Here is a 72,089-nt window from a genome sequence, read left to right as displayed (position 1 = left end):
TAGATTCTCAATCATAGTATCATTCTAAGGGAAAATCAATTCAACAAGCATTCAATGTTGAAACTCAATTAAAATATCAATTAAAGAAACATACTAAAAGTCATTGAACCTAAATCATCCTAGGCTTTACAAGCCCAAGCACCCACTAAGGGTTTAGCTCTCAATGGAGCAATATAAAACCAGATATGAAATCAAAAGTAAATGAAAACAATCCATAGATAAAACCCCTTGTAGTCCATATCGATGGTCTTGTGGAGCCGCCTCATCTTGTCCAAAGGTTCCGTTGTTAAACCTAGGGCACACCTCACCTTATTGATGCTTACGAAAGCTTCCCCAATAGTTCTCCTCCAAAGAAACTTGATGTTGAATGCCATAGGACTACTCCAAAAATCTAGCAAAAGTCTTTCGAAACCCTAGCCATGAGCACCTCCAAAGATGCACAAAAGACAGGAAAAAGATCCCCAAAAGAACCTCTCAAAGCGGTATTTATAGGGCTGGAATAGGGCATCCACATGGGCGTGTGGAATTTGGAAATTCCACACGCCCATGTGAATTTCCAGGTCTTCATTCCTACTTCGCTAAAATGCTCCCAAATCCATTCTTTCATCGAGGCCACATGAATCGGCACACATCCATGAGATAGATCGCGATGCATTTTCAATGAAACCATATTGATGAAGCTTTTACTAATGTTGCACAAGTTGGAACACATGAGTATGACTGCCTTTGTGCCCATCCACTTTGTCTATTCACTTAAGCACAATGAAGGTTGGCATATACCCACATGTCCTTGAGCACAACTTGTGTCTTCACCTTTGTTCGATCGAAGAACTTCATCAAAAACCATGTCCACGATCTACTTTTGCTTCCTTTCATCCAAACTTATCTCCACTACCCTAAATGCACAAAATAACACAAATACACATGAATGAGCGATAAAATCTGATAAAAGTAATGGTTAATGTAAGAAAAGTATACTTCATATTACTTATACACAAGCACTTATCAAACTCTCCCACACTTAAGCTTTTGCTTGTCCTCAAGCAAAAATAAAACATTCAAGCATAAAAGAAGGAAAATTGGAAGTGCTTGGCCTTAAGTTCACCAATAGCATGCAAAAGAAGCATTCTACAAGTAAGGAAAAATTCTAACACCAAATAAGAAGCATTATTGCTCTAGCTAAAAACTTGTATTAAAAAGGATAACAATCTGATATTGTGTAAGTGTGTGTAAACTCACTCAAGTCAACCTAACATGTACTTCTCAAAGTTCTTGTTAAGAGTGACTTATTTATATACAAAACAAGAAAAGGTAGTAACTTCACAAATCATCTAAGGTAGCTCTTTCCTAGGCGGCCGTTAAGGTGGTTTTCACACTTTTTATGTGGTAGCTCTTTCTACCGTGGTGGTAGCTTTCACTCATCTCATGAGATATCTCTTTTTCTCATTAGGGCATAACTAGTATCTGACTTATGAGAGTAGCTTCATACTTCATAGGTGGTAGCTATAACGCCCCATCCCGTGGGTCCTACATGTGACATATCGCCATGACAACCTAACGGAGGTCAAACACCTGCCTCAACCCCAGATCATCGTAAGGCTAACCTATTCCTTAAACAAAACTACTATAACAACAAAAAATAATTTAATCATGAACATATATAATAACATTATTATACAAGATCATCAATTTAACACAAGGTGTGAATTATAAACAAACCTCATCAGAAAACTCTGAAGTCAAGCAAACATTTACAATTACATCCCCAAATACAAAGCTGTAACCTGAAATATATATAAGCATCACATCATCCCAAAATATGGGTATGGTTTCTCAGACAACAATGGACAATAGCATCATACATGAATAATCAAGAAGGCGAATCATATAAGTCAGACGACACTATAACATTAGGGATCCCATGCGCTATATGCCAAGTACATGAATATATATGAACAACCTAAAAGAAATAAATGCACTGCAATAGACTCTTGCCAAGCACTTCCGTCTGCATTGCTTTGCTGAACTAACAGCTGGGGAGAAGGAAAAGGGGTTGAGTAACTTGGTTACTTAGTGAGGGGATTAGCATGGAACTATAAAACCATACATGTCAAAAATAAATATAACCAATTTAACTATAAACTGCTTTAAGAGTTTACCAACACCCAAAATAAAGAAATTAGCAACCGTAAAGTAACACTACTTTCCCATCAACTAAAGAGATAAATGTCTACGGAAAATGAATAGCTAAAAAAAAAAAAACTTTCTTTCCACAATTTCAAACCCAGGTATTTGCATAACGCAAGGTTCAATAGTTGTAACATGTTAAATAATTCAAAAGTGCGACCACAACCAAGATAATATAAGTAACGAGTACAAAACAAGAATTCAAGTTTGCATAAATGATATACACTATTAATAACCATTTTAAAACATAAAATAATTTAAAACCAATTATAATTCCAAAAATGTCTGTTCTTTCAAATAATTTAATAATATAAGGATTTAAGAAATCTCAATCAATGAACAGATCTTAATAAATAGCCTCTAAAAAATTAGTTTTTCAAGTGAGGGACTAAAATGGGAACTATATCTCATATAAGAAAAAAAATCAAAAATACAAAATAAGAATGTGCTTTAAAATTCAACAATGATAAAATATTGTAGAAATCAAGTATAAAAACATGAATGTGAGCTTTTCATCAAGAAATGCAAGTCAACAATATTCTTCATTAATCAAGGAACTCAAAACAAGTTTAAAATCTGAAAAATCATACATTTTCTTTCTATAACTCAACAATTCAAAATGTTTAGAAAATTAAATAAGTAAATAAATAAGTCAAAAGTTGGTAGTATCACAAATAGCCACAAAAACCCTCCATCACTAATTGTGGCCTCGGTTAGGTCAAGAGCCACCAAGATGCACATATCTTGGTGTTTACCACTAGGAAGTTCATATGGTGACTCCAAACAACCCAAGTATATCAAAGTCAGGGCTCTACGCGCCCACCTTAAATGGCATAACTTGTTTGACGGTACTCCACGCCACCTTCAAACAGGTTGGCCCGTGGAAACCATCCACTTCTTACTGCATTAAGTACTAAAGCTCGGTTCCCGTGTCAGCATCAAAACATTTAAATAATAATCCAGCCCATAGGCTCAGTATATACATCAACATGATAGCGAAATCCTAATCGAGAGATTACAAGTGTTCATAATTGCAATTCTCACTCCAAGAGTGAATAACTTGATTATAACATCTTCAATGAAACCATCTTTATCAAGAACATCATACTAGAGTATACTTTGAAAACATACTTCAAATATAGTATCCATTTCATCAAATTGTCACAAGCTTTATCATATAAAATTTTCACTCCAAGTGTGAGTAATTCGCACATATTAAATCAAATAAATGCTATGCTAATCATGAAACAAATCTTTTCATATGGGAAGACACCAATTTCAATAATTCCTTGAAGATGCATTTCAAAAACTAAGTTTTTAAACACAAAAAACATCATAGAAAATATTCTAAATATATCATTAAAAATTCAACCATAATTTCAGAGGACTAAGTCAATTGATCATACGCCTCCAAAGAAGTCCTTTTTCATAAAGAAAAAAATTGTGTAAGAGGAACCTTTGAAAGTATAATATAAGTATAACATCAGCACAATGAAATTCAACTTAGTTTGCACAACTCATTAACCAAGACACCAAGTTTTCTTGAAAATAGACACTTCGAAACATATGACCCAAAACATAGAGTTTCCAATCACAAATAACATATATTTTTCAAATATTCTTCAAATAAGTAAAATAATAAATCATCATAGTTTCTAAATGCCTTATAAAATATTTCCAAGAGTATTAGCAACAATAAATTATCATTGAAGGCCAAGGCAACTTAAACATTTGAAGACATGCATGACTTATACTCCATAATTTAATAAATCCCACGAACAAACTTGGCGAACTAAAAACCTCTAGTGTTACTTCTCCACCGGCTCTTTCCATTTGCTTGAAGTTTTTCTTGCTAGAAGCAATTAAACAAACCAAGAAATTAACTGAACAATATCAACAACTAGATCAATTGAAATGAAGGAAAATGTGGTAATTCGACTTTTTTCCATATATATATGTATATTTTTCTTTTTCCCTAATGTTTCAATTTGTTTTCTTGAGTAATTTTCATGTGGGAGTGTGCTTAAGAGTGCCCCAAGTCATTAGAAACAAAAATTAGGTCAATCGGACACCAATTGAGTCGTTTAGAGCCATTTTCGTATAAGTTGAATGGGCATACTGATGTCCATACTGGCTGGATAGACCCTGTATGAAAATTCCAGAAACTTTGAACTAGTTCAGACAAGTCATATGGAGCCCGTATGGGGGTTAGTATGGGGCCTAGATTCAGGGTTTTAAAGCCCTTTCTCTCATCTTTTTCTCAATCTTTTTGCACCATTCCTTGAGACCTTTTCTCTTCCACTTTCCTCCTCCTCTAGAACCTTCATCCCCACTTCTCAAACCCATCATCCGTTGTCTTGAATCATGAAGAAACTCAAAGATCTCTTCTTCCTTTCTTGAGAAGTGCTTTTCCTTAGGGTTTTGTGAAGCTTTGAGGTAAGGATATGTTTCATTAGATCTTTTTCTTCTCCCTTTCTCTTATTTTGATTTTCTTTGAAGTTATTGATTGATAAAAGGAAATATTGTAAGTGCTTGGCCTTAGGTTACCAAAGCATGCAAAGAGAGCATTCTACATGTAAGGGAGATTTCAACACTAAATATGAAAAATCAATGCTTTGGCTAAAAACTTGAATGAAAAAGGGCAACAAACCCGAAATCATGTAAGTGTGAACTCACTCAAGTCAACCCAACGTATACTCCTCAAATTTCAACATATAAGGGACTTATTTATCTAGAGAAGGTAACAAAAATTCAAAGAGGGTAGTAGCTTCACACATCCTCTAAGGTAGCCTTTCCAAAGAGGCTGCTAAGGTGGCTTTCACACTTTCGAGGTGGTAGCTCTTTCTACTGGGGTGGTAGCTTTCATACATCCTATGGGATAGCTCTTTCTCTCATTAGGGTATAACTAGTATCCGACTTATGAGAGTAGCTTCAAACATCATAGGTGGTAGCTCTTTCCACCCAACAAGCACAACAAAACTATTTTGTTCTTTCTTTTCATTTTTCCATTTTTTTCACAAATAACAAAAGAAATAATAATAATTAGACCCTTTAACATCGAACATGAGTTTCCAAAAGAGTTTAAAGAGTGAGTAGTGCAACAAGTGTCAATCTGGCAAAAATTCCTACAAATTCGATCAAAAACTAGATCATAAAGACATTCAATATTAAAAATTCTCCTCCTAAACCCAAGAATACAATCATTGCAGCTAAGGTGAACCGCCATTGGCTATGTGAGCATGTATAATGATTAAAACTAATATAACAGAGATGTGTGCACTATGAAACTCCCCCCCCCCAAACACTTAAGTTGTACATTGTCCCCAATGTACACATGTAAGCTTACTCATGATTTATATAAATCAAGAATAAATGTGGGAGAAGCAATCAAAAAAATACTCCCCTGACTCCTAGTGTTACATTTGATGGAGCTAATTCGTTGGGAGTGGTGTTTCAACGGGTTATGAACCGCACACGGCCAAGTGTCGAAGCACCTTGGCCGTGTCAATGACAAGTTGATAAGTGCTTGTGCGATATGAATGCAAAGCATTCTTTCCTTATGTTAAACATTATCTTTCTCGGGTTTTTACACTAATATGTGTGTTTTTATGTTACCTTTATGCAGGTAGGATTGTGAGGCCGATTATGAAGGAAAGAAGCCAATGTGGATCAGAATGCACCGATTTTGGAGGAAATCTTGTTAAGGTTCAAGCGCGAAGACATAGGCCGGGTGTGAGATGCTAGAGTGTGTGCCAACCTCCTCATATTTGAGTTAGCACAACCATTTGGAGGGGAACAAGGGCAGTCATACTGACACGTCCGAATATGCGTGTAAACCGCAAGTGCATAGGTGTCGAAGTAATAATTACCCCGGTGAGTGGGTAGTCGAATCCACAGGGAACAGGGCTACTAGTACTAACTTCTTCTCTGCTTTCTAACCTAATGATAAATGGAAAGATGGGGTGATCTAATGTGCGAAGAAATGAATACCAGAGACAAATATGCAAGGGTAAAATGGATGGAGATCTCAATCAGTAAAAGTGGGGTATTCGGGCAATGCTCCCCCTAGGATTCAGGTATTAGGTACCGAATAAGCAAAGTGTTTCTATGATGAGTAAGTTAAGTCGTGGAAATCCAAAAATAATCGGATCCGGCCTCCCGATCACCGATACTAGTCCCCTACGAGGTCCCGGTGGAGAAATCGCTCAATCTCAACACCTCACACCACATATGACTGCAAAGCACTCTAGGGATTCCAAGAGGTGTATCCGATTCCTAAAGATTGATCCAACCCTAATTCCCGGCGAAGGATCCTAACCCCCTACAAGGTCCCGGCGGAGAAATCTCTCAATCTCACGCCTCACACCAAATATGGTTGCATAGAGCTTAGGGAACGGAGATAGAATACACTCAATCAGAAGGGAGAGGGGACACTCCACTATCTCATGACTCACCCTCTCAACCCTCTTTAACCTTGAAGTTCTAACTCTAATGGAGACCTCTCTCACATCAAAGTAATAAATCATGCAAATCCAATCAACCACAAGGATTAATTAAACAAGCAAGAAATGAGAATACAAGATTAAAACTTAATCAAACTCGGATTAAATAGAAACACTAAGCAATTCCACAAAAGATGAGAATCCTAGGGTTCACAAGCCCAAATACCCTCTAGGGTTTAAGCTATCCATGGAGCAACATACAAAACACACCATCAATGAATGAAAGTACATTAAAACCATAGAAATAAACCCCCTTATATATGAACTGATGGCCTTGATGGAGAGCTTCGACGTCTTGAAGGACCCACTCCGAAGCTAGGTTCACCGGTGGCTTCCTTGATGCTATGACGGAGGAGGAATCGATCAAAGTTGGTGACGAAGCGCCTCCAAAGCCGCAAAGACCTCCTCTCCAAACCCTAGCCGTCTCACCCCTCAAGAGCCGCACAAAAGATGAGAAAAAATAGGGCAAAATGGCTATTTATAGGCCTTAGATCGCGTCTGTCACGTGCCCTCACGCGCCCGTGTGGATTTTCCACGCGGCCGCGTGGGCTGCAGAAATTTCCACCCGGCCGCGTGAACAGTAATTTCGCTACAGTATTACTACAGTGAAATCGCTACAGTACTTTCACAAAACGCGATCCGAACACTCTTCTCTTAAGGCCTCATGTCCGGGCACACGTCCATGTGGTAGGCTATAAAACTTTTCTTCATCGACGTATGTTTGAGAGGTCTTGCAATCTTCACAAAGAGAAGGAATATGAAGATGTGGCTGTCTTTGTGCCCTTCCAAATAGTGAATTGACTTGAATCTTCTTGGAAGTTGGCACACATCTCCACGTTTATGAACTGCTCTCGTGTCTTGATCCTTGAATTGAATAAGAACTCCCAACATTGTGTCTTTATAACCTATCTTTGCTTCCTTTTTACTCTTCAAGGCATTCACAACCTATATGCATAAAAGAACACCAAATACACAATATGAGACATAAACCACAGTAAAAATGATGCTCAATGCATGTAAAACATATATAAAAATATGTCTGCTCAAGCACTTATCACATACTCAAGCATTCCGACTTATGCATATAGAACAAGAACTCGGCTAACTTTTCCAACATTGAAGAAGCAAAGCGATCAACGACGTGAACGTGTGCCCGTTTGCGTTACCTCAATGAAATATGGATTCGGGAAGTATTTCAGGCCGGATACTGTAGCAAAGTACTATAGAAGCACTGTTCACAATCGCCCGAGAAACCTGCAGAACAGAGAATCCACACGGGCAAAGGAGAAGGTAAGGCAATCGATAAAGATGGGGTACTCGGATAATGCTCCGCCTAGGACGATCGCTTCAAGTGCAAGAACCCTCTATTATGCTTCCTAATCAATGCAATAGTGAGTCGTGGAAATCCTTCATTACATAGTCCCAAATCTAAGGTCAACTATACCTAACTCCATACATGTCTTGGAGGAGAAATCGAACAATCTCAACACCTCGCACTCGCATAGAGTTGCAATGAGCTCTAGGGATTCCAAGTGATAAATCTCTTCCTAATTAAATACCTAACCCTTCGATCCAGGTGGAAGGTCCCTAACCATGATTAAGCCCTAGATACTAAGATCACCTAAACGCTTCACTCCGTTGCACGTGCAACTAAGCCCCAGCGGAAGTTCATCCCTTAGACCATTCACTCTATTGTGGCCGCAAAGAACTCGAGGAACGGAGGTAGAATCTATCACGTCGGAGGGGAAAAGGGACGCTCCTGTATCTCTCGACTCACCCTCTCAACATTCTCCAACCTAGCTTTGTCTAACGCTCATGGTGTGTCACTCACTCACAAGGTTACCAACGAGAACTCTCAACCCTAGTGTCACTCTACGGGAAATGTTCATACAATCAAGCATTCAAGGTTAGAACTCACAATAAACATCAATTAATTGAAAGCATATTAAAGAGATTTAATGAAACAAATACATCATAGGGTTCACAAATACCCAAGTACCCACTAGGGGTTTAGCTCTCCATGGAGCTAAGTACAATCAAAGAAATAGAATGTAAAAGCAATGAATCCATAGAAAAACCCCCTCGATGGTCGTGTCGATGGTTTTTTGGAGAGTCCTCTACTTGTCGTCCAAAGATTCCCTCATCCGGTATAGGATATGCCTCGTCCGAAGCTCCCCTACCAACCTTCTTCCTAGTCAATACCCCTCAAAACCCCAGCCGAAGCCCTCTTTCAAGTTGGGGAAAAGATGGAGAAAAGAATACTAAAATCGGGGCTGAATCGGCTTTTAATAGGGCTGGAATCTGCCGATTACACGGGCCTGTGGATCTTTCACATGCCCATGTGGAATTTCCACACGGGCGTGTATATTTCCACACGCCCGTGTGGATTCTTTGAATTCCTGTGGATAGTGCTGCTACAGTACTTTGCTACATTATTGCTGTAGTGCTCTACTACAGTATCCGCCCTGAATAGCTTCCCGAATCCATACTTTCATCGGGGTAATGCAAACGGGCACATGTTCACGTCGTGGATCACTTGCTTCTTCAATGATAGGCAAGTTGGTGGAGCTCTTGTTCTATGTGCATAAGTCAGAATGCTCGAGTGTGACTGCCTTTGTGCCTCTCCAAATGGATGTGCCAACTAGAATACAAGAAGGTTGGCACACACTCTAGCATCTCACACCCGACCTATGTCTTCGCGTTTGAACCTTAGCAAGATTTCCTCCAAAATCAGTGCATTGTGCTCCACATTGGCTTTTTTCCTTCATACTCGGCGTCACAACCTTGCCTGCACGAAAGTAACATAAAAACACACATATTAGTGTAAAAAACCTGAGAAAAGTAATGCTCAACATAAGGAATGAACGCTTCGCATTCATATCGCACAAGCACTTATCAAACTCCCCCACACTTAAGCCTTTGCTTGTCCTCAAGCTAAAATTAAAACGTTATGCACATGGATGAAGGAAATATTGGAAGTGCTTGGCCTTAGGTTCACCAAAGCATACAAAGAGAGCATTCTACAAGAAATGGAAATTTCAACACTAAATACGGAAAATCAATATTCCAGCTAAAAACTTGAATCAAAAAGGACAACAAACCCGAAATCGTGTACGTGTGTGAACTCACTCAAAACAACCCAAGGTATACTCCTCAAAGTTCTAAGTACAAGGGACTTATTTATCTACAAAAGTGACAATAATTTCAAAGATGGTAGTAGCTTCACACATCCTCTAAGGTAGCCCTTTCCAAAGCGGCCGCTAAGGTGGCTTTCACACTTTTGAGGTGGTAGCTCTTTCTACCGGAGTGGTAGCTCTTTCTACCGGAGTGGTAGCTTTCACTCATCCTATGAGATTGCTCTTTCTCTCATTAGGGCACAGCTAGTATCCGACTTATGAGAGTAGCTTCATACTACATAGGTGGCAGCTCTTTCCACCCAACAAGCACAAATAAACAATAAAACCATTTTTTTTTCAGAATTCAACACAAGAAACAACTATAACTAGTCCCTTTAACATCAAACTTGAGTTTCCAAAAGAGTCTAATAAGTGAGTAGTGTAACAAGTATAAATCGGGCAAAAATTCCTTGACATTCAAGAAAAATTAGAGCATGAAAACATTCAATGTTAAAAATTCTCCTAAACTCATGAATACAATCCTTGCACTAAGGTGAACCGCCATTGGCTATGTGAGCATATATCAATCAAGAACAATAGAAATGATGTGCGCACTATGAGACTCCCCCCCCCCAACACTTAAGATATACATTGTCCCCAATGTACACATGCAAGCTCACTCAAAATATATAAATGAAGTGCAAATGTGGGAGAATCAATCAAAACAATACTCCCCTGACTCCTAGTGTCTTGTTTGATGGAGCTATGTCCTTGGGTGTAATGTTTCGACGGGTTGTGAAGCTCACACGGCCAAGTGCCTAAGCACCTTGGCCATGCCCATGACTAAGTCTCAATTCCCATGATGACAAGACCATCTACACGCATACACGAGGGGGTTCAGTGAAGCTCAATAAAAAAAAAATAACTCAAGTATATATAAAAGATAGACAATGAATACAACTCGAGATGCAACATGAAAATAAACTAAGAAGGAAAATCCTTTCTGAGTGAACAAGTCTAAAATAAAATGCAAAAAAGTAAAATGAAGTAGAGTAAAGTGTCGGTGTCACCCTCGGGCTCTGGTGCTGTTGCTGCTGAAGATGCACATGGTGGGTCCACTGGTGCCGGGGTGGAGGATGGGGGTGTAGTAGATGCCGAGGGTCTGGATTTCAATAGATCTCGTAGAAAGTCGAAACGGGCCATAAGATCTGTATACTGATGTGACTGTATAGCGCGGAGCTCCGCTACCTCGGTCCGAATCTCTCTCACAACGCTCTCAAGCCTCTCAATACGGTCATAAGCTCGAGGACCCTGTGTTGCGGGGGGTCTGGGACTCTGCCGGGAATCCTCCGCAGTATCTCCTCCGTTCCTGGCGGTCTCTGGGGTAGCTGTAGCAAGAATATAGACCCCTAGCCTACATCTCCGTACCAATCCCATCATCTTGATCATCTCAAACGCAAGAGGGGTAGGCACAACTGTCCTCTCAGCACCATGTAAAGCATCCCCCAAACCCATTCCCAAGATGAGCTTGGTGATGTAAGGGCCAGCAAATAATAAACCCACTGTCACAGACTGACCCTGGTGTCTCAGAATATCCGCTAATATGCACCCCAAGTGAATCGGCACATTGCGGGCCATGGAGTATAAAAAGAACAAATCCTGCCTGGTCAGAGCAGCTGTGTTATCGGCTCGACCTGACACAGACCTGCTGATAACTGCGTGCAAATACCTATAGCTCGACCGGGATATGCTAGTAGCCTTTGACATCCCCGGTTCATACTCCCCATGTCCACACAGAATCCTATATGCATGATGTGGAGTCACTGATATCGAAAAATCCGCAGGTAAACGTCCATACTGCACTGTACATGTATATGCGACATCGTACAGGCCCATCTGAATCGAAAACTCAGTGACACTCATGGAAAATGGATGTCTGAATGCCCTAAACTATATAGCCTCCATAGTGTCAAATCTCCCATGCATCAATTGAAACTCAAACGAAGCTAAAACCTCAAGCGTCAAAGCGCAGTAAGCTGGCTCACTGATCGTCAGTAGCCTCCTCCAGCTTCCTACTGCTAGCATCTCATCAATCTCATTAGCTAGCTCATCACCCCACTGAATTTCTCCCAGCACTTACAAATTCGCGAAACAAGTTTGACAATAACCAAGTGCTGAAAGTCTCTCAAATCGAGCTTGATGCTCGGGATTTGAGAATTCCATGTGTATTGGCTCGAGTGGGGTGATTCTGAGATGCTTTACTTCATTCTTCTTCACGCGAGGTGCCATATCTGTAGTACAAAAAGAGGAAAATGATCAAATAAGCTCAAAAGCAGTATACTGCAGAATTCCACGCGGGCTTGTGGAAATTACCCACTCCCGTGTGGATCTGCAGGGCGTGAAAAACGCGCACGGGTGCACAACAACTCTCACGAATTCAATTTAAAACTGCGTCTAGACGCTTTCTAAACATACACCAAGCATTGTAAAAATAAAACTTTGCAATTAAAGACATTTAATCTGTGAAAAAAAAGAGTTGGCAAAGAAAAGAGAATAAAAAGGTTACCGAAGAAATAAATGTGAAAACTTTGAAAATCGGAACGATATGTGAAGCAAAATCCACCAAAACGACGATGAGCGGTCGAGAAGATAATCAGAAGTAGTTTTTAGGAGACTGGAGATGAAGAACGAGATGGATCACAAGGTTTTTTTAAAAAAAAATCGCGTCTCATGGAATTCTGTGCTTCCACACGGGTGTGCGGAAAATACCCACGCCCGTGCGCTTCATTACAAGACAGCCATAGGGATGCACGCACGCCCCTGTGCGCTCTCAGAAAAAAAACACTCCTTCGACTCTGACTTCTCTCGCACAGGCGTGTGGAAAATACCCACGCCCGTGCGTCTGACCCACAGGGGCAGCCGCACGCCCCTGTGGCTTCTCTGGATATCCGAGAAAAATACCAAGTGTTATACACGCCCATGCGGAAATTCTGCACGGGCGTGGACATTCACATGCCCAACTCACAGGGGTAGCCACACGCCCCTGTGTTTTCTCGGGATAGAGAGAACTCCTCTGCAGAGTTTCTCACAGGCGTGTGGAAATTACCCACGCCCGTGTGTAATTCACAAGGTCGCCCACAGGGCGAGTCCACGCCCCTGTGTGCTCTTGGGATAATCTGCCCAATTCTGCAGAAATTCACACGCTCGTGCGGAAATCACCCACGGCCGTGTGACAGTCGCATGGTCGTTCACAGGGGCCGCCGCACGCCCCTGTGCGTTCTCCGGATGAGCTCGCAATACAAATCCACGGGCGTGCTGAAATTCCACACACTCGTGTGTCTTCACTGGATGCCTTAGAAAAACCTGCAGGCTCTGCAGAAAATTTCTGAACATGTTTACACACTCAGAGCCTGCCTAATATGCAAGTTTTACCAATTAAAAACATTGAATAAAGCTCAAATGACATAACTTCGCCAATTCCACATGAAAACACACGATTAATATTCAAAGTTCAGAAGGAAATCTCAGCACAAGCATCTAAAAAATTAAGACACCAACACTTAACAATTTATTCATGCAAAACACTACATTATTCAACTAAGAAAAACAGTAACCACTTGGGTTGCCTCCCAAGAAGCGCTTGTTTAACGTCACTAAGGTTGACGTACCTTGTCATACCTCACGGGGGTTCATGAATGAAAGTTGCCCTCTTACCCATGGCTTAAAAGCATGATGTGCAAAGTCTCATGAGGGTAGAAGGTGAATTATCGGGCTTCGGACCACCTAACAATGGTTCGTCGAACTTCTTCGGTTCACGTACATCTCCAACAGCCTTGGAGTGTTTCCATACTTTCATCGGGGTAACGCAAATGGGCACACGTTCACATCGTGGATCACTTGCTTCTTCAATGATAGACAAGTTGGTGGAGCTCTTGTTCTATGTGCATACATCGGAATGCTCGAGTGTGACTGCCCTTGTGCCCCTCCAAATAGATGTGCTAACTAGAATATGAGGAGGTTGGCACACACTCTAGTATCTCACACCCGACCTATGTCTTCTGACAAGATCCCCTTGCGTATATCCAGCAAGTGCACAGGTTTATCGAAGTAATAATCCCGGGTGAGCGGGTATCGAATCCCAAGGAGTAGGGAGTAAAGACAATTAATTCGATTCTTAGCTATGTGGAATATCAAAAATGATAAGTGTGACAATGATTCAATTCTCAACAATTAAAGCAACAAGTAAGAGAGCAAAAGTAAGGAGGAGGTAAGGCAATCGATAAAGATGGGGTACTCGGATGATGCTTCACCTAGGATAATCGCTTCAAGTTCAAGAACTCTCTATTATGCTTCCTAATCATTGCAATGGTGAGTCGTGGAAATCCTTACATACATAGTCCCAAATCTAAGGTCAACTATGCCTAACTCTATTCATGTCGCGGAGGAGAAATCGAACAATCTCAACACCTCGCACTCGCATAGAGTTGCAATGAGCTCTAGGGATTCCAAGTGATAAATCTCTTCTTAGATTTAGACCTAACCCTTTGGTCCAGGTGGAAGGTCCCTAACCACAATTAAGCCCTTGATACTAAGATCCACTCAACGCTTCACTCCGTTGCACGCGCAACTAAGCCCCAGCGGAGATTCATCCCTTAGACCATTCACTCTATTATGGCCACAAAGAACTCGAGGAACGGAGGTAGAATCTATCACGTCGGAGGGGAAAGGGGATGCTCCTGTACCTCCCGACTCACCCTCTCAACCCTCTCCAACCTAGCTTTGTCTAACGCTCATGGTGTGTCACTCACTCACAAGGTTACCAACAAGAACTCTCAACCCTAGTGTCACTCTAGGGGAAATGTTCATACAATCAAGCATTCAAGGTTGAAACTTACAATAAACATCAATTTATTGAAAGCATAATAAAGAAGTTCAATGAAACGAATACATCCTAGGGTTCACAATCACCCAAGTACCCACTAGGGGTTTAGCTCTCCATGGAGCTAAGTACAATCAAAGAAATCGAATGTAAAAGCAATGAATCCATAAAGAAACCCCCTCGATGGTCGTGTCGATGGTGTTGTCGAGAGTCCTTTACTCGTCGCAAGGGATCCTTTGTCCGGCCTAGGATACACCTCGCCGGATCGATGCCGACGAAAGCTCTCCCAATAACCTTCTTCCAAACAACGCGCGATGTCGGAGCCGTAGAACCTCTCCAAAACCCTAGCCAATACCCATCAAAACCCTAGCCGAAGCCCTCTCTCAAGTTATGAAAAAGATGGAGAAAAGAATACCAAAATCTGGTCTGAATCGGCTTTAAATAGGGCTGGAATCGGGCGACTCCACGGGCGTGGACGGTACACGCGCCCGTGCGGAATTTCCACATGGCCGTCGATCATTTCCACACGCCCGTGTGGATTCTCTATTTCTCTGATTTCTCGGCCGGCTATGAACAGTGGTGCTACAGTACATGCTACATTGTTGCTGCAGTGCTCTGCTATAGTCTTTGACCTGAATAACTTCCCAATTCCATATTTTCATCGGGGTAATGCAAACAGGCACACGTTTACGTCGTGAATGACTTGCTTCTTCAATGATATACATGTTGGTGGAGCTCTCGTTCTTATGTGCATAAATCAGAATGCTCGAGGGTGACTGCCTTTGTGCCCCTCCAAATGGATGTGCTCACTCGAATGCGAGGAGGTTGGCACACACTCTAGCATCTCACACCTGACCTATGTCTTCGCGTTTGAACCTTAGCAAGATTTCCTCCAAAATAGGTACATTATAATCCACATTTGCCTATTTACTTCATACTCGGCCTCACAACCCTACCTGCATAAAAGTAACATAAAAACACACATATTAGTGTAAAAACCTAAGAAAAGTAATGCTTAACATAAGGAATGAACACTTCGCATTCATATCGCACAAGCACTTATCATCTTCGCGTTTGAACCTTAGCAAGATTTCCTCCAAAATCGGTGCATTGTGTTCCACATTGGCTTCTTTCCTTTATACTCGGCCTCACAACCCCACCTGCACGAAAGTAACATAAAAACACACATATTAGTGTAAAAACCCAAGAAAAGTAATGCTCAACAAAAGGAATGAACGCTTCGCATTCATATCGCACAAGCACTTATCAAACTCCCCCACACTTAAGCTTTTGCTTGTCCTCAAGAAAAAATTAGACATTCTGTGCATAGATGAAGGAAATATTGGAAGTGCTTGGTCTTAGGTTCACCAAAGTGTACAAAAGAGAGCATTCTACAAGTAAGGGGAATTTCAACACTAAATATGAAAGATCAAATCTCTAACTAAAAACTTGAATCAAAAAGGACAACAAACCCGAAATCGTGTACATGTGTGAACTCACTCAAAACAACCCAAGGTATACTCGTCAAAGTTCTAAGTACAAGGGACTTATTTATCTACAAAAGTGACAACAATTTCAAAGATGGGAGTAGCTTCACACATCCTCTAAGGTAGGCCTTTCCAAAGCGGCCGCTAAGGTGGCTTTCACACTTTCGAGGTGGTAGCTCTTTCTACCGCAGTGGTAGCTTTCACTCATCCTATGAGATAGCTCTTTCTCTCATTAGGGCATAGCTAGTATCCGACTTATGAGAGTAGCTTCATACTACATAGGTGGTAGCTCTTTCCACCCAACAAGCACAAATAAACAATAAAATTATTTTGTTCTTTCTTTTCATTTTCCATATATTTTTTTAGAATTTAACACAAGAAACAACTATATCTAGTCCCTTTAACATTGAACATGAGTTTCCAATAGAGTTTAAAGAGTGAGTAGTGCATTGAGTGTAAATCGGGTAAAATTACTAGAAATTCAAGCAAGAACTAGAGCATGAAAATATTCAATGTTAAAAATTCTCTTAAACATAAGAATACGATCATTGCAACTAGGGTGAACCGCCAATGGCTATGTGAGCATATATCAATCAAGAACAATAGTAAAGATGTGTGCACTATGAACCACCATTGACATGGTCCCCTTGCTTATATCCCGCAAGTGCACGGGTTTGTTGAAGTAATAATCCCGGGTGAGCGGGGTCGAATCCACAGGGAGTAGGGAGTAAAGACACTTAATTCGATTCTTAGCTATGTGGAGTATCAACAATGATAAGTGTGATAATGATTCCATTCTCAGGAATTAAAAGAAACAAGTAAGAGAGCAAAAGTAAGGAGGAGGCAAGGCAATCGATAAAGATGGGGTACTCAGATAATGCTTCACCTAGGATAATCATTTCAAGTGTAAGAACCCTCTATTATACTTCCTAATTGATGCAATGTTGAGTCGTGGAAATCCTTACATATATAATCCCAAATCTAAGGTCAACTATGCCTAACTCTATACATGTCCCAGAGGAGAAATCGAACAATCTCAACACCTCGCACTCGCATAGAGTTGCAATAAGCTCTAGGGATTCCAAGTGATAAATCTCTTCTTAGATTTATACCTAACCCTTTGGTCCAGGCGGAAGGTCCCTAGCCACAATTAAGCCCTAGATACTAAGATCACCTCAACGCTTCACTCCATGGCACGCGCAACTAGGCCCGAGGGAGGTTCATCCCTTAGACCATTCACTCTATTATGGCAGCAAAGAACTCGAGGAACCGAGGTAGAATCTATCACGTCGGAGGGGAAAGGGGACGCTCCTGTACCTCTCGACTCACCCTGTCCAACCTAACTTTGTCTAACGCTCGTGGTGTGTCACTCACTCACAAGGTTACCAACAAGAACTCTCAACCCTAGTGTCACTCTAGGGAAAATGTTCATACAATCAAGCATTCAAGGTTGGAACTCACAATAAACATCAATTTATTGAAAGCATAATAAAGAAGTTCAAAGAAACGAATACATCCTAGGGTTCACAATCACCCAAGTACCCACTAGGGGTTTAGCTCTCCATGGAGCTAAGTACAATCAAAGAAATCGAATGTAAAAGCAATGAATCCATAAAGAAACCCCCTCGATGGTCGTGTCGATGGTCTTGTGGAAAGTCCTCTACTCGTCGTCCAAGGATTCCTTTATCCGGTATAGGATACGCCTCGATTGAAGCTCCCCTACCAACCTTCTTCCTAATGGAATCATGATGTCAGAGCCGTAGAACCTCTCCAAAACCTTGGCCAATACCCCTCAAAACCGTAGCGAAAGCCCTCTTGCAAGTTGGGGAAAAGATGAAGAAAAGAATGCCAAAATCGGGGCTGAATCGGCTTTAAATAGGGCTGGAATTGGGCGACTACACGGGCGTGGACGGTACACGCGCCCGTGTAGAATTTCCACACGGCCGTGGATAACGCCCGTGTGGATTCTTAGTTTCTGCGATTTTCGGCCGGCTGTAAACAGTAACTGCTATAGTAATTTTCTACAGTGATTTACTACAGTAACCTGCTATAGTACTCTGCCAGAAATACTCCCGAATTTCATACTTTCATCGGGGTAACGCAAACGGACACACGTTCACATTGTGGATCACTTGCTTCTTCAATGGTGTACATGTTGGTGAAGCTCTTGTTCTATGTGCATAAGTCGGAATGCTCGAATGTGACTGCCTTTGTGCCCCTCCAAATGGATGTTCCCACTCGAATACGAGGAGGTTGGCACACACTCTAGCATCTCACACCTGACCTATGTCTTCGCGTTGGAACCTTAGCAAGATTTTCTCCAAAATTGGTGCATTATGATCCACATTAGTCTATTTCCTTCATACTCGGCCTCACAACCCTACCTGCATAAAAATAACATAAAAAACACACATATTAGTGTAAAAACCCGAGGAAAGTAATGCTCAACATAAGAAAATAATGCTTCGCATTCATATCGCACAAGCACTTATCACTATGGTTTCTTAAGAGACCATCTCTCAACTATTCTATCCTTTTTTCTCTCTATCTTCATATTAGGGTTAGACCACCTATTTATATTGGAAACCCAAAATCCTAATTTATGAAAAAACCATTTGCTCCAAGTCAACTTAGGAATCTCTTCTTTACTTGATTAGTTAAACCATTTTAATTAAACAAGTCAATTAGATTGGATCAACACTTATTTAGACCCAACCGGAATAAGCTATTAGCTCCACCTAATTTAGGTTTTACACCAAAACTCTAACTAGGTGGTCCAATTAGTAACAAATACTGAACTTTGATCCAGGTATTATTAGTGTACGATCCTATAGGTCCATTTAATATTGGCAATGAGCTTAAACAATTTTAATGCTAATAAATCATAGTTATTCTCTAGCAAAATAATACGATTACCTAATAGTAAATGATGGTCAATTTCAAGAATTAACGAATTTATTTCAACCTCATACAATCCTTTACCATGAATATCTTAATTAGCATAAGGCATAGAGTGAGTAATCCATATTTTAATTCTAATTAATTTCTTGATCTTTTAGTGAACTGACTCTGTCAAGTAAATGACAACTTTAATCATTTCCCTTATGTGTGGTCACACACTACTCAGTCTCGCCAATCAAGTGGCCGGTGATATTCACACTTTCGATAGAGAGGAACAATCCCTTCACTTCACTCATGTCTCTCAGCAGGAACCGCGACATGCCCAAACATACCCGCACTTGGCACTCAGTTACGAATAACGTTAGGCATAAGTTGAAGCATGTAAGGTTTCATCCAAAATCCATAGTAATTTTAGGTCAAAGGATTCTAGTACAAGAATTGCTTGAGAAAAAAAATTATGACTTTACAACCATGTAGTGTTCTCAAGAGCAAATCGATCCAGGTACACTGTTCCCTAACATGTATCTATGTCCTTTGATTGATATCCTATATCCTATGACCAGTAAAACAAGGCCATCTCACGAAAGACACACTAGTTTTAATTTATTTTCATTCCCATCAAAATAATCAACTAGAGTCATTTAGAATATTCTTCTAGTTTATGCTTTAAGGTTTTTAACACACCCCTTGTGTGTGATCCACAAGTGCACGGGTTTGTAGAAGTAATAATTCCCAGTGAGTGGGTAGTCGAATCCACAGAAAATAGTGATCAGAAACACTAAGATTGATATTTTACTAACATGAAGATGAATCAGTAGTGGTGTGAACAAACTCAATATGAAAAGAACTAAAGAAAATAAGAAAGAGATGCATAATAAAATGAGAGGAAAGCCAATCAATAGAAAGTGGGGTACTCGGACATTGCTCTCCCTAGGACTATTGTTATAAGTGCAATACCAATCATTATACCTCCTAATCATTATAACTCCTACACTATGCCCCGGAAGAGAAATCTCTCAGTTTCGACACCTCACACTGTGGTAGGTTGCTTTAGGCTCTAGGGATTTCAAGTGATAAACCATATTCCATAATATAGATCTAACCCTTTGGTCCAAGCAATAGATCCCTAATCACAATTAAGCCTCGGATATGAAGGATTACTTCAATGCTTCACTATATTGCTTGTGCAACTAAGCCTCATCGGACTTCGTGTCTTAGCACTTCACTCTATTGTGACCGCAAAAAACTCTTCGAACATGGAGGCAGCGTAAATCACACTAGAGGGGAAAGGGGACGCTCCGCTACCTCTCGACTCACCCTCTAAACCCTCTCCAATCTAGCATTGTCTAACACTCATAGTGTGTCACTTATCCACAAGGATTACCAAGATGGATTCTCAACCCTAGTGTCACTCTAAGGGGAAATCAACAGAACAAGCATTCAAGATTGGAACTCAATTAAAATATTAATTAAGGAAAGCATAATAAAAGGTCAAACAAACAATATCATCCTAAGGTTTACAAGTCCAAGCACCCACTAAGGGTTTCGTTCTCCATGGAGCAAAATACAATCAACAATGAAGTCAAAAGTAAAAAGATGCAATCCATGAATAAAACCCCCTTGGTAATCGTGTCAATCGTCTTGTGGATTAGCATCGGCCTCTTCAAAGGTTTGCTCATCAAGCCTAGGGCACACCTCACCGAATCGATGCCGACGAAAGCTCCCCAAATAACTATCTTCTGACCGAATGCAGTGTCGAAGCCATAGAACCACTACAAAAAACATGCCAAAACCTCTCTAAACACTAGTTGTAGGCCTCTCGAATGTTGGGGAAGAGATAGAGAAAAGATAGAAAAGAGGATTCCCAAATTAGTACAAGTTGCGGCTTTGTAAAGGGCTGGAATCGGGAATCCACGCAGGCGTGTGGAATTTCCACATGCCCGTATGAATCTGCGGGAACCTGATTTTTTGCGGTCTGTGAACAGCAATTATAATAGTAAATTACTACCATGATTTGCTACAGTAACCTACTACAGTACTCATCCAAAACAACTCCCGAATACACACTTTTCATCGAGGCAACATAAATAGATACACGTCTATTCTGTAGATCACGTCGCTTCTTCAATAATGGATAATGTTGATGAAGATCTTTCTATCATTGCACAAGTCAGAACACATAAGTGTGACTGCCTTTATGCCCCTGCAATTTACGTATTCCATCAAGTATAATGGAGGTTGGCACACAATTATATGTCTTCGAGCACAACTTGCGTCTTCTCATGTGTCCATCTCAAGATTCCATCAACATAATGCATTCACAATCTACTTTGGCTCCTTTCTTCTCTATTTAGGTCCACAACCCTATATGCCTAAAAGAACACAAAAACACAAGTATTAGCAATAAGACCTAATAAAAGTAATGCTCATCACAAGAAAAAAATACTTCGTATTCTTAGTACAAAAGCACTTATCAAACTCCCCAACACTTAAGCTTTTGCTTGTCCTCAAGTAAAGATAAAACATTGAAGCATTCAAGAAGGAAATATTGACAGTGCTTGGGCTTAGGTTCACCAAAGAATGCAAGGGAAGCATTCTACAAGTAAGGAAAATTTCAAAACTAAATACGAAAAATCATTGTTTTATCTAAAAACTCCAATCATTAAGGACAACAAACCCGAAATCGTGTAACCGCGTGTAAACTCACTCAAGTCGACCCAGCTTATACTCCTCAAAATTCTAGGTATGAAGAGACTTATTTATCTATGAAATAACACGAAATAAAGAGATGGTAGTAGCTTCACACATCCTCTAAGATAGCCCTTTCCAAAGCGGCCGCTAAGCTGGCTTTCACACTTTCGAGATGGTAGCTCTTTCAACCGGGGCAGTAGCTTTCACTCATCCCATGAGATAGCTCTTTCTCTCATTAGGTCATAGCTAGTATCCGACTTACGAGTGTAGCTTCATGCTTCATAGGTGGTAGCTCTTTCCACCCCAAATGCACAACTAAAACAAGTATTTTTTTCTTGTCATTTTTTTAATTTTTCATCCTTTTTTCATTTTTCTTTCCAGCAAAATTAACATAAGTAAACAAAACTAACTAGTCCCTTAAAAATCGAACTTGAGTTTCCAAAAGGGTTTAATGAGCGAGTAGTGCAACAATTGTCAATCGAGCAAAAATTCCTAGAAATTCAAGTAAAAACTAGAGCATGAGAACATTCAATGTTAAAAATTCCCTTAAAATTAACAATACAATCATTGCAACTAAGGTGAACCGCCATTGGCTACGTGAGCATGTATTCAAGTCAAAACTTATGTAACGAACATGTGTAATGTGAACTCCTCCCCCTCACACTTAAGATGTACATTGCCCTCAATATACGCAAGCAAGCACAATAGGATATAAACCAATCAAAAGCATATGTGGAAGTGGGCAATTGAAACAATACTCCCGTGAACTCCAAATGGTACGTTTGATGGAACTATATTCATTGGGAGTTGAGTCTCGATGGGTTGTGGAGCATACATGGCCATAATACTGTGTCTATAACTTGTTCCTAAAATTTCATACTCATAAAACCATATGCATTTATACACAAGAGGGTTTCTTGAAGCTCAACAAAAAAACAATAACAACTCAAGTATATAAAGATAAGACAATGAAATATAACTCGAAACAAAATTAAACGATAAACTCAAAAGGAAGATCCTTACTAAGTAGTACAAGTGCAAAATAAAATATGAAAATGAAATATGAAAAATAAAAACAAAAGAAAGTAAGGACGTATCAGGCGTCGGTGTTAACTACTCTGCATCTGCTGCAGCTGCTGGTGAAGATGATGCTGGTACTACAGAATAAATGAAGATTGGACGAAGAAAAGAAAAAGAGAAGCTCACTGATGAAATGAGAATAAATGACTAGAAAACGGCCGGAAAACTCGAGTGAAAACCCAATAAATCGACGGTACGAAGTCGGGAGAGTGCAAGGATATGTTCTCTAAATGTTTTGGAGTGAAAAGACGAAGAAACACAAATAAGTTTTAATAAAAAGTCCGCATTCTGTACATCCACATGGGCGTGTGGAAATTACCCACGCTTGTGTGACTCCACAAGGGAGCTTCACAGGGCAGACACATGCCCCTGTGTGCTCTCGGGTTGGCTTCTTAACACATCCACACGAGCATGTGGAAATTCCCCACGCCTATGTGCCCGACCTACATAGGCATCCACACACCCTTTTAGCTTCTATGTCCAACCGAGAATTTCTTTAAGTGTTTCACACACCAGTTTGGAAATTTCACACGGGCGTGGACCTTCACAAGACCATTCACAAGGGCATTCACACTTTCGAGGTGGTAGCTCTTTCTACCAGGGTAGTAGCTTTCACTCATCTCATGAGATAGCTTTTTCTCTCATTAGGGCATAACTAGTATCCGACTTATGATAGTAGCTTCATACTTCATAGGTGGTAGCTCTTTCCACACCAAATGCACAACTAAAACAAGTATTTTTTATCTTTCATTTTTTTCATTTTTTTTTAATTTTTTCCATCATTTTTTCATTTTTTCCAGCATAATTAACATAAGAAAACAAAACAAACTAGTACCTTAAACATCAAACTTGAGTTTCCAAAAGGGTTTAATGAGCGAGTAGTGCAACAATTGTCAATCGAGCAAAAATTCCTACAAATTCAATTCAAAACTAGAGCATGAGAATATTCAATATTGAAAATTCTGCTAAACTTAAGAATACAATCATTGCAACTAAGGTGAACCACCATTGGCTACGTGAGCATGTTAATTCAGTCAAAATTTATGTACTGAATATGTGTAATGTGAACTCCCCCCCACACTTAAGATGCACATTGCCCTCAATGTACGCAAACAAGCACAATAGCATATAAATCAATCAAAATCATATGCGGAAGTTGGCAATTGAAACAATACTCCCCTAAAAGGGTTGTGGAGCGTACATGGCAATAAGACCATGTCCATAACTAGTTCCACAAATTACATACTCAGAAGACCATCTGCACGTATACACAAGGGGTTCAGTGAAGCTCAACAAAAAAACAAAAACAACCCGTGTATATAAAGATAAGACAATAAAATATAACCCAAAACAAAAATAAACAATAAACTCAAAAGGAAGATCCTTACTGAGTAGTACAAGTTCAAAAAAAATATGAAGATGAAACATGAAAATTAATAACAAAAGAAAGTAAGGACACATAAAGTGTCGTTATCAACTGCTGGTGCATCTGCTGCCATTGCTGGTGAAGATGATGTTGGTGCTGTAGAATAAATGAAGATTGAGCGAAGAAAAGAAAAAGAGAAGCTTACTGATGAAATGAGAATGAAAGACTAGAAACGGCCGAAAAACTCGAGTGAAAACCCGCTAAATTGATGGTGCGAAGTCAGGAGAGTGCAAGGATGTGTTCTCTAAATGTTATGGACTTAAAAGATGAAGAAACGTAAATAAGTTTAAAGAAAGAAAAGCTGGCATTCTGTATATCCAAACGGGCGTGTGGAAGTTACCCACGTCCGTGTGACTCGACAGGGGAGGTTCACAGGGGCAGACACACGCTCCTATGTGCTCTCGGGTTGGCCTCTAAACACATTCACATTGGCATGTGGAAATTGACCATGCCTGTGTGCCCGACCCACAGGGCATCTACATGCCCTTGTTGCTTCTCTGTCCACCCGAGAATTTCTCTAAGTGTTTCACACTCCCGTGTGGAAATTCCACACGGGTGTGGACCTTCACAGGACCACTCCCTATGTCTTTTTGGGATGGCGAGGTCTTCTCTGCAAGAAATCACACGTGCTTGGGGAGATTACCCACACCCATGTATAATACATAGGGTTAGACACAGGGGCAGACACATGCCCCTTTGTCTTCTCAGGATAGAGCTCTGAATATCTGCAGAGAAACACATGCCCGTGTTGAAATTCCACACGAGCGTGTGACCATCACAAAGTCATTCTCAGGGGTAGATACACGCCCCTGTGTCCTCTCGGAATGAGCTCTGAACAAAAACACACACCCGTGTGAAATTTCCACACAGCCGTGTGTCTTCCTTGGATGACTTAGAAAAATTTTACAGGCTCTACAAAAAATTTCTGAACATCAATACATACTCAGAGCCTACCTCTACAATGCAAAATTAATAAGAGAATCATGAGGAACATGCTCAAACGACCAAGAAACTTCGCCACACACAATTAGGCACACAATAACATAAATGATCCACAAGAAAAACACAGCAATTTACATGTAAAAATGAAGACACCAACGCTCAAAACCTTATTCATGCAAGTACTAAACGGAAAACTAGAAAAACAGTAATGACTTTGGTTGCATCTCAAGAAGCACTTGTTTCACGTCACTAAGCTTGGCGTACCTCTTCCTTACCTTATGGATTCTTGAAAAGGGTATGTTCCTCCCGACCAGACATTACAAAACTACTTCCTTTAAACCAAAAGTCTACTTACCGCGGTGGAATATTTGTTGGAGAGTCCAACCATCTTACCTTTGGCCTCCAAGGAAACAATTTGGATTGGGAATGGTCCAAGCTTACCACAGGTGGGTTATTGGATGGCTTCAATCTCCTACCCATATCTTCTTCCAAACTCAAAATCTCTCTCTTGAAATTTATGAGTTGATGAATCCCAAAGATAGGTGCTTGTTCCATTACCTTAGGATTTACTTCTTCTTGTATATTTTCAGCTTGAAAAGAACATGACACTTGCAAATCCTCTTGAAAATTTTCTCACTCACAAGCACAATCTTGATCCACACAATCAAAAATCTCAAAATGGTGTTCAACTTCATTCTTTTTATTTTCAGCACCAATGTACTCAATTTGCCCAACTTCACAATTGTCGTTCACTACCACATCATTTCTAGAAGGAACTTGAATTGCTTGCTCAAATACTTGTTGTTCCATGGAGAGTGTGTCAAGTATCCCTCCTAGTTGATGCTCAAGGTTTTTAAAGGAGGCTTCATGACATCTTAGTGTGGTCTTAATATTTTTGACACGGGCATCAGTTGCTTCAATAAAATTAGCTAATACTTTTTGCAATTGAAAGGCAGACTCTCCAAGTATCTCAACCTTTTGATATTTCTCTAGAGGTGCTTCCCAATGTTGTCAATCATTATTCCATAATAAGTATGGGTATCCCACTTCAATTGGATGATATGTGCCGCAACATGGATTGCTCTACTGTTATGAAGTAACAATTCTATCAACTTTTTTTTCTGAGAGCTTCAACCTGAAAATATAGAGCAATTAGTGCATCAATCATCATTTAATCTCCTTGTAAGAGAAAGTAATATATTACAAAAGAAATTAAAGGAGAATTATAGAAGAATAAGAAATTGTGAAATAGAACAAGTGATAAATAGTAAAAATAGCAAAGTGCAAAGTGCTTCTAAAACGCCTACTCCCTGGTAACGCCACCTAATAAGTACTTGTGTGATAAGAATAAGAAGTGTTCTTTCCTTATGATGAGCATTACTTTAATCTACTTTTAACGCTAATATGTGTGTATTTATGTTACTTTCATGCAAGTAGGGTTGTGAGGCCGAATATGAGAGAAAGAAGCCAATGTGGGTCGTAATGCACCAATTTGTAGAAAATCTTGCTAAGGTTCAAACGCGAAGACATAGGTCGGGCTCGAGATGCGGGAATGTGTGCCAACCTCCTCGTATTCGAGTTAGCACAACTATTTGGAGGGGCACAAGGGTAGTCACATTCAAGCATTTCGACTTGTGCATATAGAACAAGATCTCACCAACATGTCCGTTATTGAAGAAGCAAAGCTATCCACGACTTAAATATGTGCCCATTTGCGTTGCCTTGATGAAGGCATGGATTCGGGAGTGTACCAGCACTGCTCACAGCCATCCGAGAAAACTGGAAAACAGAGAATACACACAGGCATGTGGAAATTCCACACGCCTGTGTGAAAAATCCACAGGGGCGCCCACAAGGGCATGTGAAATCCTGATTCCAGCCCTTTAAAAGCCGATTTCAGCCCCGATTTTAGCATTCTTTTCTTTATCTTTTCCAAAACTTGAGAGAGGGTGGCAGCTAGGGTTTTGAGAGGTATTGGCTAGGGCTTTGGAGAGATTTTATCACTCCGACATCGAGCACCATTTGGAAGAAGGTTAGTGGGAGAGCTTTTATCGGCACCGATCTAACGAGGTGTATCCTAGGCCGGACAAAAGGACCCTTGCAACGAGTAGAGGACTCTCCGCAAGACCATCGCCATGAACAATGAGGGGGTTTTCTATGGATGCCTGGTTTTTACATTCGATTTCATTGATTGTATCTAGCTCCATGGAGAGCTAAACCCCTAGTGGGTACTTGGTATTTGTGAACCCTAGGATGTATTCGTTTCATTGAACATCTTTATTATGCTTTTAATTAATTGATGTTTATTGTGAGTTCCAACCTTGGAGACTTGATTGAATGAATGTTCCCCTAGAGTGACACTAGGGTTGAGAATTCTTCTTGGCAACTTTATGAGTGAGTGACACACCATAAGCGTTAGACAAAGCTAAATTAGAGAGGGTTGAGAGGATGAGTGGAGAGGTAGCGGAGCATCCCCTTTCCCCTATTGTGTGATCTATCCTACCTCCACATTCCAAGAGTTCTTTCCGGCCATAGTAGAGTGAATGGGCTAAGGGATGACCTTCCGCTAGGGCTTAGTTGTGAGTGCAACGGAGTGAAGCGCTAAAGTGATTTTAGTATCTAGGGCTTAATTGTGGCTAGAGTTCTTTCATTAGGACCAAAGGGTTAGGTCTATACATAGAAATAGGGTTTATCACTTGGAATCCCTAGAGCTTATTGCAATTCTATGCGAGTGTGAGGTTGAGAGGCTATTCAATCTCTCCTTGGGCCATGTATTGAGTTAGGCATGGTTGACCTTAGATTTGGGATCATGTAATTAAGGATTTTCATGACTCATTGTTGCATCAATTAGGAAGTATAATAGAGGGTTCTTGCACTTTAAATGATTGTCCTAGGCGGATCAATATCTGTGTACCCCATCTTTATCGATTGCCTTACCTTCTCCTTTACTTGTGCCTTCTATCTTGTTGTTTTTATTTTCATTATTTCATATTTTGTCACATTTATCACTATTTATCTTCCACATTAGTTAAGAAACAACTCAAGTGTCTTTATTCCCTACTCTCTGTGGATACGATACCCACTCATCGGGGATTATTACTTCGACACCCGTGCACTTGCGGTTTACACGCATAGACGGACGTGTCAAGTTTTTGGCGCCGTTGCCGGGGAGTAGGCGTTTAGAGATACTTTGCACTTTGTTTTCTTAGCTATTCATTTATTCATTCTATTTCATACTTTCTTATTCTATCATCGTTCTGATTTCTTTTTATTTCTTTTTGGGTACAGCTCCAGGCTATAACCAAGGGAAACCCTCCATGCTGATTGAAGGAGATCCCGAGCTTGAATGTACACTTAGAAGAAAAAGAAAAGAACCTGTGCAAGAATAGTCTAATCTAGCTGATTTGGAAGTAGAAGAATCTGAAAACATGGAAGAACACAATGAGTAGTAGCGGATATTATCCGATTATGCCAGACCTTCAGTATTGGGGACACAATCGCGTATTGTGCGTCCCCCGATTATAGCTCAGAACTTTGAGCTGAAGTCGGCATTCATCCATATGTTGCAGCAATCCGCATAGTTCAATGGTTTGACCGATGAGGATCCCAACAGTCATATAGAGAACTTTCTCGAGGTGTGTGATATGGTGAAGATAAATGGGGTAACGGATGATGCCATCAAGTTGTGAAGCTTCCCATTTTCCTTGAAAGGGATAGCGAAGCAGTGACTACACTCATTACCTAGAGCATCAATTACAACATGGGAGGAGATGGTAGAAGCTTTTCTTGGGCGTTATTTCCCTCTTGAAAAATCTACAAAGCTAAGGAATGAGATCTCATCCTTTGTACAACTGGAATTGGAGTCTCTATTTGAGACGTGGGAAAGGTTCAAGGAGCTCCTGAGAAAGTGCTCTCAACACGGATTCCCGGAGTTGGAGTCTCTATGAGATAGATGCAGTGACTTTGTTGGTAGCTCAAGTGGAATCATTGTGTAAGAAGTTAGATTTTCTAACTTCAAACAGAGTAGCGGCTGTGATTACTTGCACCGGGTGTGGTGGAGGACATGCTTCCTCCGATTGCCCGATATCTATTGGTGATGCATCTTCAGTTGAGAACGTCGATTTTGTGGGTAATGGCATGAGGAATCAAGGAAATCCATACAGCAATACCTACAATCCGGGTTGGAAGAGTCATCCCAATTTCTCATGGAACAACCAAGGTCCACAAAAGGCCATAGGCCACCGGGTTTTTAACAACAACAGCAGGCCCCAAACATGGAAAACAGAGTTTCAGGTTCATTGACCCGAATGAATGATTTGGAGAAGGCCTTCTTAACTAGGTTTGTGCAATTATCACATACAAGATTTCACTTTGTTGAGGCTATACTTCACAACCAAACCGCCTCTTTGCATAATCTTGAAAATCAAGTGGGGCAGATTGCGATGTCTCTATCGGAAAGGCCACATGGAAGCTTACCGAGTAATGAAGACCAACCTTAGAGAGCATGTGAAGGTGATCACTTTGAGAAGTGGTCGTGAGGTTGAGGGTAAGTTTCCGAGTGAGAAGCCAAATGAACACTCACCCGAGGTTATAGAGGTTGATAAGGGAGCAAGCAAAAAGAAGGAGGTGGCACCCCCACCTTTGAAGCCAAGAATCCCTTATCTCTCTAAATTGAAGAATGACCAAGGGGATGAACAGTACAAGAAGTTCCTTAGTTTGTTCAAACAACTCCACATTAATATTCCTTTTGTTCAGGCATTGGTCCAAATGCCTAAGTATGCAAAATTCTTGAAAGACTTGTTGACCAACAAAAGGAAGTTAGAGGAGAGTGCTTCAGTGATTTTAGATACATCTTGCTCGGCGGTTTTGCAAAAGAACATGCCGAACAAGAAGAAAGACCCCGGAAGCTTCATCATTCCATCTAATATTGGCAATCTAGGTGAAGAAATAGCATTGTCGGACTCAAGGGCCAGTATCAACGTCATGCCATACACTTTCTTTCAAAAGCTAGGCTTGGGCGAGCCTAGGCCTACTCGAATGACTTTGCAATTGGCGAATCGAACGGTGAGACATCCGAGGGGTATCATCGAAGATGTGCTTGTCAAGGTGGACAAGTATATATTTCCTGTAGACTACGTAGTGCTAGACGTTGATGAGGATGCAGATGTATCCTTCATAGTTGGGAGGCTATTTTTGCGGACTTCCAAGGCATTGATTGACATGGACAGCAGAGAGCTAACTTTGAGAGTTGGAGATGACAAGCTCACATACCGCCTTGCTGAAGCCACGCGGCATTCTCTTGATTTCGATGATACTTTGTATTTTTTAGATTCTACTGATGAGATTGTTGATGAATACATGCAGAAAATGTTCAATTCGGATCTGTACAAAGGCTTGTTCGACCAAGAGGAGGACAATGAAGAAATAATGATACTTGGTTTGACGGAAGAAGTACCATCTACCCTGGGGATCTTGAAGAAGGTGCTCCGGAAATTGAAGAGGGCTAGGAGATGCCACTGGAAATGCTCCAAAGCATTTGGAGACGTGCGTGAATTGAACAAATTGGGTGAACAATTTCTAGGCGGTCCCAAGACCGACAATTCATCCTCTACCCTCAAGAGATTTTGCTCATCATGTTTCTAAGCCCTGGGTAAGAGGGCAACTTTCTTCTATGAGCCCCCGTGAGGTAAGACAAGGTACGTCAAGCTAAGTGACGTTAAATAAGTGCTTCTTGGGAGGCAACCCAAGTCTTTACTATTTTCTTAATTTGGTAGTTTAGTGTTACTTGAATAAATTGTTCAGTGTTGGTGTCTTGATGTTTTATATTTTTGCTGTGATTTTATCGTGGGTTTTCAAGTTCATTGTGTGTTTTTATAAGAATTTCGCGAAGTTTTGGTCATTTGAGCTATTTCTCATGTTTTTTCACAGGTACAAATTGCATATTGGGGCAGGCTCTGAGTGTGTAAACATGTTCAGAAATTTTCTGCAGAGCTTGCAGAATTTTCTAAGGCATCCAAAGAAACCACACGGGCATGTGGAATTAACACACGCCCGTGGTTTTGTATTGCGAGCTTATCCAGAGAAGGCACAGGGGCGTGTACTCGCCCCTGTGAACAACCATGCAATTCTCGCACGCCCGTGGGCAATTTCTGCACAGGCATGTGAATTTCTGCAGAGATTGGCAGATTTTCCCGATAGCACACAGGGGCGTGGACTCACCCCTGTGGGTGACCTTGTGAAAATCACATGGGCATGGGTAATTTCCGCACGCCAGTGTCAATCTCTGCAGAGGAGCTCTCTTCATCCCGAGAAGTCACAGGGGCGTGCACTTGCCCATGTTTGTTGGGCTTATGAATGCCCACGCCCGTGCGGAATTTCCACACGGGCGTGCGGAACACTTAGCAATTTTTCTCAGATGTCCAGAGCAGCCATAGGGGCGTGCGGTTGCCACTGTGGGTCAGGCACACGGGCATGGGTATTTTTCACATGCCCGTGTATTTGCGTTCAGAGGCAGTGAGTGTTTTTTTGAGAGCACACTGGGGTGTGGACCTGCCCCTGTAAAGCTTTCCTGTGGAGGTACACGGGTGTGTGTAATTTTTGCACTCACGTGCGGATGTACAGAACTCCAAGAGGCGCGAGTCCTTTTAAAAGGATTATTGTTCCTCTTCACCCGAAAATCCTCTAGTTGTTTGAGAGCACTACTACATTATTTCCCGACCTAATATCGCCAATTTGGAAGGATTTTGCTTGGTTTTCTGGCCGTTTTCAAAGATTTCTCATCTCAACTCGACGGTAAACCCTATCTTTGATTTCCTTCACAAATTCATGATTTTCATCGATGAAACTAGTCAATAATGCTCCGTTTCTTCAATTATAATGATTATTTATATTTAGAATGAAGTAAAAGCATTGTAATGGTGCATTTGTGGAGTTTGAAGCGTGGCCGTTTTTTGTTCATGGCCTGTGGATCCGCACGGGCGTGCGGAAATTCCGCACGACCGTGTGGATTTCTGCAGCTATGTTTAATTAACTAGTTTGATCAATTCTCATTCAATTTTTGCAGGCTATTGCACCCAGGTCAAAAAAGCAAGCTGATAGGCATCCGCGAGAGTCATCTCCTGAGTCCAAGAGCATGAGATTCACTATCCCTGAGCATCAGGCTCATTTGAGCATTTGTCGAGACTTCGGTTCGGACAGACTCGGTTCTTGGACACTAGTATATTAAGAGATTTATAGCAAGGGGATGAGTTCGTAGATGAGGTCGAGGATCTCGTTTCAGTGGGCGGTTGGAGGCAGTTATTATCAATTAGAGAGCCGGCCATCCGGGAGCTTACACTGGAGGTTCTATCGATATTCAAGTTCGACAGATCCTATGAGAGATTCGATGACCTCGATGTAGTTCAGTTCATAGCACTTGGATATCACTATAGTCTGAGTATCACTCAGTTTTTAGTTCGGCTCGGCTTGTACGAAGAGGCATTTATAGACACTGAGGAGTACTCTCAGTTACCAACAGATTATCCTAAACCTCTGACCCCACAGAGAGCTTACAGAGCATTATGTGATCAGGGCCAGTATGAGTCGGGGGTGTCCAAGGACACATGCCTTTCTTGACCTGCATATTGATATTTAAATGCCATCTTGAGTAGGTCAGTGAATGGCCGTGGTGATAGCACTGGTGTTCTGAGCAGGCAGGAGCTTTTGTACTTGTATTCGATGATGCAGTGCACACCGATCCATCTAGGGCACATCATCGCTTAGTACATTCAACATCAAGACTAGTATGCCAAATTGGGAGCGATCTTCTCGGGTCCATACATTACAAGATTAGCTCTTGGTATGGCTCTCTTAGGCGCGATTTGCGGGGCTGAGATGATGAGTATACTTGCGCCCCTGAGCCTGGAGACGATGAGATTGATTGCCATGGTACGTAGGGTTCAGACAGGGGTTTATTCTCTGGTTCTACCGTTCCCAGAGATAGCCGAGGAGGAGGGAGATGATGCCGAGGTTTGCCATCCTGCTCCTAAGCCTCAGTCAGCACCTATGGAGATTGAGGCATCTCCGGTGATAGAGGACCCACCCCCCGTGTGCATGTTTTCACCATCTCGAGCCCATGATCGGTTTGATAGGCTCAAGAGTGCTGTGGGGGTGATACGGACAGAGGTAGCAGATGCTCGAGAAGAGATTGCCAATATTAAGGGTGCGCAGGCTGCACAGTATATGTAGTTCATGGCACGTTTTGACACATTATAGCAGATCTTATAGTGAGACATCAGCTAATCATTTGTCCTAAGGCCGAGGACTCCTCAGGCCCCCTTAGTTTCTCCGGTACCTCTATCAACTATTCCTGCACCAGATGACCCACCATGTACTTCATCACCCGCAGCAGCAGCAGCAGCAGAGCCAGAGGACGACATCGACACTTGATTTTATTTTCCTCATCTTTAATTTCCGCATTTTATTTTGGACTTGTATACTCAGAAAGGACTTTTCTTTCCGATTTTATTTTCGTTTTGTATCTCGAGTTGTATTTATTGTCTTATCTTTTATATACTCGAGCTATTTTTGTTTTTATTGAGCTTCACTGAACACCGTCGTGTATGCATGCAGATGGTCTTGTCATCATGGGAATTGAGACTTTGTCATGGACATGGCCAAGGTGTTTTGGCACGTGGCTGTGTGGGCTTCACAACCCATTGGAACAACACTCCTAAGGACTTAGCTCCATCAAATGCAACACTAGGAGTCAGGGAAGTATTGTTTTGATTGCTTCTCCCACATCTAAATCCAATTGATTTACGTTATGAATGAGCTTGCATGTGTACATTGTGGACAATGTATAACTTACGTGTGGGGGAGGGGTGGGGGAGTTTCATAGTGCACGCATCTCTTTTATACTAGTTTTGATTGATATACATGCTCACATAGCCAATGGCGGTTCAACTTAGTTGCATTAATTGTATTCTTGAGTTTAGGAAAAATTTTAACATTGAATGTTTTCATGCTCTAGTTTTTGCTTGAATTTCTAGGAATTTTAGGCCGATTGACACTTGTTGCACTTCTCACTCTTTGAACTCTTTTGGAAACTCATGTTTGATGTATAAGGGACTAGTTTTAGTTTTTTCTTGTGTTATTTCTAAAAAAAATGAAAAAATGAAAAACCGAAAATAAAGAACAAAATAGTTTTGTTGTTTAGTTGTGCTTGTTGGGTGGAAAGAGCTACCACCTATGATTTATGAAGCTACTCTCATAAGTCGGATACTAGTTATGCCCTAATGAGAGAAAGAGCTATCTCATGGGATGTATGAAAGCTACCAACCCGGTAGAAAGAGCTACCACCTCGAAAGTGTGAAAGCCACCTTAGCGGCCGCATTGGAAAGGGCTACCTTAGAGGATGTGTGAAGCTACTACCCTTTTTGAATATTTGTTACCTTTTGTAGATAAATAAGTTCCTTATACATAGAACTTTGAGGAGTATACTTTGGGTTGACTTAAGTGAGTTCAGACACTTACACGATTTCGGGTTTGTTGTCCTTTATGATTCATGTTTTTAGCTAGAGCATTGATTTTTCGTATTGAGTGTTGAAATTTCCTGTACTTGTAGAATGAACTCTTTGTATGCTTTGGTAAAGCTAAAGCCAAGCACTTCCAATATTTCCTTTTTCTATGCTTTAATGTTTTAATATTTGCTTGAGGACAAGCAAAAAAACATAAGTGGGGGGTTTCATAAGTGCTCGTGGGATAAGAATGCAAAGCATTCTTTCCTTGTGTTGAGCATTACTTTTCTCGGGTTTTAACGCTAATATGTGTGTATTTATGTTACTTTCATACAGGTAGGGTTGTGAGGCCGAATATGAGAGAAAGAAGCCAATGTGGGTCGTAATGCACCAATTTGGAGGAAATCTTGCTAAGGTTCAAACGCGAAGACATATATCGGGTTCGAGATGCGGGAATGTGTGCCAACCTCCTCGTATTCAAGCTAGTACAACTATTTGGAGGGGCACAAGGGTAGTCACATTCATGCATTCTGACTTGTGCATATAGAACAAGATCTCCAACAACATGTCTGTTATTGAAGAAGTAAAGTGATCCACGACGTAAACGTGTGGCCGTTTGTGTTATCTTGATGAAAGCATTGTTTCGGGAGTATTTCGACTGGGTACTGTAGCAAAATATGTAGCAAGAATACTATACCAGCACTGCTCATAGCCGGCCGAGAAAATAGGAAAACAGAGAATCCACACGGACACCCACACAGGCGTGTGTAATCCCGATTCCAGCCCCGATTTCAGCATTCTTTTCTCCATCTTTTCCCCAACTTGAGAGAGGGCAGTGGCTAGGGTTTTGGGAGGTATTGGCTAGGGCTTTAGAGAGGTTCCATGGCTCTGACATCACACACAATTTGGAAGAAGGTTTGTTGGAGAGCATTCGTCGGCACCAATCCGGCGAGGTGTATCCTAGGCCTGACAAAGGGACCCTTGCGACGAGTAAAGGACTCTCCACAAGACCATCGCCATGACTAACGAGAGGGTTTTCTATTGATGCCTTGTTTTTACATTCGATTTTATTGATTGTATCTAGCTCCATGGAGAGCTAAACCCCTAGTGGGTAATTAGGTATTTGTGAACCCTAGGATGCATTCGTTTTATTGAACCTCTTTATTATGCTTTCAATTAATTGATGTTTATTGTGAGTTCCAATCTTGGAGACTTGATTGTATGAATGTTCCTCTAGAGTGATACTAGAGTTGAGAGTTCTTCTTGTCAACTCTTGTGGGTGAGTGACACACCATGAGAGTTAGACAAAGCTAGATTGGGGAGGGTTGAGAGGGTGAGTCGAGAGGTAGCGGAGCATCCCCTTTATCCTCCAGTATGATCTATCCTACCTCCACGTTCCAAGAGTTCTTTGCGGCCATAGTAGAGTGAATGGGCTAAGGGATGACCTTCCATTAGGGCTTAGTTGCGAGTGCAACAGAGTGAAACATTGAAGTGATTTTATCATCTAGGGCTTAATTGTGGCTAAGGATCTTTCACCTGGACCAAAGGGTTAGGTCTATACATAGGAATAGGGTTTATCACTTGGAATCCCTAGAGCTCATTGCAATTCTATGCGAGTGTGAGGTTGAGAGGCTATTCAATCTCTCCTTGGAACATGTATTGAGTTAGGCATGGTTGACCTTAGATTTGGGATCATGTAATTAAGGATTTCCATGACTCATTGTTGCATCAATTAGGAAGTATAATAGAGGGTTCTTGCACTTGAAACGATTGTCCTAGGCGGATTAATATCTGTGTACCCCATCTTTATCGATTGCCTTACCTTCTCCTTTACTTGTGCCTTCTATTTTGTTGTTTTTATTTTCATTATTTCATATTTTGTCACATTTATCACTATTTATCTTCCACATTAGTTAAGAAACAACTCAAGTGTCTTTATTCCCTACTCTCTGTGGATACGATACGCACTCATCTGGGATTATTACTTCGACACCCGCGCACTTGCGGTTTACACACATAGACGGATGTGTCACCGCCAAAAACTTAACACACCCTTTGTATGTGAGCCGCAAGTGCACATATTTCACAAAGTAAAAATACCATGGTGGGTAGGTTGTCGAATCAACAGAAAATAGTGATTAGAAACGCAAAGATTGCTATTTAACTAATGTGAAGATGAATCAATAGTGGTGCGAACAAAATCGATATGAAAAGAACAAAAGAAAATAAGAAAGAGAGTCGCAATAAAATGACAAGAAAGGTAATCGATAGAAAGTGGGGTACTCGGACATTGCTCCCCCTAGGACTATTGTTCAAAGTGCAATACCAATCATTATACCTCCTAACTAATGTCTAATGAGTCATGGAAATCCTTAAACACACAATCCCAAAAATGAAGCTCAACCGTGACTAACCCTACACTATATCCCAGTGGAGAAATCTCTCAGTCTCAACACCTCACACTCTACTAGGTTACTTTAGGCTTTAGGGATTCCAAGTGATAATCCCTATTCCCTAATATAGATCTAACCCTTTGGTCCAGGCGGAGTTCGTCTCTTAACACTTCACTCTATTGTGACCACAAAGAACTCTTTGAATGTGGAGGTAGGGTAAATCATATCAGAGGAAAAAGGGGATACTCTGCTACCTCTCCACTCACCCTCTCAACCCTCTCTAATCTAGCATTGTCTAAACCTCATGGTGTGTCACTTATCCACAAGGATTACCAAGATAGATTCTAAACCCTAGTGTCTTTCTAAAGGAAAATCAACACAACAAGCATTCAAGATTGGAACTCAATTAAAAACATCAATTAAAGAAAGCATAATAAAAGGTCAAAGAAACAATATCATCCTAAGATTTACAAGTCCAAACACCCACTAAGGGTTTAGCTCTCCATGGAGAAAAATACAATCAGCAATGAAGTCAAAAGTAAGGAGATGCAATCCATGAATAAAACCCATTTGGTAATCATGTTAATGGTCTTGTGGAGTAGCCTCAGCCTCTTTAAAGGTTCCCTCATCAAGCCTAGAGCACACCTCCCTGAATCGATGCCGATGAAAGCACCCCCAAAAACTATCTTCTAACAGAACATGGTATTGAAGGCCATAGGATCACTCCAAAAATGCGAAGTGTTCTTTCCTTATGTTGAGCATTACTTTTAGCAGGTTTAAGCGCTAATACATGTGTATTTGTGCTCTTTTGCTCATGTTGTGTTGTGTAGCTAAGTATTGAGAAAAGAAGCCAAAAGTAGATCATAAACGCATTATTTGGTGGAATTTTAGAAGTAATTTAAGATGCGATTCAGCCGATTTTTCAGATCTTCTTGTCCCCTTTTCTCCAACTTTCATCTACCTTTTGAGAGGTCATCGGCTAGGGTATAGAGAGGCTTTTGGCACATCTTTGGATTGGTTCTAAGGATTCAACACCGTGCTCCACTTGGAGGAAGATTATTGGGGGAGCTCTCGTCGGCAATGATCCGGCGAAGTGTGGCCTATTCCGGATAAGGGGACCTTTGGAGAAGACTTAGCTACTCCACCAGACCATTGACATGACTACCGAGGGGGTTTTCTAATGGAACACTTGTTTTTACTTTCGATTTCATTGTTGATTGTATTGTGCTCCATGGAGAGCTAAACCCCCTAGTGGGTACTTTGATTTTGTAAACCCTAGGATGTTATTGTTTCATTGATCTTTTATTATGCTTTCCTTAATTGATGTTTCAATTGAGTTCCAATCTTAAATGCTTGTTGAATGATTTCTCCCTTAGAGTGACACTAGGGTTGAGAGTCCATATTGGTAACCGTTATTATAGATGAGTGACACACTAGGAGTGTTAGACATTGCTTGATTGGAGAGGGTTGAGAGAGTGAGTTGAGAGGTAGCGGAGCGTCCCCTTTGCCCTCTGGTGTGATTTATCCTACCTTCATTTCCTTGAGTTCTTTACGGTCACAATAGAGTGAAGTTCTAGAGGATGAACTCCGCTGGGGCGTAGTTGCGCAAGCAACAGAGTGAAGCGTTGAAGTGACTCTAGTGTCTGCGGCTTAAATGCGACTAAGGGCCTTTCGCCTGGACCAAAATATTAGGTCTATAAATAGGAAGAGGGTTTATCACTTGGATTCCCTAGAACTTCATGTAACTTTACACAGTGTGAGGTGTTGAGAGTGAGTGATTTTTCCTCTTTGACATAGTGTAAAGTTACTCACGGTTGACCTTAGATATGGGAAAGTGTGCTTAAGGATTTCCACGACTAATTGAGCATTGATTAGGAAGTATAGTAGTTGGTCTTGCACTTGAAACATTAATCCTAGGGGGAGCATTGTCCGAGTACCCCACTTCTATCGATTGCCTTACCTATCACTTACTTGCGCCTCTCATTCTTGTTTCTTTTATCTTTGTTCACATTACATTTTATAGACACTATCATTGTTCACTTTCAAGTGGTTAAGTAGAAATTTAAGTATTTTTACTCCCTAATCCATATGGATATGATACCCCAGTCACCTGGGATTTATTACCTAACAAACCCGTGCACTTGCTGGTCACACACAAGTGGCGTTATCAAGTTTTTCCTGCAGTTGAAGGGGAGTTGGCTTTTAGAGATACTTTACACTTTGCTATTTTAGCTATTTATAATTCATTCTATTTCACACTTTCTTATTCTTCCATCATTCTCATTTGTTTTCTTTTGTCATGTCTTACTTCTTCTAGCAAGGAGCTTAAATGATGATTGATTTGCTCATTGCTCTATATTCTCAAGTTAAAGCTCTGAGTAAAAAAGTTGATAGAATTGTTACTTCACAACAACAGAGCAATCCATGTTACAACACATATCATTCAATGGAAGTGGGCTACCCAAACCAATTATGGAATAATGATTGACAACATTGGGAAGCACCACAAGGTGAATGTCAAAAGGGTGAGCTACTTAGAGAGGATGCGCTTTAGTTGCAAAAAGTATTAGCTAATTTTATTGAAACGACCAATGTCCGTGTCCAAAATATTGAGACCACATTTAGATGCCATGAAGCCTCCTTTAAAAACTTTGAGTATCGATTAGGAGGGATACTTGACACACTCTCTAAGGAACATCAAATATTTGAGAAAGAAACTCAAGTGCCTTATGAAAATGATGCGGTAGTGAATGACAATGAAGAAGTTGGGCAAATTAAGCACATTGATGCAGATAATTAAAAGAAAGAAGTTGAATACTATTTTGAGATTTTGGAATATGTGAATGAAGATTGTGCTTGTGAGCGAGAAAATTTTCAAGGGGATATGCTAATGTTATATTCTTTTCAAGCTGAAAATGCACAAGAAGAAGCAAACCCTAAGGTAATGGAATAAGCATCTCTCTTTGGGATTGATCAACTCATAAATTACAAGAAAGAGATTTTGGGTTTGGAGTAAGATGTGGGTAGGAGATTGAAGCCATCCAATGACCCACCTGTACTATGCTTGGACAATTCCTAACCCAAATTGTTTCCTTGGAGGCCAAAGGTAAGATGGTTGGATTCTCCAACAAATATTCCGCCCTGGCAAGTAGATTTGTGGTTTAAAGGAAGTAGCTATGCAATGTCTGCTCAGGAGGAACACACTCTTTTCAAGCCCCCATAAGGTAAGGAAGAGGTACGTTAAGCTAAGTGATGTAAAACAAGTGCTTCTTGTGAGGCAACGCAAGTTTTAAATGTTTTTCTAGTTTTTAGTTAGTATTTGCATGAATAAGGCTTAGAGTGTTAGTGTGTAGATCTTTTAGATGCTTTTGATGTGCTTTTCTTGTGGATCATTTGGTGTTACCATGTGCTTAAATGTATATGGCAAAGTTGCTGATCATTTCTGTGAGTTTGTTATGTTTTCCCTGGTATATTTTGCATGATAGAGCAGGCTTCAAGAATTTTTTCTAGAGCCTCCAGTTTTCTAAGTCATCAAAAGAAAACCACATAGCGGTTTGGAATTTCCACACGGCCATGGGTCTCTACTGTGAGCTCTTCAAGAGAGAACATAGGGGCGTGGACTCGCCCCTTTGTGAATGACCTTGTGATGGTCACACGCCCGTGGGTAATTTCCGCACAGACGTGTGTCTTCCTGCAGAGACTTAGAAATTTTTTTCGAGAAGACACAGGGGCATGGACTTGCCCCTGTGGATGATCCTGAGCTATACACACGCGTGGGTAATTTTCTCACGCCGTGTAGATCTCTGTAGAAGAGCTCTCTTCCATCCTGAGAATTCACAGGGGCATGTGGGTGCCCCTGTGAGCTGGCCCTGTAAAGGTCCACGCCAGTGTGGAATTCCTGCACGGGCGTGTGAAATACTTAGAGAGTTTTCTCAGTTAGATAGAGAAACTATAGGGGCGTGAGTCTGCCCCTGTGGGTCAGCCACATGGGCGTGGGTAATTTTTGCACACCCTTGTGATTGCGTTCAGAAGCTTAGAGTGTTTTCCTGAGAGAACAAAGGGGCGTGCGTCTACCCTTGTGGGTCTCTCTTGTGGAGGCACACTAGCGTGGGTAATTTCCACACGCCCGTGTGGATGTAAAGAACTCAAAAAGGCTGTGTTTTCTCTTTACAAATTTATTTTGCCTTTTCATCTTTTCAATCCCAAACATTCTAAGAACGCATTTTTGCACTCTACCGACCTCTCATCATCATTTTAGAGGGTTGTTACTTGAGTTTACCGGCCATTTTCTATTCTTTCATTCTCATTTTGTCGGTAACCTTCTTTTTCTTTTTTCTTCACCCAATCTTCATTTATTTTGCATCATCAGCATCATCTTCACCAGCAGTGGCAACTAATGCACCAGCAATTGACACCGACACTTGAGGCATCTTTACCTTCTTTGTTCTTATTTTCCGTATTTTATTTTTGCATTTTATTTTGGACTTATATACTCAGAAAGGATCTTCCTTTTGAGTTTATCTTTTATTTTTATCTCGAGTTGTATTTCATTGCTCTATCTTTTATAAGCTCGAGTCATTTGTGTTTTTTGAGCTTCACTGAACCCCCTTATGTGCGCGTGTAGATGGTCTTGTCAGTATGGGAATTGAGAACTAGACATGGACACTTTCAAGTTGTTTTACACTTGGCCGTGTGTGCTTCATGACCCGTTGGAACTTCACTCCCAAGGACTTAGCTCCATTAAACGCACCACTAGGAGTCAAGGGAGAATTGTTTCAATTGCGTACTCCCACATGTGTTTTTAAATTGTATTACTTTTATTGTGCTTGCATGCGTATATTGAGGGCAATGTACATCTTAAGTGTGGGAGGAGTTCACATTGCACATGTCCTTTGTACAAATTTTGATTAACATACATGCTCACGTAGCCAATGGAGGTTCACCTTAGTTGCAATGATTATATTCTTGAGTTTAGGAGAATTTTAACATTGAATTTTTTTCATGTTCTAGTTTGTTCTTGAATTTCTAGGAATTTTTGCCCGATTGACACTTATTGCACCACTCGCTCATGAAACTCGATGTTTAAGTGACTAATTAGTTTTGTTTATTGTGTTATTTTCCTTAAAAAATTTGGATAAAGAAAAGAAAAAAAATAGATATATTGTTTAGTTGTGCATTTTTTAGTGGAAAGATCTACATTGCCAACAGTATGAAGCTACTCTCATAAGTCAGATACTAGTTATGCCGTAATGAGAGAAAGAGCTATCTCATGGGATGAGTGAAAGCTACCACCTCGGTAGAAAGAGCTACCACCTCGAAAGTGTGAAAGCCACTTTAGCGGCTGCTTCGGAAAGGGCTACCTTAGAGGATGTGTGAAGCTACTACCATCTTTTAGTTTTGTTACATTTTGTAGTTAAATAAGTCCCTTATGCTTGGAACATTGAGGAGTTTACTTTGGGTTTACTTGAGTGTGTTTACATACACATACACGATCTCGGGTTAGTTGTCCTTTTTTATTCAAGTTTTTAGCTAGAGCATTGATTTTTCGTATTTATTGTTGAAATTTCCCTTACTTGTAGAATGCTCTCTTTGCATGCTTTGGTGAACCTAAGGCTGAGCATTTTCAATATTTCCTTCTTTTATGCTTCAATGTGTTATTTTTGCTTGAGGACAAGCAAAAGCTTAAGTGAGGGGGAGTTTGATAAGTGCTTGTCTGATAAGAATGCGAAGTGTTCTTTCCTTATGTTGACCATTATTTTTAGCAGGTTTAAGGGTTAATACACGTGTATTTGTGTTCTTTTGCGCATGTAGGGTTATGAAGCTAAGTATTGAGAAAAAAAGCCAAAAGTAGATCGTAAATGAATTATTTAGTGGAATCTTGGAAGGAACAAACGTGAAAACACAATTGGGACTCCAATATACGTGAATGTGTGTCAACCTCCATGAATTCAAGTCACTACAATGAGGTGGAGGTGCACAAAGGCAGTCACATTTGCGTATCCTGACTTGTGCAATGATAGCAAGATCTTCACCAATGAAGCTTTTCATTGAAGAAGACGTGCGATCTACAGCATAAATGTGTGCCTCTTTATGTCGCCTCGATTAAAAGTGTAGAATTAGGATGTTTTGGCAGAGTACTGTAGTAGGTACTGTAGCAAAACACTATAGCAAGTACTGTAGCAGTTATTGTTCGTAGCCGGCCAAAAACAGGATTTTCAGAGAATCCACATGGGCGTATGGAAATTCCCCACGGCCGTGTGGAAATTCAACAAGTATGTGGGAAAAATCCACATAGGCGTCTGGATTCCCGATTCCAGCCCAATTTAAGACGCGATTCATCACGATTTTTAGGATCTTCTTATCCCCTTTTCTCCAACTTTCATCCATCTTTAGAGAGGCCGTCGGCTAGGGTTTAGAGAGGCTTTTGACACATCTTTGCAGTGGTTCTAAGTATTCAACACCGCGCTCCACTTTGAGGAAGGTTATTGGGGAAGCTTTCGTTGGCACCGATCCGGCGAGGTGTGCCCTAGGCCAGACAAGGGGACCTTTGTAGAAGACTTGGCTACTCCACAAGACCATCGATATGAATACCGAAGGGGTTTTCTTATGCAACACTTATTTTTAATTTTGATTTCATTGTTGATTGTATTGTGCTCCATGGAGAGCTAAACCCCCTAGTGGGTACTTCGATTTTGTAAACACTAGGATGTTATTTTTTTCATTAATCTTTAATTATGCTTTCCTTATTTGATGTTTCAATTGAGTTCCAATCTTGAATGCTTGTTGAATGATTTCTCCCTTAGAGTGACACTAGGGTAGAGAGTCCATCTTGGTAACCATTGTAGATGAGTGACACACTACGAGGGTTAGACATTGCTTGATTGGAGAGGGTTAAGAGGGTGAGTCAAGAGGTAGCGGAACACCCCTTTTCCCCTCCGGTGTGATTTATCCTACCTCCATTTTGCTTGAGTTCTTTATTGTCACAATCGAGTAAAGTTCTAGAGGATGAACTCCGTTGGGGTTAATTGTATGAGGAACAGAGTGAAGCATTGAAGTGACTCTAGTCTCTGGGGCTTAAATGTGACTAGGAGCCTTTTGCCTGTACCAAAGTGTTAGGTCTAGACATAAGAAGACGGTTTATCACTTGTATTCATTAGAACTCCATGAAACTTTACACAGTCTGAGGTGTTGAGATTGCATGATTTCTCCACTAGGACATAGTGTAGAGTTAGTCATGGTTGACCTTAGATTTAGGACCGTGTGCTTAAGAATTTCCAAGACTCATTGATCATTGATTAGGAAGTATAATAGTTGGTCTTGCACTTGAAACGTTAATTCAAGAGGGAGCATTGTTCGAGTACCTCACTTCTATCGATTTCCTTAACTCTCACTTACTTGTGCCTCTCATTCTTGTTTCTTTTATCTTTGTTCACATTACATTTTATCGACACTATCATTGTTCACTTTCACATGGTTAAGTAGCATTTTAAATATTTTTACTCCCTACTCACTATGGATATGATACCCCACTTATCTGGGATTTATTACTCCACAAACACATGCGCTTGCGGGTCACACGCAAGGGACATTGTTAGAAAGCTCCCCCAATAGATCTCTTGTGAAGGAAATCAATGTCGAATGTCATATAGACTCTCCAAACTCCTAGCAAAAATTTCCCAAAACCCTAGCCGCACTCTCTCCAAAAGATAGGCAAAAGATTTGAACAAGATCCCCAAAATAAACTCTCAAATGAGATGGAATCTCTGGAGTATGGGTTTGGACTTCTAGTGTGACCGAGGCTCCTTGGCCTTCGCTATGGCCCCGTTGTTGTCACAAAAGGGGTTTACTGGATCTTGGATGCTTGGGACAACTCCTAATCTAGTAAGGAACCTCTTAAGCCAAACTGCCCCCTTACCAGCATCCGATGTAGCTATATACTCAGACTCTATGGTAGAGTCAGTAACGGTGTCTTGTTTTGTGCTCTTCCAGCTTACAGCACCTCAATTGAAGCAAACCACATAACCGGATTGCGATTTACTATCATCGACATTGGTTTGAAATGCAGCATCAGTGTAACCCATTACAATGAGCTCCTTCTCACCACCGGACACTAAGAAACAATCTTTAGTCCTTTACAATTACTTAAGAATACTCTTGATAGTAGAACAATGGTGTTCCTCTGGATCCTGTTGGATTTTGCTAGTTATGCCTAGTGCATGTGTGACATCCAGCCTAGTACATAGCATGGCATATATGATTGATCCTATAGCAGATGCATAAGTGATCTTACTCATGTGTTTCCTTTGTTCTTCAGTATGAGGACAATCCCTTTTACTTAGAACAACCACCTGAGACATGGGTAAAAATCTTTTCTTGTAGTTAGACATACTGAACTATTTCGGTATCGTATGTATGTACTTTTCTTGACTTACTCCCAAAAGCAGTTGTGATCTATCCCTATAGATCTTTATACCAAGTATAATCTTAGCTTCACCTAAGTCCTTCATTGAGAAACACTTCCCTAACCATTGCTTTAAATTTAACAATCTCAGGATGTCGTTTCCAATAAGCAAGATGTCATCGACATATAACACAAGAAAAATGACTATGATCGCACTAACCTTCTTATACACACAAGGCTCATCCTCATTATTGAGAAAGCCAAAACCCTCTGATTGCTACATCAAAATGGAGGTTCCAACTATGGGATACTTGCTTTAGTCCATAAGTGGACCTCAATAGCTTGCACACCTTGTTAGGGTTCTTCTGATCGACAAATCCCTTAGGCTGTGTCATGTACAAATCCTCACAGAGGTTTCCATTATGGAAAGTCATTTTGACATACATTTGCCATGTCTCATAATACTAATGGATTTGAGCATGACTACTGGTGAAAAGGTTTAATCATAGTTAATACTATGAGTCTGTCTGAAAGCTTTTGCCATTAGTCTACCTTTGAAGGTGTTATCAGCCTTACGCTTGAAAATCTATTTGCAATCAATGATCTTAGCACCTTTGATGGATCAATCAAAGTCCATACTTGGTTATCATACATCGATTACATTTTGGATTTCATAGCACCAAGCCATTTATCCGAATTAGATCTTTTAATTACCTCTCTGTAGTTGATGGGATCATCCTGGTACAATAGCTCTAAACTTTGATTGTCATTAATCATAAAACCATATTTCTCATGCTCTTGATGAATCCTACCAGACTTTCTTGGTTGTTATCTAATGGGTTTAGGTTCCACAACTCTTTGTGAATCCGTTTCTATTTCCAAACTATCCTCTACAGGAATCTGTGGTACCTGAACCTCCTCAACTTGTAATCCTCTCCCACTGTTCTTCTTGATAAGTGATTGCTTCCCTGTAAGTGTACGGGATCTCCAAGTAAGACCCTGTTAGTGACACAGGGGTCGTATTCCACGGGGCCAAGAAGTACTATTACTCACTCTTCAACTATTATCTAGCCTACAATTCTTAGTAAGAATAACAAATAAAACAAAACAAACTAACCTAAGATAATCCTATGGCCGGGTAACTAGCACACAGATCTAAACAAACAAGGAAGTATCAAGCACGAGAAGGGAGTGTTTGGACAAAGAATCCTCCTAGGGTTGTCATTAAGGTCAAAACTAGGATGGTTTAAAGATACATTGATGATAGTTAAGACCTAGAGACTTCGTGAGTATATTAGCTCCAATCTCTAGGTAACTAATCCTTGATCCCATACGAATACCAATAGGAATATTTTCCGGATCAACACACCTATGATCGCATTAAGTTCAAGGAAATCCCTAATAGGACTAAACCTACTCTTCTTCGGCTTAAACCTAGCAATGGAGGGCTACCAACACCCTATCTCTCGGCGTGTCGGCACAAGTATCCCCTTTCAAACTTTCCTAGATCTAGTACGTGTGAGTAGGTCACATCTACATATACAACTCATAATAGATTTACAGATTTCTCCATAAATGTAATTCTAAGCATCAAAGCATGAAAGATTGAATCTCAAACAACCATCAAACTAAATGAAGAAAAACATCTCAAGTTCTTACACAAGAATACACCCTAGGGTTCATCCAAATCCAAACACAACAATAAATTAATCCCTCATGATAAGGGACACTTATACAACATATAAGGAAGACAAAAACATAAAAGAAGTAATGAAAACTCCCTCTAGGTCGTGATCCCCTTGAGTTGATGAAGCTTCACAAGTTTGTCGATAATGGTCTAGATCTTCACTCCAACTCCTTCTACTTTTCTCCTCTCCCTCTTGTTGATGATGTCTGCTCGTTTCCCACAAGAATCTCCACCGAAAAATGGCCGAAAGGCTCCAAAGAAGTGTGGTGGTAGCGACTCAAACGACCAAGGAAAAATCCCCTCTTTCTGCCCTAGAACTCGGTATTTATACTCTCCAAAGCATATGGCCGTACAAGGGCCATATGAGCGCCGTATAACCATAAAAAACCCTAGATTTGAGCTTCATACGAGTTCCATACAGGGTCCATACAGGGTGCATACGGCCTTCATACTGGGTAGTATGGGGGCCGCATGAAATTCTTGGCAGACAGCTTCAAACCGTCCTGCTGCTACAGTGTTACTACTATAACTCAGCTATAGTACTTCTGGACTGTTTTCTTCTCTTTTCGCCTAAATGATATCATCGTGTTCTCCATGGCTTCCTTGTGCCCTACAAAGCAAATAGTACACGATTAAGCGCAAAACAGGCATCAAACCTCACAAAATACATGCAAAGTGCATAAGATACACATGGGAAAATACCTACATTTAGACACTTATCAAGTATCCCCCACACTTAAGCGTTGCTTGTCTCCAAGCAAACAACTCATGAAAAACAAAGAGACTGATAAGTTGCTAAACGCATTACCTCCGGCTCAAGCAAGTATAAGAATCTAAAAGCAATGGACAATGACAAATAGATGTTGAGTTATAGTCAATAAGCATAATAAAAATATACCCCATCTCACCCCTAATATGTCTGTGCCGTGTAAGTGAATCTTTTATCTTATTTGCCCTGATCTGGTCTAGCCTAAGGACTTCAATCAGTGCAGCTCTAGATGCTAATCACTCCACATACAAAGAATACAAAGTCTTAAACTACTAAGTGCTACTTCAATGGCCAAGTAAGATACTTCTAATTCTATAGCTCGAAACTAAATCCTCTTTCTTCTCAAACCTTTGGTAGGTACTCAAGGAGATCACTAGGGTTTTTATTTTCATTTCATCATTAATTTCTTTTTATTTTTATTTTACTTTATTTTCGAATCCAACTAACATAGACTGCACTAAAATCATTTTGAAATCTTTCTGGAAGGTGCACATGCTGGTTAGGCACAAGAGCCACCCAACTACTGGATTATAGCCTACATAGAAACATTTATAATTAAGTAGCAGAGGAATACTTATATAGACTCATATTTTTTTTCACACACTCACCCTAGATCACATCTTCAGAGTACACTACATGCCACAAAACTAGGATTAGCTCAACAAGACTTAGAAGTTCTTAAGAAAACATCAAAAGATAGAACTTAGTGTTTTAAGGCCAAGTATTCAAAGTAGTGTGTTAAGCATACAAGAGAGTTAGAATAGTCACATTTGCTATTCCCAGGGCATCGACAAAAAATTCAGTGCACAAAAAAATACTAGGGGTGAAATAGGATTCAATAAAGCATAAAAAACAAGTAACTCACATCAATCAATAATCTAAGCTTAAAGAATCTTACAAGAATGAACAAAACCATCATAGGTAACACAAGCATGTAAACAACGGTGCTAATATATGAAATACACCCATCCCCACACTTAGTGTTGGAGATTGCCCTCAATTTACACTAATCATGATAAGCATGCTAGATGTAGCAATGAAAATAATAGAGGAAGGTGAAAACGAACTTCCCAGGTTCATCTTGAGCTCGTCATGAGGTATGACCCGACCAAAGGTGTGGTGAGCAGCACATGTCGGATCTGACCTCCATTCTAAGCTTGGAAAGCTCACGAAATTCCCTTAATGCCTTGTGAGGCAGAAAGGGGACTTCATCAATCCACAAAAATTTACAAAGAAGAGATTGGGAGTAATCATGCAAAAACTAAAATAAAACACAACAAGAACACAAAAAAATAAAAAATAGAAAATAAAGTCAAAACAATAAAATGAAGTGTCAATGATAGTATTTGTCCTTAGAGTTAGGTTTCACATCACAAAATGACATCTTGCTCTATGGTATTCTCTTCCAAAAATGTGGTCACCCGTATGTTCTAAACATAACTCCATGGTTGCTGTCAATTTCTCCATCCCCATTATTCCTACAAACCATGAAAAACCTAATCAACCAAAGAGGAATTCAATATGATTCAAAATGTAGTGTAAGAGATGAAGAAACAATGAAAAATATGGTGTATGGTGGCCATATGGGTGTATGGGGGCCGTATGGGTACTGTTCACTTCAAAAGAACCTCCCCAAAAATATGAAAATAGAAAAATGTTTTACATAAATTGAGAGAGACTTCATCCATAACAATCACACCACAAAAACCAAGCCAAATACTTGATAAAATCCAAACATAAACTCCAAGAATGCAAGGAACATAAAGAAGATAAAACTAGGGCATCAAAGAGCTTACCGACGAAATCTTGAGAAAACTTGCGTTAAACTTGAGAAAAACCACTAGATCGAAGTCTCCAATGGATGAGGAGAACATTTAGGAGAAGAAATGAGAGGATTTGGCCCAGAAATAGGTGAGAAAGAAGAGAAAAAATCGGTGGAAAAAGATAGAAAACAAGAGAATGGAAGAAAGAGAAAAGAGAGAAGAGAGAGAAGAGAGAGGAGGATTAAATGGGCAAGAACCGGGCCATGCGGCCCAATATGGCTGTATGGGGGCCGTATGACCCGAAAGGGCCTTCAGGTATTCTGGCTGGTGTCCTTGATGGCCCCGTATGGGGGCCGTATGGGGGGCCGTCTGGGACAAAGCCGAGCCACTGGTTCGGCTCTGTGTTGGTCCCAAACGGTCTCCATACGGTCTATGGATGGTCGTATGACTTTTGCATGCTCTCTAATCTCTGAAATCCAGCTCCAAATGATGTAATAATGATATGGCAAGCTCAAAAACTTCTCCAAAAATGAATGAAATGAATAAAACCATGATCAAGCGCATGAAATGACACCAAAACATGAGTTTCTCAAGAAGTTGCACAAATAAACCACAATAAAATCGATGACAACAATGTGCAAAGTGTGTGAGCATGAACTTATTCAAAAACAAACAAAAGCCTAAGAAATACGAAAATAGAAATGAACTAAGACATAGAATACAAAAAATGGAAGGAAAACACTCTGAAAGTTTGGGTTGCCTCAAAACAAGCGCTTGTTTAACGTCATGAGCCTGACGTACCTCTTTCTTAGCTAAGGAGGTTTGAAAATGGTGTGTTTATCCCAGCTAGAAGTCGCATAAGAACTACCAGGAAATACGAAACATACCTTCCTGGATGGTGTCAAATTGAAGGCGAAGCATGAGTTACCTTTTGGCCTCCATGGAAAGAGCTTGGGCGGGGAATTGTGTAACTTAAACTTGGGCGGATCCTTAGATGGTTTGAACCTCCTCCCACTTCTTCTTTGGTCCTGACTAGAATTCCTTTGAGTACCCCACCACAAAGTTGCTTGGGCCTCCAAGGACAAAGCTTTGGTCGAGAGTTATTTAAGCTCAGCATGGATGGGTCATTCGACATCCTTAACCTCTTACCCACATTTTCTTCTTTAACTCTTGGAAAGTTACCTTGGATCATCCCAATGAGTTTCTTGGGCTTCCAAAGGAACAAGTTTTGTCGAGAACTTGTCAAGCTTTGCATAGGTGGATCAATTCGTGGCTTTAACATCCTATCCACAATTTGTTTCTCAGCCATGGTATGATGAACTTCAAGTGCCCATAAGGTTTGCTTTGGCCGCCAAGGAGAAAGTTTTGGTTGGGAATTGTCTAAGCCTCGCATCGGTGAGTTGAAGGATAACTTTGGTTTCCTCCCCACGTCTTCAAATACAATTCCGGAAAATTTGTCTCTGTACTTAAAAATCAGTGATTGCTTGATGGAATGGACGATATTGAGGCAAGTAGTGTCTTCAAATGTGGTAGATGGAGTTTCTTCAACTTTCTCAAATGCTTCCATGGCCATGATCTTATCCTCCCCCTTTTCTTCTTCAATTTAACCTTGAGGAGTAACATCTAGTATTTCCTCAAAAGGTATTGGTTCTACATCAATTTCTTCTTAAACCTCCAACACCTCAATGCCAACTTCCACCTCAATTTCACCTTTGTTCTCTTCCTTTCTAATGCCATTCCAATATATGTCTTCAATAGTTCATGGCAACTCGGTCGATATATTGGAATACTCTCCCATCTTGTTTTCCCACTTTGAAGAGATTGTTGGGCATTAAAAATTGTGGCATTCAAGGCTTCAAGTTCAGCATCCGCATTCATAATGAATCTTGCAAACACATCTTGTGTATTGAAACCCCATTGATTAAGTTGCTTACTATGGTCGATTGGAGCTTGGTAATGGCACGGTTCTTGAATGGAGGGCTCATGTAGCAATCGTTGGTGAGGGCATTCCCACTGTTGAGTATGATGTTGTGTTGAAGAACTTTGGTGCCCTCCCCAATGTGGATTGTAACCTTGGCTTTCTTTCATGGCAAGAAAATTTTCCATCTTTTTATGAAGTGCAAACAATTTGGCGGCCAACAATTTTTCTTTAAAATCCATGGCCCTATGTCAACAAACAAAACTAAAATCAATAAACTAACAAAGAAAACAATAAAGAAGGAAAATAAATAATTATGGACAAAAGGGGTAAAAGAAACATAGAAAGACAAATATTTACCAAAAGAAAGAAGAATAGCTAGAGCAATAGACTACAACCTTTCTTAATATTCTTGAGTGGTCCCTAGCAACGGCGCCAAAAACTTGATTGCTTCTCCGCAAGTGTACGGGATCACCATGTAATACCTTGTGAGTGACACAGGGCTCATATTCCACGGGGCCAAGGAAGTACTATTACTCACTCTTCAACTATTATCTAGCCTACAATCCTTAGTAAGAAGAACAAATAAAACAAAATAAACTAACCTAAGCTAATCCTATGGCCGGGTAACTAGCACACGGATGTAAACTAACAAGGGAGTATGAAGCCTGAGAAGGGAGTGTTTGGACAAAGAATTCTCCTAGAGTTGTCATGAAGGCCCAAAGTAGGATGGTAAATTAGCCCCAATCTCTCGGTAACTAACCCCTGATCCCATACGAATGCCAATTGGAATCTCTTCCGGATCAACACACCTACGATCATATTAAGTTAAAGGAAATCCCTAATAGGAGTAAACCTATTCTTCTTCAGCTTAAACCTAGTAGTCGAGGGCTACCAACAGCCGATCTCTCGGTGTGTCGGCAAAAGTATCCCCTTTCAAACTCTCCTAGATCTAGTACGCATGACTAGGTCACATCTACGCATACAACTCATAATAGAATTACGGATTTCTCCATAAATGTAATTCAAAGCATCAAAGCATGAAAGATTGAATCTCAAACAACCATCAAATAAAATGATGAAGAACATCTCAAGTTCTTATACAAGAATACACCCTAGGGTTCATCCAAATCCAAACAAAACAATAAATTAATTCCTCTTGATAAGGGACACTTATACAACATATAAGGAAGACAAAAACATAAAAGAAGTAATTAAAACCCCTCTAGGTCATGATCCCCTTGAATGGATGAAGCTTCACAAGTTTGTCGATAATGACCTAGATCTTCACTTCAACTCCTTCTCCTTTGTTCCTCTCCCTCTTGCTGATGATGTGTGCTCGTTTCCCCAAAGAATCTCTGCCGAAAGATGGCCAAAAGGCAACAAAGAGGTATGGTGGCAGCGCCTCGAACAGGCAAGGAAAAGTCCCCTCTTTCTGCCTTAGAACTCGGTATTTATACTCTCCAAAGCATACGGGCCGTATAGGGGCCATATAAGCACCATATAACTCTAAAAAAAACCAAGATTTGCGATTCATACGGAGTGGATACGGGATGCATACAGGGTCTGTACGGGGTGCATACAGCCTCCATACTAGGTAGTATGGGGGCCGCATGAAATTATGGGCAGACAGCTTCAAACCGTCCCACTGCTACAGTGTCGCTACAGTACTTAGCTACATAAACTCTGCTTCTGTGACTCCACTACAGTACTTTGGGAATGTTTTCTTCCATTTTCTCCTAAATAATATACTCGTGTTTTCCATGGCTTCCTTGTGCCCTAAAAAGCAAATAGTACATGATTAAGCGCAAAACAGACATCAAACCTCACAAAATACATGCAAAGTGCATAAGATACACATAGGAAAATACCTACATTTAGACACTTATCAATAAGAAACTCCTTCTCTAAGAAATCAACATTTTGAGTAATAAACACTTTGTTCTCATTAGGGTTGCAGAAATAGTATCCCTTAGTTTCCTTGGGATACCCCACAAATAGGCATTTATTGGACTTAGATGCAAGCTTGTCCGATGTTAACCTTTTAACATGTTACTCGCAACTCTAAATTCGTAGAAAAGTTATATTAGGCTTGCACTCAGTCCATATCTCATATTGTGTCTTTTTAACTACTTTGTTGAAGTTCTATTTAGTAGGAATGTAGCATTCTCAAGGGTATATCCCCAAAAGGATATTGGAAGACCAGCTTGAATCATCATTGATCAAACCATATCCAATAAAATGCGATTTCTTCTTTTTGATACACCATTCCACTGAGGTGTTCCCGGAGGAGTAAGTTCTAAAACTATTCCACACTCTCTAAAATATTGATCAAACTCTTGGCTCTATCTCTTTTGTAGCAACCCTTGCTCTATTCGATACTCTTAGGTCAACTTCTCCTTTAGTCAAACGTCTCCTATTTCTGTGTCCCTACACATTTGAATAAATGTGAGAACCACATCCGGTACCCAATACCCATGATATAGAAATTGAGAGATTGACTTCTATCATAAAGATACCTGACGTAGAGGGCTTGCCTCTCTTCTTTATCTCTTCCAAGTAAAGTGGACAGTTTCTCTTCCAATGACCAGCTTCATTGTAGTGAAAACACATACCCTCCTGCTAAGGTTCGGGCTTGGGTTTCTTAGCCTCCTTGCCTTTGGAATAAGGTCCAACTTCCTCCTTTGGCTTGGACTTGGCTTTATCCTTCCACTTTCCTCCTTTTCCCTTATCCATTGATACCATAAGTACTGGGATGGATTTCTTGATAATCTGCTTGGTATTTTTAAGCATCCCATGCAGTTCGACAAGTTTTTTATCCATACAATGCATGTTATAGTGCATCACAAACTGATCATAAGATTCTGGCAAGGGCCCTACGATAAGGTCCACCCCAAGTTCCTTTCGGATCGGTGCATCAAGTTTCTCGAGCCTATCAATATACCCCTTTCATCTTGATTATATGGGCACTTACGAAAATACCCTGAGCCATCCTAAAGGAGGTCAACACTTTTGTGGTTATGAACCATTCACGCCTGGCTTATTCATGGAACATTTCCTTAAGATGCTTCATAATATCATAAGCCACCATATCCATGAACTACTTTTACAATTCTGGACTTATGGTGACCAGCATAAGGCAGGTAACATCATTAGAGTCATACTTTGACATGTCGAATACCTCTGTAACTGCATCCGTAGTGTTCCTTGCCAGTGCTTCAAGCAATAGTTTCTCAATGGATTCCAATTTTTGTTCTTGCCTAAGAACAATTCTCAGGTTTCGAGACTAATCAAGGAAATTAGTTCCATTGAGCTTGTCCTTCTCCATGATAGATCACAACAAAAAATTTTGAGGATTTACATTATTGGTTGTCATTATGATCTACACAGAATTAAAAGAAAGATTCATTTATGAGGTCTTTAAAAAATTTTCCATAATTACCCGTTAATATATCAATGTAAATAATTCGTTGCTAGTGATTTATTGAGTGCCTGATAAGTGCTTGTGTATTAGTAATATGAAGTATTCTTTTCTTACGATGAGCATTATCTTTATCAGATTTTAGTGCTAATATATGTGTATTCATGTTACTTTTGTGCATGTAGGGTTGTAGAGCCAAATATTGAGGTAGGAAGCCAAAGTAGATTGCGATTTCACTTAGTTGATGAAATCTTGGAGTGATCAAACGTGAAGACACAAGTTGTGCTTTAAGATACGTGAATGTGTGCCAACCTCCATGTGCTCAAGCAATGACATGGTTTGGAGGGGCACAAAGGTAATCACATTTGCGTATTCTGACTTTTGTAATGCTAGCAAGATCTTCATCAATGTTATCCCTTATTAAAGAAGAGACGCAATCTACAGCATAGACGTGTGCCCGTTTATATTGCCTTGATGAAAAGTGTGGATTCGGGAGTGGTTTCGCAGAGTGCTGTAGCTGGTACTGTAGGAAATCACTGTAACAGTTACTGTTTGCAGGCCACAGAAAATCAAATTCCTGCAAATTTACACACGCGTGTGGATTCCCGATTCCAGCCCATATAAAGCCGAGACTTGTACCGATTTAGAAATCAATCTTTCCGTTCTTTCTCTATCTTTACCCCAACTTTGGAGAGATGATAAGTGTTTGTGTAGTAAGAATATGAAGTATTTTTTTTCTTACGATGAGCATTTTTTTATCATATTTTATCACTAATGCATGTGATTTGTGTTCTTTTAAGCATATAAGGTTGTGGAGCCAAATAGAGAAGAAAGAAGCCAAAGTAGATTATGAATCTATTATGTTGATGGAATCTTGAAGTGGACACATGAGAATGATAGCAAAGCAATTACATTGCTTGGAATGTGTGCCAACCTCCATGCGCTCAAGCAATTACATGGTTTGGAGGGGCACAAAGCCAGTCACATTTGCGTATTCTGACTTGTGAAATTATAGCAAGATCTTCATCAATATGGCATTTTATTGAAGAAGTGATGCGATCTATGGCATAAATGTGTGCCCGTTTATGTTTGCTCGATGAAAAGTGTGGATATGGGAGTATTTTGGCCGAGTACTATAGTAGATTGATGTAGAAAATCACTGTAGTAATTTACTATATTACTATAGAATTTACTGTTCATAGCCGGCAGAAAATCAAATTTCCATAAATCCACACGGGCGTGTGGAAATTTCACATGCCCGTGTGGATGCCCTTTCTAAAGCCGCAACTTGTACCGATTTAGGGATCCATATTTCATCCTTCTCCCCATCTTTTTTCCAACTTTTGGAAGGCCAACGGCTAGGGTTTAGAGAGGCTTTGGCAAGGGTTTTGGAGCGGTTCTATGACTTTGACACCGTGTTTCTCTTGGAAGATAGTTATTAGGGGAGCTTTTATCGGCACCGATCTAGCGAGGTGTGCCCTAGGCTTGACAAGAGGACCTTTGGAGAGGACAAGGCTACTCCACAAGACTATTGACTTGAATACCGAGCGGGTTTTCTTATGGATTACATGTTTTTACTTTCGATTTCAGTATTGATTGTATCTTGCTCCATGGAGAGCTAAACCCCCTAGTGGGTACTTGGACTTGTAAACCCTAGGATGTTATTGTTTCATTGACCTTTAATTATGTTTTCCTTAATTAATGTTTTAAATTGAGTTCCAATCTTGAATGCTTGTTGAATAATTTCTCCCTTAGAATGACACCAGGGTTGAGAGTCCATCTTGGTAGCTTTTGTGGATGAGTGACACACTATGAGGGTTAGACATTGCTAAATTAGAGAGGGTTGAGAGGGTGAGTCGAGAGGTAGTGGAGCATCCCCTTTCCCCTACGGTGTGATTTATCCTACCTCCATGTTCCTAGAGTTCTTTGCGGTCACAATAGAGTGAAGTGCTAAGAGAGGAAGTCTGCTGAAGCCTAGTTGCACGAGCAATACAGTGAAGCATTGAAGTAATCCTTAGTATCTGGAGCTTAATTGTGACTAGGGGTCTTTCGCCTGGACTAAAGGGTTATATCTACATATAGGAATAGGGTTTATCACTTGGAATCCCTATAGCTTCTTGCAACTATACACAGTGTGAGGTGTTGAGACTGAGCAATTTCTCCACCGGGTCATAATGTACAGTTAGTCACCGTTGACCTTAGGTTAGGGACCGTGTATTTTAGGATTTTCACACCTCATTAAGCATCAGTTAAGAGAGATAATAGTTGGTCTTGCACTTAAATCAATAACCCAAGGGGCATTTTTGTGACACTTTGCACGTTGCTATTTAGCTATTCATCGTTTATTGTATTTTACCTTTTCCTATTCTATCATCATTCTAATTTGTTTTTTTTATAGCAGCTCCATGTTATGACCCGAGGGAACCCTTCGACATTGGTTGAAGGTGATCTTGAACTTGAACCAACACTTTGTTGACGGGGTAAAGAATCTATACAAGAACAGAATCATTCAGCTGAAATAGATGGTGAAGGATCTAAAAAATATGGCTGAACAAGAAGGCCAATGAAGAACTCTTTTAGATTTTGTTAGACCTACTATTTATGGGACACAATCGAGCATTGTGAGGCCACCAGGAGAAATGTAGAATTTTGAGTTGAAGCTGCCCTTTATTCAGATGGTTCAATAGTCTGCACAATTTAATCAGTTCGCTGATGAAGACTCGAATAATCAAATTGAGAACTTCCTTGAAGTGTGGAACATGTTGAAGATCAATGGGGTTTCTGATGATGTAATTTGATTGAGGGCTTTCCCATTCTCTTTGAAAGAAGGGCCAAATAGTGGCTTCATTCATTGCCAAGAGCTTCCATCACAACATGGAATGAAATGGTCAAAGCTTTCCTTGTAAGGTACTTCCCTCCGTGAAAATTGGCAAAGCTTCGTAATGAGATATCTTTATTTGTTCATATGGAACTTGAAACTTTGTTTGAGACTTAGGAACGATTCGAAGACCTTTTGTGCAAGAGTCCACAACATGGGTTCCCTGAGTGAATGATCATTAATACATTTTATAACAAGTTGAGCTCAAGCACCAAACAACTTCTAGATGCCACCACAGGAGGCACAATGGGAAATTAGACTCCCAGAAAAGCAACGCAATTGATTAAAGAAATGGGTTTGAATAGCTACAAATAGAATGCAAGAGAAAGGAAGAAAGTGGTCGAACTCCATGAAATTGATGTGGTTAAATCCTAGGTAGCCCAAGTTACTTCAGCCCAAACTGAACAAGTAGGCTTTGTGGGTAATTCGGGAAGAGGACAAGGTAATTCTTATAGCAACACCTACAACCAAGGATGGAGAAACCACCCCAACTTTTCTTGGAATAACCAAGGGCAACAAAAAGCCATGGTACCACCGGGTTTCCAACAACAACAACAACAAGCCCTGAACATGGAGAATCAAGTTTGAGGCTTCGAGACCCGAATGACCGACTTAGAGAAAGCTTTGACATGATTCATCCAATCATCAGATACAAGGTTCCAATCGGTCAAAGCTATACTTCACAACCACACCGCATCATTACACAATCTAGAAAACCAAGTGGGTCAAATTGCAAAGTCATTGTCGGAGAGGCCACAAGGAAGCTTGCCCAGTAACACCAAAACCAATTCGAGAGAACATGTGAAGACAATCACTTGGAGAAGCGGTCGTGAGGTTGAAGGTAGGTTTCCAACTGAGAAGACCAATGTTGAAGCACCCAAGGTCGTGTAGGTAGAGGAGAGAGTAAACAAAGAGAAGGAGGTGGCACCCCCATCTTACAAGCTAAGAATTCCGTATCCTTCAAGGTTGAAGAACGATCAAAATGATGAGCAATACAAGAAGTTCTTAGGTCTATTCAAGCAATTGCACATTAACATTCCTTTTATTGAGGCGTTGTCCCAAATGCCTCGGTATGTAAAGGTTTTGAATGATTTTTTGACCAATAAGAGAAAGTCGGAGGAGAGTGCATCGGTGATCTTAGATGCCTCTTGTTTGGCGATTTTGCAAAAGAATATGCCGAACAAAAAGAAAGACCCCAGAAGCTTCATCATCCCGTGCAACATTGGTAATTTTGGTGAAGAGATGGCATTGGCGGATTCAGGTGTTAGTATCAACGTCATCCCATACTCTATCTTTCAGAAGCTAGGCTTGGGAGAGCCTAGGCCTACTCGGATGACACTTTAATTTGTGGACCGAACGGTGAGTCATCTGAGGGGCATCATTGAAGACGTGCTTATTAAGGTTGGCAAGTATATATTTCCTGTAGACTTTGTAGTGTTGGATGTCGACGAGGATGTAGATTTTCCTTTGATACTTGGGAGGCCATTCTTGCGCACTTCCAAGGAACTTATTGCAATAGACGGTGGGGAGTTGACACTGAGCGTTGTCGACTACAAGTTGACATACCACCTTGACGAAGCCATGTGACATTCTCTCGACTTTGGTGATACTCTTTATTTTCTTGACACTACCGATGAACTAATTGATGAATATGTGCAGTAAATGATGAATCCAAATCTGTATGAGGGGTTGCTAGACCAAGGAATGGAGGATGAAGAAGTCTTAATGCTTGGTCTAGAGGAGAAGGTACAACCTACCAAGGGGATCATGAAGAAGATGCTCCAGAAGATGAAGCATGCAAGGAGACGTCACAAGAAATGCCCCAAGGCAAATGTGGATGACTAAGAACAGAGTAAGGGTGGCGAACCCTTATGCGGTAACAAATCCGATAACTCCCCCTTTACCTTCAAAAGACTATGTTCATCATGCTTTCAGGTCATGGGTAAGAGGGAAACCCTCATCTATGAGCCCCAATGTTGTAAGGCAAGGTATGTCAAGCTAAGTGATTTTAAACAAGAGCTTCTTGGGAGGCAACCGAAGTATTTACTGTTTTTCAAGGTTTTCGTTAGTGTTTGCATGAATAAGAGCTTAAATGTTTGGTGTTTTCATGTGCTTAATTGTGTTTTGGTAAAGTTTCTTGGTCATTTGAGCATGTTTTTCATGTTTCTCTGGTTACTTTTGTATAATATAGACAGGCTTTGAGTACTTGTAAATGTTTAGAGAAAACACACGGCCGTGCGGAAATTCCACACGGGCGTGTGTTTGCGTTCAGAGCTTATCTAGAGAGGACACATGGGCGTACATTTACCCCTGTGAACGAACTTATGACGGATACACGCCCGTGTGAAATTTCCACACTGGCGTGTGTTTTTTTGCAGAGGTTTGGAGAGATATCCCAAGAAGACACAGGGGCGTGTGTCTACCCTTGTGTTTGATCCTATGAACTACACACGGGCGTGGATAATTGCCACACACCTATGTTAATTCTTGCAGAGAATTTTCCTCTATCCCGAGAAAACACAGGGGTATGTGAATGCCGCTGTGAGTACCCCTGTGAAGATCTACACGCCCATGTAGAATTTCCACAGGGGCTTGTGGCACACTTAGAATTTTTCTCGGTTGGACAGAGAAGCCACAGGGGCGTGTTGATGCCCCTGTAGGTCGGGCACCTGGGCATGGAGAATTTCTACACACCCATGTGGTTACATTCAGAGGTTCAGTGTGTATGCCCCTATGAAGCTCTCCTGTGGAGTCACACGGGCATGGGCAATTTCCACATGCCCGTGTGGATGTACAGAACAGAAAGATGTGCGGGTTTTCTATAAAATCTCTTGGTATTTCTTCACCTTCACACTACAAATGGCTCAGAGAACACACCCACTCATTCTCTTGACCGTACACCGTCGATTTAGAAAAGTTTACTCGAGTTTTCTGGCCGATTTTCAAGGTTTTTATCTTCATCTTGTCGGTAAACTTTCTTTCTTTCTTTCTTTTCTTCGCCATTACTTGATTTTATTTGATTTAAACGGTGAATGTTGTTTCATTTCTATTATTAAATGGTCTATGCATATTTAGAAAGAGCTTAGAAATAGTTTTAAGGTGTATTTTTGGATTTTTATCATGTGGCTGTGCGGTTTTCACGCCCCTTGGATCCACACTGGTGTGTGGAATTCCCACACCACCATGTGAATTTCTGCAGGATTAATGTTGTGAGCTAATTTCATCAATTTCTATTTAATTCTTGCAGATATGGCACCCATGACAAAGATTGCAGATGGCAAATGTCCTAGAGAGCACTCCCCTAAGACAGAGCACATGGAGTTCTCCATTCCTGAGCACCATGCTCTGTTTGACTGATTGTGGAAGCTCAGGTTCGGTCAGACGTGATTCCCATACATGAGCGCCCCCAGGGAGGTTCAGTCAGCAGGGGACATGGCAGATGAGGTTGAAGAATTGTTGTATGTGGGTAGCTGGAGGTGCTTATTGTCGATTAGAGACCCTGCTATTAGCACGTTGACGCTCGAGGTGTTAGCATCATTCAAGTTCGACTGCTCATATTCCAGTTTTGACAACATAGGTGCTATATAGTTAAGAGCTCTAGGACAGTATCACAGCATGAGTGTGACTCAATTTTCAATCAGACTGGTCCTTTATGATGAGGAATTCATAGACTCAGAGGATTATGAGTAGCTGTCTATGGATTACCAGGCACTTTGACGCCACAGCGCGCATACAGAGCACTATCTGGACAGGGGCAGTATGAGCCCGTGGTATCTAAGGCCACATATCTCTCCTGGCCAAGTTATAGATACCTTTACACCATTTAGAGCAGGTCAGTTAACAGTCATGGCGATAACACCGGTGTGCTTAGTCGACAGGAGTTGCTTCACTAATAAGTGCTTGTGTGATTAGAATACGAAGTGTTCTTTCCTTGTGTCAAGCATTACTTTTCTCGGGTTTTAACGCTAATGTGTGTGTATTTATGTTACTTTCATGCAGGTAGGGTTGTGAGGCCAAATATGAAAGTAAGAAGCCAATGTGGGTCGTAAATGCACCAATTTGGAGGAAATCTTGCTGACGTTCAAACGCGAAGACATAGGTCAGATTCGAGATGCGGGAATGCGTGCCAACATCCTCATATTCAAATTAGTATAACTATTTGGAAGGGCACAAGGGCAGTTACATTCAAGCATTCCGACTTGTGCATATAGAACAAGATCTCTACCAACATGTCCGTTATTAAAGAAGCAAAGCAATCCATGACGTATATGTGTGCCTGCTTGCGTTACCTCGATGAAAGCATGGATTTGGGAGTATTTCGAGCCGGTACTGTACTAAGATACTGTGGCAAAAAATGTAGCAAGAATACTATACCAGCACTGTTCACAGCCCACTGAGAAAACAGGAAAACAGAGAATTCACACGGGCGTGTGGAAATTCAACATGCCCGTGTGAAAAATCCACAGTGGCACTCACAAGGGCATGTGGATTCCCGATTCTATCCCTTTAAAAGCTGATTTCAGCTCCGATTTCACTATTCTTTTCTCTATCTTTTCCCCAACTTGAGAGTGGACTGCGGCTAGGATTTTGAGAGGTATTGGCTAGGGCTTTTGAGAGGTTCTATGGCTCTGACATCACGCACCGTTTGGAAGAAGGTTACTGGGTGAGCTTTCATTTGCACCGATCTGGCGAGGTGTATCCTACGCCAGACAAAGGGACCCTTTTGACAAGTAGAGGACTCTCCACAAGACCATCACCATGACTAACGAGGGGGTTTTCTATGGATGCTTTGTTTTTACATTCGATTTCATTGATTGTATCTAGCTCCATGGAGACCAAAACCCCTACTGGGTACTTGGGTATTTATGAACCCTAGGATGCATTCGTTTCATTGAATCTCTTTATTATGCTTTCAATTAATTGGTGTTTATTGTGATTTCCAATATCGTATGCTTCATTGTATGAATATTCTCCTAGAGTAACACTAGCGTTGAGAGTTCTTCTTGGTAACTCTTGTAAGTTAGTGACACTCCACGTTCCAAGTGTTCTTTGCGGCCATAGTAGAGTGAATGGGCTAAGGAATGACCTTCCGCTGGGGCTTAGTTGCGAGTGCAACGGAGTGAAGTGTTAAACTGATTTTAGCATCTAGGGCTTAATTGTGGCTAGGAATCTTTCACCTGGACCAAAGGGTTAGGTCTATACATAGGAATATGGTTTATCATTTGGAATCCATAGCGCTCATTGCAATTCTATACGAGTGCGAGGTGTTGAGATTGTTTGATTTCTGCTCTGGGACATGTATAAAGTTAGGCATGGTTGACCTTAGATTTGGGGCTATAAAATTAAGGATTTCCATGACTAACTATTGTATTAATTAGGAAGCATAATAGAGGTTTCTTGCACTTGAAATGATTCTCCTGGATGAAACAATATCTGGGTACCCCATCTTTATCGATTGCCTTACCTTCTCCTTTACTTGTGCTCTCTTTCTTTTTATTTTTACTCTTGGGAATTGAATCTTGTTACACATATCACTGTTCATCTTCCACATTAGTTAAGAAATAATTTAAGTGCCATTATTCCCTACTCTCTGTTGATACGATACCCACTTGATGAGCGATCCGCAAGTGCACGGAGTCGTCAAGTAATACCTCTCGTGCGAGCACGAGAGGGTCGTATTCCCTGGGCCCAAGGAGCTACTATTATTTCCCTTTCGTCTATTTCCTAGCCTAACACTCCGAAAGATAAATAGTAATTATAAAAAGAGAAAGAATTAACTATAATGAAATCCGGGGTACTACTACACACAATACGAACTCAAGGGAGAATCAAACAGTGAAGAGAGTGATTTGGACAACGAATCCCCCTAGGGTTGTCATTAGGTCCTGAATTTAGGATGAAATGCGAGATGGTAGTTGGGCCAAGAGAATCCTAAATTAGCTCAACCCAATGGTCACGGCAATTGAACCCTAATCCCATACAAGTATTGGGTCAGAATCACTTCCGCCCAAATCCTCGTATGATTGCATTACACTCAGGGAAATCTCTAATCAGGGTTGATACTTAAACTAGGTCCAACCCTAATTGCTGGAGGGGTACAAAATACCCGATGGTCACGGTGTATTTGTACATGGATCCCTTCCAAGCCAAGTGTGTCTAGTACAAGGGCGATGGTCACGCAACCAAGTACAACCTAGAAGTTGAAATACAGAGTTCTCATGCAAATCAACACATCAAAGTACACAAGACTTGAACCACAAACTACAAGTTTCCATAAAAGAAATACAACATCCAACAATACATCAATAAAGATGATCATCCAAATTACAAACAATCAACCCTAGAGTTCATCATATCCAAATCACAAATAAGTTAGTGCCTCATGAAAGAGGATCACTCATACAAATCCAAGGAACAAATAAAGAAGAAGAGAAGTAAGAACTACTCCCTCTAGCTTTAGATCCCCTTAGATGGTGAAGATCTTGAAGATTTGAAGAGATCTCTCCTCAAATGATACTTTTGATGACTAGGATCTTCTCCCTATCTTCTCCTTCAAAGTTTGTCTCCCTCTTGGTGAAGCCTTGCGCAGTAGATCGCCGGTGGGAAGAGTAGGGCGGCGGCCCTAGAGGCCCAAGAGAAAAACTCCCCCAAAAAAACTCCCCAATTGCCCTAGAAAATCATGTTCTATTTAAATCCCGTCAGTCCATGCGGGCTCCATGCGGGCGCATGGAGCCCGTGAAGCTCACAGCCAAATGCCCAGAAAACATGTCGGTGCTACAGTACTCAGGTACAGTAATTTACTACAGTATTTATGCTACAGTGTTTTTCTACAGTACCGAGCCTTGAGAATTTCCAGCAAACCTCACGGGCATCCATGCGGGCGCATGGAGCCTGTGAAACTCCCAGCCAAATGCCCGCAGCAAGAACAACGACCTGCTACAGTTCCACTCATCTTGAATTATTACTTTAACAACCGTGCACTTGCTGTGTACACGCATATACGGATGTGTCATTCACCTGATGTGGAATTTGAGAGATTTTCATAGTGAGGGAGCATGCTCATGCTCAGACTGGGCTTCGCCTATAATACTGTGTTTTGACCTCTTATGATATTATATTTGTGCCGAATCGTGTTCTTTTACACAAGAACCTGTTTTTGTACACAATTACACAATAATACCCATAGAAGCATCAAATCACAACAAATAAATGTTTAAAGACAATATAAATGAATGAAAAGGGTATAAAAATTTTGATATGAAATGCACTCATCAAATACCCCCACACTTGAACATTTGCTTGTCCTCAGGCAAAATACATCAACACATAAGAAAGAAGATGAGTACATGTCCACTTATCTTAGTAATAAAATTTTTAAAAGTATAGATGGAAACCAGTTGTCAGAGTGTGTTTGACAACACCCCTTGTTTATTACCCGCAAGTGCACTGGTTTGTCAAAGTAATAAAACCCAGGTGAGTGGGGTATCATATCCACATGGAGTAGGGAATAAAAATACTAAGATTGCTACTAAACCAAATGAAGATGAACAATGATTATGTTTATGAAATATAATATAAACACAAATAAAAGAAACAAGAACAAGAGGCACAAATAAGTGAGAGGAAAGGCAATCGATAGAACTGGGGTACTCGGACAATGTTCCCCCTACGACTAATTTTTTAATTGTAAGACCAACTATTATGTCTCCTAATTGATGCTTAATGAGTTGAGGACATCCATGAATACATGGTCCTGAACCTAAGGTCAACTGTGACTAATAGTCTCAATACCTCACACTGTGTAAAGTTGCAAGATGCTCTAGGGATACCAGGTGATAAACTCTATTCCTATGTGTAGATCTAACACTTTGGTCCAGGCGAAATATCCCTAGTCACAGTTAAGCCCTAGGTGCTAAAGTCACTTCAACGCTTCACTCTGTTGCTCGCGTAACTATCCCCCAACGGAGTTCATCCCTTAGACCTTCACTCTACTATAACCGCAAAGAACTCTTAGAATGTGGAGGTAGGATAAATCACATTGGAAGGAAAAGGGGACGCTCTACTACCTCTCGACTAACCCTCTCGACCCTCTCCAACCTTAATTTGTTTACCCCTCATGGAGTATCACTCTAAGGAAGAAATCATTCAACAAGCATTCAATATTAGAACTCAATTAGAGATATCAATTAAGGGAAGCATAATAAAAGTTCAATAAAACAAAAACATTCTAGGGTTTATAAAATCCAAGTACCCACTAGGGGGTTTAACCCACCATGGAGCAAGATACAATCAATAATGAAATTGAAAGTAAAAACAAGTAATCCAAAGGAAAACCCCCTCGGTATTCATGTCGATGATTTTGTGGAGTAACCTCTTCTTCTCTAAATGTCCCCTTGTCCGGCCTAGGACACACCTCGCGAATCGATGCCGATGAAAGCTCCCCCAATAACTTTCTTCCAAGCGAAGCGCGGTGTCAAATCCATAGAACTACTTCAAAGACTTGCCAAAAGCCTCTCTAAGCCCTAGCCGACGGCCTCCCAAAAGATGGAGAAAAGTTGGAAAGAAGGATGAAAGATTCTAATTACTACAGTGCTTTGCTACTTTAACCCGTTACAGTACCCTGTCAAAACACTACCGATTCCACACTTTTCATCAAGGCAACCTAAACGGGCACACGTTTATGGCATAGATCGCAACTCTTCTTCGATGAAAGGCTTAATTGGTCATTCCACCAAATAGTGCATTCATGATCTACTTTTGTCTTCTTTTCTTAATACTTAGCTTCACAACCCAACATGCGCAAAAGAACAAAAATACACATGTATTAGTGATTAAACTTGATAAAAGTAATGCTCATCGTAAAGCAAGAGTACTTCGCATTCTTAACACCCAAGCACTTATCAAACTCTCCCACACTTAAGGTTTTGCTTGTGCTCAAGCAAAAATAAAACATTGAAGCATAGAAGAAGGACAAATTGAAAGTGGTTGGCCTTAGGTTCACCAAAGCATGCAAGGAGAGCATTCTACAAGAAAGGGAACTTTCAACACTAAATACGAAAATCAATACTCTAGCTTAAAACTTGAATAAAAAAGGACAACAAACCTGACATCGTGTAAGTGTGTGTAAACTCACTCAAGTAAACCTGAAGTATACTCCTCAAAGTTCTAAGTACAAGGTACTTATTTATCTACAAGCATAACAAAACAAAAGGATGGTAGTAGCTTCATACATCTTCTAAGGTAGCCCTTTCCGAAGCAGCTCCTAGGGTGGCTTTCACACTTTTAAGGTGGTAGCTCTTTCTACTGGGGTGGTAGCTTTCACTTATCCCATGAGATAGCTCTTTATCTCATTAGGGCACAACTAGTTTCTGACCTATGAGAGTAGATTCATACTTCATAGGTGGTAGCTCTTTCCACCCTAATGCACAACTAAACAATTTATATTTTCTTTCTTTTCATTTTCCATTTTTTTAGCAAAGTAGAACAAGAAACAAAACTAATTTGTCCCTTAAACATCGAACTTGAGTTTCCCAAAGAGTTTCATGAGTGAGTTGTGCACAAATATTAATCGTACAAAAATTCCTAGAAATACAAGTAAAAACTAGAGCATGAGAACATTTAATGTTAAAACTTCTCCTAACCTCAAAAATATAAACAGTGCAACTAAGATGAACCGCCATTAGCTACATGAGCATGTATGTCAATCAAAACTTGTGTAAAAGACATGTGCAAAGTGAACTTCCCCCACACTTAAGGTGTATATTGCCCTTAATGTACACATGTAAGCACAATAGAAGGTATAGCAATCAAGCAAATATGTGGGAGTGGGCAATTGAAACAATACTCCCCTAACTGCTAATGTTGTGTTTGATGGAGCTAAATCCTTGGGAGTAAAGTTCCAACGGGTTGTGAAGCACATGCAGCCTACATTGGCCGTGTCCATGACTAGTTCTCAATTCCCATACTGACAAGACCATTTGCACGCATACACAACAGGGTTTAGTGAAGCTCAATAAAAACGAAATAACTCAAGAATATAAAAGATAGATCAATGAAATACAACTCGAGATGAAAATAAAAGATGAACTCAGAAGGAAGATCTTTTATGAGTGTACAATTCCAAAAGATAATGCAAAAGTAAAATATAAGAAAATAAAAGAAATAAAAGAAAAGATGCCTCAAGCGTCGGTGTCATCCGCGGTTAGCTCTTCTACTGCTGTTGGTGCTAAATTGAATGGTGGCGATGGAGATGGCACTGGTGATGTTGGCGAGGCCTGAGGGGTCCTCGGTCTCCGAATGAAGGGTAAGGACACATCTCGCTCTAATAACTGCAGTATAGTGTCAAGACGTGCCATCACCCCTACATATTGTGCAACCTGTGTAGCCCGGACCTCGGCAATCTTGGTCCGAAGCACACCCACCTCATTCTCAAACTTCTCAAGATGGTCATAAGCAAGGGAAGGAGAAAATATGCGCACTTGCGTGGCTCCTATACTGCGTGTGGTGCCCCGATCTCCATCAGTGCAAACTGAGACTCGGGGTCTGCTGTGAACCCTTTGCGGCATCTCCTTTGCCCTCGGTGGTCCATGGCGTATGCGTAGCCAGAATGTATGCTCCAGGCCAATACCTGCGCACTAACCCCATCATTCTTATCATATCTAGCCCAAGAGTGGAGGGACAACCGTCTTTTCGGCACCTCGAATAGCGTCCAATAAGTCTATCCCTAGGATGAGTCTAGTAATACAAGGGCCAGTGAATAATACTCCCACTCGCACATACTAGCCGTGGTGCCTCAGAAACTCTGTTACCACGTGTCCCAGGTGAATCGGCTCATTATGGACCATGGAATATAAATAGAGTAACTCCTCCTGGCTCAAAACACCTGTGTTATCACCTAGGTCATTTACAGATCTGCTAAGGACTGAGTGCAAATATCTGTTGATCGACCGGGACAACCGTGAGTCCTTGTACACTCCTGGCTGATACTGCCTTTGTCTACTTAAAGCTTAGTATGCTCGCTACAAGGTCAGGGTACCGGGATAATCTGTCGGCAAGTACCCATACTCCTTTGTTTTTGTGTATGTCTCGTCATACAAGCCCATACAGACTAAAAACTCAGTGACACTCATACTAAATTAATGTCCAAATACTGTAAACTGTATGACATCAACACTATTGAATCTCCTATATGCCCGATCGAACTCGAAGGACGCGAATACCTCTAGCGTCAATGTGCAGATAGCTGACTCTCGGATTGATAATAATCTCCTCCAGCTTCCTACAGCCAACAGCTTGTCAATTTCATCGACCAACTCATAGCCTTCCTGAACCTTTTTCAGCGGACTCAATTCCACAAAATAAAACTGTCCAAACCTGAGTATCGACAACCTCACAAATCGAGTCCAATGCTCAGGATTCGAAAACTCGATATATTCAAATTCAGGTGATGTCACCCTGGGATGCTTACCCTCCTGCTTCTTCGAACAAGGTGCCATATCTGTAACAATCAAAGAAGAAACAATCAAAGAAGCTCACAAGATAATACTGCAGAAATCCACACACCCGTGTGGATCTATGGGGTGTGAAAACCGAATCGGCACATGTTAGAATCCCAGAAATACTTCATCAACTCATGCCTACTCTATTCCTAAACATGATCAACCCACAAAAGTATAGGAATGAAGCAGTATTCACTGTTTTAATCAATTAAATTAAGAATTGACGAAGTAAACAAGAAATGAGGGTTTACCAAAAAGTTGAAGATGTAAAACCTAGAATAGCCCGATAAATCGACTAGAAACCTATGCAAATCGGTGTTGCAAAGTCGGGAGAGTAATAGAGAGTGTTTTCTAAAGGATTTAGAGCGTAATGTTGAAGTGACGTGAAGAGATTTTAAGGAAAACCCGGGTGTCTTACAATTCTGCACGTCCACACAGGCGTATAGAAATTACCCATGCCTTGTGACTGAACCAGAGAGACCCACTGGGGAAAATGCACGCCCCTGTGTGCTCTCAGGAAAAACACTCAATGCTTCTGAACGCAACCACACAAGCATGTGGAAATTACCCACACCCGTGTACCCGACCCACAGGGGCAGACGCATGCCCCTTTGGCTTCTCTGTCAATTTGAGAAAAATCACTAAGTGTTTCACACGCCCGCGTGGGGGAGTTTGATAAGTGCTTGTGTGATAAGAATAAGAAGTGTTCTTTCCTTATGATGAGCATTACTTTAATCTACTTTTAACGCTAATATGTGTGTATTTATGTTACTTTCATGCTGATAGGGTTGTGAGGCCGAATATTAGAGAAAGAAGCCAATGTGGACCTTCAATGCACCATTTGGAGGAAATTTTGAGAAGGTTCAAACGCAAAGACATAAGTCAGGTTCAAAATACGGGAATGTGTGCCAACCTCCTCGTATTCAAGTTAGCACAATGATTTGGAAGGGCACAAGTGCAGTCATATTCAAGCATTCCGGTTAGTGCATGTATAGCAAGATCTCCACCAACATGTCTATTATTGAAGAAGCAAAGTGATCTATGACTTAAACGTGTACCCGTTTACATTAGCTCAATGAAAGCATGGATTTTAGGATTGTTTCGGACCGATACTGTAGCAGAGCACTGTAGTAAAACACTGCAGCAAGCACTGTTCACAGCAGGCTGAAGAAGGATGGAAACAGAGAATCCACACGGGCGTGTGAAAATTACACATGCCCGTGTGAAAATCTATATGGGCGCGCACATGGTCGTGTGGATTCCTTATTCTAGCCCTATTTAAGGCCGATTTCAACCCCGATTTTAGGATTCTTTTCTCCATCTTTCCCTAACTTGAGAGAGGGTAGCGGCTAAGGTTTTGAGAGGTATTGGCTAGGGATTGGGAGAGGTTCTATGTCTCTGAAATCGTGATCCATTTGGAAGAAGGTTACTGGAAGAGCTTTCATCGGCACTGATCCAGCGAGGTGCATCCTAGGCTGAACAAAGTGACCCTTGGACGAGTAGAGGACTATCCACAAGACTATCGCCCCGACTATCGAGGGGTTTTTATATGGATTCTTTGCTTTTACATTTGATTTCATTGATTGTAATTATCTCCATGGAGTGTTAAACCCCCTACTGGATACTTGGTATTTGTGAAACCTAGGATGTATTCTTTTCTTTGAACCTCTTTATTATGCTTTCAATTAATTGATGTTTTATTTGAGTTTCAATCTTGAATGCTTGATTGTATGAATACTCTCTTAGAGTGACACTAGGGTTGAGAGTTCTTGTTGGTAGCCCTTGTGAGTGAGTGACACACCACGAGAGTTAGACAAAGATAGATTGGAGAGGGTTGAGAGGGTGAGTCGAGAGGTAGCAGAGCGTCCCCTTTCCCCTCTGGTGTGATTTATTCTACCTTCATTTCATCAAGTTTTTTGCGGTCATAGTAGAGTGAATGGGCTAAAGAATGACCTTTCGCTGGGACTTAGTTGCGGGTATAAGAGAGTGAAGGGTTGAAGTAATTTTAGCACCTAGTGCTTAATTGTGGCTAGGGACCTTCCACCTGGACCAAATGGTTAGGTCTTCATCTAGGAAGAGGATTTATCACTTGGAATCCCTAGAACTCATTGCAATTCTATACGAGTGCGAGGTTGAGAGGTTATTCAATTTCTCCTCTGGGACATTTATAGAGTTAGCATGGTTGACCTTAGATTTGACACCATGTATTTAAGTATCACCACGACTCATTATTGCATCAGTTAAAAAGTATAATATAGGGTTCTTGCACTTGAAATGATTGTCCTAGGTGGAACAATATCTGGGTACCCCATTTATATCGATTGCCTTACTTTCTCCTTTACTTGTTTTCTCTTTCTTGTTCTTTTACTTTTGTTATTTCACATCTTGTCACACATATCACTATTCATCTTTCACTTAGGTAAAAAATAATTTAAGTGTTTTTATTCCCTACTCCCTATGGATACGATACCCCACTCATCTGTGATTTTATTACATCGACAAACCCGTGCACTTGAGGGATATACGCAAGGGGTATTCATCCACATGTTGCAGCAATCCACATAGTTCAATGGTTTGGACGATGAGGATCCAAACAATCGTATAGAGAACTTTCTCGAGGTGTGTGATATGCTTAAGATAAACGGAATGACGG

The 72,089-nt window shown here is 40.7% G+C and overlaps 2 non-coding genes across 2 annotated transcripts; both read right to left on the bottom strand.

Annotated features, from left to right (window-relative positions):
- Positions 1 to 29,029: 29,029 nt before the first annotated feature.
- On the bottom strand, positions 29,030 to 29,136 carry LOC120281468. The gene has a single exon (XR_005542608.1). It is a non-coding gene; the product is annotated as a small nucleolar RNA R71 (small nucleolar RNA).
- Positions 29,137 to 57,992: 28,856 nt separating this feature from the next.
- Positions 57,993 to 58,099, bottom strand: LOC120281515. The gene has a single exon (XR_005542654.1). It is a non-coding gene; the product is annotated as a small nucleolar RNA R71 (small nucleolar RNA).
- Positions 58,100 to 72,089: the final 13,990 nt, after the last annotated feature.

This window comes from Dioscorea cayenensis, chromosome 17 (assembly GCF_009730915.1).
Source record: "Dioscorea cayenensis subsp. rotundata cultivar TDr96_F1 chromosome 17, TDr96_F1_v2_PseudoChromosome.rev07_lg8_w22 25.fasta, whole genome shotgun sequence".
Taxonomy (NCBI): Eukaryota; Viridiplantae; Streptophyta; class Magnoliopsida; order Dioscoreales; family Dioscoreaceae; genus Dioscorea; species Dioscorea cayenensis.
This window is presented reverse-complemented; position numbering and strand designations above follow the sequence as displayed.